The 72,089-nt window shown below is 38.9% G+C and overlaps 4 protein-coding genes across 4 annotated transcripts; 3 read left to right on the forward strand and 1 right to left on the reverse strand.

Annotated features, from left to right (window-relative positions):
* The first annotated feature begins 7,625 nt into the window (after positions 1-7,625).
* LOC140862417 (uncharacterized) lies at positions 7,626-8,084 on the forward strand. Its single transcript, XM_073265439.1, has one exon. The coding sequence runs from the start codon at positions 7,626-7,628 to the stop codon at positions 8,082-8,084; it is 459 nt and encodes a 152-aa protein (XP_073121540.1).
* A 122-nt stretch (positions 8,085-8,206) lies between these two features.
* On the forward strand, positions 8,207-10,979 carry LOC140860331 (F-box/kelch-repeat protein At1g22040). The gene is made up of 2 exons (XM_073263296.1): positions 8,207-8,372; positions 9,154-10,979. The coding sequence occupies exon 2, from the start codon at positions 9,234-9,236 to the stop codon at positions 10,659-10,661; it is 1,428 nt and encodes a 475-aa protein (XP_073119397.1). The 5' UTR covers positions 8,207-8,372; positions 9,154-9,233; the 3' UTR covers positions 10,662-10,979.
* A 61-nt stretch (positions 10,980-11,040) lies between these two features.
* LOC140862418 (aminotransferase ALD1, chloroplastic-like) lies at positions 11,041-35,195 on the reverse strand (the record flags this gene model as incomplete). The annotated part of the gene is made up of 10 exons (XM_073265441.1): positions 11,041-11,376; positions 11,500-11,706; positions 11,792-12,112; positions 12,352-12,402; positions 12,486-12,590; positions 12,767-12,829; positions 14,105-14,221; positions 14,530-14,603; positions 14,684-14,709; positions 35,140-35,195. Coding segments are annotated over 10 exons (1,314 nt in total), but the record flags the coding sequence as incomplete, so codon positions are not given.
* Positions 35,196-37,148: 1,953 nt separating this feature from the next.
* LOC140862419 (uncharacterized) lies at positions 37,149-37,877 on the forward strand. Its single transcript, XM_073265442.1, has one exon. It carries the CDS (start codon positions 37,149-37,151, stop codon positions 37,875-37,877), a length of 729 nt encoding a protein of 242 aa, XP_073121543.1.
* Positions 37,878-72,089: the final 34,212 nt, after the last annotated feature.

Consider the following 72,089-nt stretch of genomic DNA (forward strand, 5'->3'; position numbering starts at 1 on the left):
CCATATTTTCGGCCGACCAATTATAAAAACACAAATATAAAAATGTGAATTTAATAATTGTTACATCGGCTAATCTAATTTTTTTTAATGACGTGAGAATCACGATCACTGCTACTTTTTGGTGTGCATATAGGATAAACTTTTGGGTTAATGCAAAGTTTGCAAAATCACGCTACTCAAGTAAATCGTACTGGACAAATCTCGTGCAACAAGCTCGTCCAAAAATATGTTGTTTGAGATAATCAAACTCATAATCATTAGTCGAATTTTCATCTATTCCACCGACTCAAACACACACATTAACATATATTAGCTGAGATGATGGCTTTCTGCTATCAATGATACCGAAAGAAAGACAAAGCTTAAGCATGAAAAATAACTTAAAACAAAATAACCAATTAAACTAGCGAAAACTTAAATAATTCAACTAAAACTAACAAGAATACAACTGACCCCAAGACAAATATTGATAAATATTATACAACCCCATCGAAAGTAATACTAAATTTCACAAATAGAAACCTGGTACAGTACAATCCACCCTGCTGCAGCTCAACGACCGCTACCTCCCGGTTCGTCCAACCTAAGTCCTGTCCCGTAAAATTGGGTGTCCAGAACCAAAACCGAGGATGTGAGCTAACAATGTTTAGTACGGAAGTATGAGTATACACATGCTATGAATACTAAATGGAAATGAATGGTTACCGAAAAACTATCACGGTAGAAACTCTTTCTCAAAAAATGGCGCCATGGTATGTAGCACATTGGGTCGTCGCATCAGGAGATACTCCTATACCATAAGAAATACGTGGAATAACCGGACTCAAATCCTTGGAATTCATCCACAAAATCTCGAGGCTGAGCAACCCCTCTACTGGTAATATCAAGATATAGGCTCAACGTGATAATGCATGCAACATAATAATCGTGACATAATAAATGCACATAAGTCATGTCATATAAATCATGCAAACATAAAACATGCATACTCAACCAGGATATCTCGGATAGTACGTCCGTACCTCAGAATAAGCAACCTAGTGATACTGGCTCTCTAGTACAAGCCTATAAACAGATAATCACTGTATCACTAAATGTCTACTAAAAGTCTTAACTAGACTAATAGCTACTCGGTGAAGCTAATCAGAGTCTAGATATATACCTGCGTTCATAGTCAGCCTTTTGATGACGATTGTCCTAAACTCAAGGCACAACAATGCTACGATCTCGGTAGTGCTTTGTCACCGCCTAGCCCTCGAATACGTTGCCAAAAAACCCTTAAAAATCAACTAGAAACAAGAGAGAAACTTGGAAAATTTGTGAGAAAAGTGAAGCTATCGACCCCTATATATAGACCTCGATCGAAACGTCCGATCTCTCGTTCGGAGTTTTCGAACGGACTTCGAAACTTTCGATCGTCCTTCCGAACTCTCTCTACCGAACGCATGTTTCTGATTAGACAACACACTGCTGCCGACACAGTTTGGATCTTTCGAACTCTAGTTAAGAGCTTCCAAACTCTCTCAAGTCAAATCACCAATCAAAACTCATATCATGTTTGACTGACACAATATCGGAGCTTCCGATCTGCAGTTTGGTGATTCCGAACTTCTCGGTACTTTTGATTAACAACACTGGCTTCCAAACTTCTCTTTGGAGCTTCCAAACTTTCCCAACCTTGAAACCCTTGAAACTATTTTTGATCGTTCTGAATCCGATTTTAACTCCTTAAACTCAAATTAGAACGCCTTAATCTCGTCCAAAATATGTTGTTTGAGATAATCAAACTCATAGCCATTAATCAAACGTTCATCTATTCCATCGACTAAAACACACATATTATCATATATTATATGAGATGATGGTTTTTTGCATTCAATGAAACTGAAATAAAGATAAAGAACAAAAAACACCAGTGCCTTTCGTATGTATCACATTTTGAAGATGAAAATTTTGACATTTGAATGATATTATAATTTATTAGTCCACCAAAAAATTATATTAATACTTTTATAATAAATATCAATAACAACTATAAAAAATTCTCTCCTAGGGTTTCTCTAGGAACCTCTGTGAGAGCCATCGTGCTACGTGTTGTAGGTTTTCTCGCTTGATCAGCCGGAGGGACTGATCTGAGCGGTAGGGATTACAGTTCAAACTGTCATGGACCTGGAGGATATATCTAGACTAGTGAAGGAGATTAAAATCTCAAACAAAAGAGACAAGAATATCAAGATCAATGCTGCAAATCTAAAGAATGGGGAGGACCGAGTTACAAAGTGTCTTGTGGCTCCTGTTATCTCTGCGAAATCTGTAAAGTGGGAGACGTTTCATATGCAAATTCCATGAATTTTACAGTTAAAGAGGAAAGTGGAGAGTGAGTTTGTGGGAGAGAATACGTTTGTCTTGGAATTCTCATCGTGGGAGGATAGGAAGAGGGTGCTGTCGGAAGTAAGCCTTGGAGTTTTTTCCAGGACCTGATCGTGATCATGGAACCTAAAGGATGGACGAACCTCGTTCTTTGAATTTTAACGAGGTCTCGTTTTTGGTTAAGTGCCACAATGTTCCTATAGCTTTCTCGAGCAAGGACATCCTGGAAATATTTGGTGCACATATCGGCCTGGTTGAGGAGGTGGATCAGGGTGATTCGGGATCTTATCTGTGAAGAAATGTTTGGATTTGGCTACGTATTGATATTCGAAAACCACTGAAAAATTTTGTATGTGTTGGGGTTGAAGATGAGAAGGATATTATAATTCTTCTAACTTATGAAAGGCTTTCGGAATTCTGTTATAGATGCGGAATCATAGGCCATTCTTTTCGAACCTGTGGGGAGGAATAAGAGGAGAATAATGATTTGACGTTTGGTATCTGGATAAGAGCTAAAAATTCAGGGAACAAGGGAAAGAGTCGTCATTCACCTTCGAAAATTCCGAACCCTAGCCACAATAGCTCGGCTTTGGTAATTCGGGAGATGATCAACGGTGACGAAGAGAAAAAGAATGGACAAACTGGCCATCTAAGGCAGGAGGATAGACTATTTTCGGGAGAAGTTCTGGAAAGTTTGGATGGGGGTGGAAGCAGTAGTATGCTAGGGCGCGATGGACTGCATGTAGCTGCATGTATTGGTAACTTTGAAATGGTGGAGGCAGAGGGGGCGAAAGTCGATCAGATCAAGACAGATACAACAACGCTTAAGGCCAAGCAAATCCCGATAAAATGGAAACGTCTAGCCCGCGCCAAATCCAGCAAAAAGGCTATGAGTTCTCCAAAGAAGTTAGCACAATTGGCCATTAAACGGGAAGTGTCGGAGCCTGCTGGAGATGAGACGCGTGATAATATCATAGGGGGGGAAAAGACATGTGGTGGAGGCTTCTTTGGTTGGTTTTACAAGCTCTATAATGGCAGAGGTTGCTTAGCAGCCCTGCCGATCACAATGAGTTGTGTAGTTTGGAATGTCCGGAGGTTTGGGAACCAATAGGCTTTCCGAGAATTAAATCGGCTCATTACTGAAAAGAAACCCCCTCTCTTATTCTTGTGTGAGACACGCAAGAGAGATATTAATAGTTCCCAGTGGTCGAATTTACTTGGTTTCAAGGGGTGTTTCTCAGTGGATAGTAGGGGACGTAGCGGAGGGTTTTGCCTATGATGGAAAGACCCGATGGATGATGCGATTAAATCATATTCTCAAGGCCATATTTACTGTTTGGTGCATCATGAGGGGAAGGTTTGGAGATTCACAGGGTTCTATGGAAATCCAAGTACAAACCAAAGGCATATGTCTTGGTCTCTTATTCAGAAACTTGCGAGTTTGATTGACTTTTCTGAGATACTCTGGTTGATGGGATTTTAATGAAATCTATTATGATAGTGAGAAGATGGGTGGTAATTGGCACCTGGCTGGGTAAAATGAGGCTTTCCGTAATGTTCTTGATGACTGTAATTTACAAAGCTTACACCGTGATGGAGATATTTTCACATGGGTGAATCATCGTCAAAAGGAAGAACTAATCTTTGAGAGTCTTGACAGATATGTTAGTTCATTAAGTGTTGTTTCCTACTGCTAAATGTGTGTCGTTGGACTTCTATCACTTGTACCATTGTCCGTTATATTTGCTTCTTGGGCTCTCTTCTGCTGAAAATTGCACAGTTGCCTCTCATTCGCAAAGGTTCCGATTCGAGGCTGCATGGGCTCGAGATCCAGATTGTGAGGCTATCATTAGAGATGGGTGGGATCTATTTCATAATTCTCAGTTGGGGTTGCCCGAAAAAATTCAGAACTGCTCCAAGGCCCTTCAGATTTGGGCCAGGGGCCGTTTCATAACTATTCCTCGACAAATTAAGGCGAAACGATAGCAATTGGAAAAGATCAAAACTCATGAAAATTGGTATACTGAGTATGACCGAATCATGGAGCTAGAGGGGGAGGTTGAGAGACTCAGTAGTCAGGTGGAGATTTATTGGAGACAGCGAAGTCGAGCCGACTGGCTGACTATGGGGGATAAGAATACAAAGTTTTTTCAGAGGAGGGCAACTATGAGAAAGAAACAGAATCATATTAGTGGGCTGATAATCTCTAACCATGGTGATCTTGTGCATGATCAGGGAGGTATGACATCTATTATTCTGGATCATTTTGACTCTCTTTTTACGTATATTACACCTTCCCCGAATTTGATGCGTCCTGTGATAGATTGTGTGAGGCCTACAATGACAAGTCCTATGAATGATATTTTGTGTGAACCTTTCAAGATCTTGGAAATTAAAGCTGCATTATTTGATATGAGCCCGAATAAATCTCCTGGACCAGATGGAATTTTGACTATGTTCTATCAGAAGTATTGGCATTTAATAGGAGAGGATGTTTCAAAAGCAGTTTTGGCAATTCTTAATGAGGGAGCCCCTATGGATGACTGGAACAGTTCCATCATTACTCTGAATCCCAAGGTCTCAAACTCATTGCTAATGAAGGAATTCCGCCCTATTAGCCTCTGCAATGTCTGCTATAAAATCGTGGCCAGGGCCTTATCTAACAGATTAAGACCTCTGATGGAGCATTTTATTGATGAAACTTAGAGCACTTTTGTTCCAGGCAGACTGAATACAGAAAAAATTATACTGGGGTTTGAGACGATGAATTGGATGTGGAACAGACAGAAAGGAAAACATGGGTATGTGGACCTGAAACTAGATATGAGTAAGGAGTATGACAGAGTGGAGTGTAACTTTCTAGAGGCAATCATGATTAAGATGGGATTCTGTGAAGAATGGGTTGGTAAAGTTATGAGATGTGTTATGAGTGTCAGATATTCTTTCTCTCTGAATTATCAAGTGGTGGGTAATCTGAAACCGAGTAGGGTAATCCGTCAAGGTGACCCCCTATCCCCTATCTTTATACCATCTATGCAGAAGGTTTATCATCGATGTTCTCCATGCTGGCGACTAGTGGTAGGATAAAAGGGCATATGGATTTCCTCCAATAGCCTAGTTCTGACTCATCTCTTCTTTGCGGATGACAGCCTAGTGTTCTTTAAGGCAACAAAAGAGGACTGCTCATGTGTAGTTGATCCTATGAAAAAACATCGGGCTAGGTTATTAATTTTGAGAAATCGGCACTTTTTTCACTCCAAATACGAGCCCTGCTATGATTGACAGTATCAGATCACCGCTTACCATCCCCGTCGTGCAGGGCCATGAAATATATCTGGGAATTCCGACCTTTTCGATGAAAAGAAAGAAGGTCCAATTTGGGTATTTAGTTGAGAGGGTTTCTTAGCGTATAAAGGGTTGGGGCAGCAAACTTTTCTCTGTTGGAGGCAAGGAGATACTTATCAAGTCATTACTGCAAGATATTCCTACATATGCTATATATTGTTTCCGTCTCCCTAAGGCGACTTGTACATCAATAGAAAAAGAATGTGCAGATTTTTGGTGGGGAATGGAGAATGAAAAAAAGTGGATGCACTGGAAAACATGAGACTTTTTCTGCAAACCTAAAAGTCTTGGTGGGCTTGGATTTAGAAAACTTAAAATTTTCAATAAAGCACCGCTGGCTAAACAACTATAGCGCATCATACAGAAACTTTCTTTAGTAGCGAAGGTCCTCAAAGCTCGTTATTTTAGGCACATGGACATAATGCGCTCGTCCCTGGGAAGCAATCCATCATTTATCTGGCATTCCTTGGTCCATGGGCGGATCTATTAAAGGGCAAGGGAGGGCAGATGTCTCTCCTTGAGTTTTGATATCAAAGTACTAGTATGTCTTTAGTTATGCACATAAAATTAAGTGAATGATACAAGTCAAAGTTTACCACTTCGTATGTCATTTAAGAATCCTCTTTGTAATCCAATGAGATATGAATATCTGAATGATAGTTCAATTACGTGTATTGAATTTGAGATATATCTTTGTTTCTTTGCATCTCAATTATATAGGTCACATTTTTTTTGTTTTTCTCAAATATATAAGCTTATATAATATATATAGTAATCTTGTTTCTACTCTTTTACAAATATATATACTTCTATTAAATAAGTTTTGAAAAAAATGTAACCATTTTTTAATAATTGAGTAAGGATAAAATATGAATTTTGTGTGTAAATTTATTTTTCTTAATTTGTGAGTTTGAAAAAACAAGTCTATATAATTCAAATATTTGAACCATTTTTAATATTTTGTTCTTTGTCCTCCCTCAAAAAAAATTCTGGATCCGCCCTTGCCTTGGTCTGGAGTAGAAACCTTCTAGACGAGGTACTATGTTGGCGACTAGGTGATGGGAGCTCCCTTGATGTGTTTTGGCAAAGGTGGATCCCAAATTTGCGATCAAAGCTGACACATAGCTCTATCCAGCCCAGAAGGCGTGGAGGTTAGTTCGATGATCACGAATGGACAGTGGAACGAGCCATTCATTCGAAATGTTTGTAGGCCCCATCTCGTGCAAGAATTTCTATCTATTTCGTTGTCAGGAAGTAGCTCTGAAAATAAAAGATTATGAAAATTTGACTCTAAGGGGAAATATTATGTTAAAAGTGGATATTGGATTGGTATTGGCTTGAAGGATCCACCTGAAACCCATTTGAGTTATTCGGCTATCCAGAAATGGTGGCATTTTTATCTGGTCGCTTGTTATACCCCCGAAGATTAGAGTGTTTTGGTGGCGCGTCTATCAAAACATCCTCCCCACTGGAGTTAATCTTGTTTCACATCATGTTCCGACTTCCAGGTGCTGCCCTCTATGCTACTCTTTCGAGGACAAAACGTGTCATGCATTGTTTTTTTTGCTCAGTGTTGAAGAAGTTTTGGAAGCACAATGAAGTTTGGGCTGATTTTAAACAATGTATGTACCTAGGATCTGAGGACGTGTGTATGAGGTTGATGTTATTTTCTGATAGTGGTCAGGCCGAGGAATTTGCGTGTCAAGTTTGAACTCTATGGGGGGAGAGATGTCGTTGTGGTGCATAGCAGTGATAGGCGGGAGATGCGGGATGTTTCTATAAATGGCCAGGCGATGTTGAGGGACTATCAGAGGGCCTTCCTCGATCTTTTTCTGCCTAAACCAGCAGCTCCCTTACCATCTCCCCAACACTAGACTTTGCCGTCAATGGACAGTTTCGGTTAGACGTGGATGCGTGCTAGCTTTGATGATGAGAATAATAGATGCGAAATTGGAGGGATTGTGAGGGACCAGAAGGGACAACCATTGGCGGCATTTGGAAATAATTTGTTGATGCCTGGATCTGTCGTCCTAGGTGAGCTTATATCTATCAAAGCAGGACTTGAATTTTTACGAGAAAAAAAACTCAATCAAGTGTTGATAGCTTCGGATTCACTTTTGGCAGTGCAAGCAGTCACGGAGCCAAATGGTGATTTAAACTATGTGGGCCTTTGTGTTTCGGAGATTAATACTCTTATTTTAGGTCTTGACATTGTTTCTTTGTTTCATGTAAAGAGATCGGTCAATGCTGTTGAACACTCATTAGCTAAATTTTCTTCTTCTTTTACTACATTTTTTTGTTGGGTGTCCGGGAGCTTTTCTCGTTGGTTAGTTAAACTTGTAATTACTGACATTTCTAGTATCCAATAAAGTTACGAGTTTTCCAGTCAAAAAAAAAATTCAATATTGTTTTATTTTATTTTTTACATATAAAAAGAATAAAGATGAACTAGTTTAATCAAAAAGTCACCGAAGGCCGTGGAAATGGGGGAGTCCCTACCGTAATAAATCAAAAATTTTGTCCCACAAAATAAAAATATCTGAAAATACGACCACTTAATAATGTCTGCTCCTCGCCTCACCATTTGATCTTGGAAATCCTCCCTGTTTCTCCGATAATTTTTGTTTTTCATCTTTTTTCTTCGGAATCTGAGACTGGTAGGTAATTTTTTTTTGTCGGTGGTGGTGGTGTTCTTGTGGGTGTGTATTGGGCTGATTTCTTGTTTGTTTGGATGTAAAATTTGGTTTGCGGTTCTTGGGGGTTCTCAAATTCTAGACTTCTCTTCTGGGCTCTCTTTAATTTCTCAGAGTTTTGTGATTTTTTTATTTTTATTTTTGGAATAAAGAATGCGACTTGTTAGCAACATTTTGGTTTTTTTTATTTATGGAGCTGCTGTTATTTGATTTTGAATTGAAATTTTGGTATTTCGAGTGGTTGTGCTGTCAAATTGTTTGTCTAATACGACTCCGCAAGCTAATTGGATCGCTGGATTGATTTCCAATATTTGGTAAACGATAAATTTTAATCTGTTTTTGATACTGTAGAAGTGAGCTGTTGCCAACTTGCCATGATTTTTGGTTCCATGATTAGTTCTAGACTTGGGAAGTTTCAGTCTTCCTTCTCTTTTTCCAAAGAGGAGAGCTCGAGCTTTCTTGATACTGATATGTGGTTGACTTGTGACTGGAATAGTTGGTCAATAACAGCTAATGCAATCAATTTATGATTCTAGATTTTCCTTCGAATTTACGATCTTGATTATACGACGGGTTGCAGTTTTTGCCATGTTTTGGTGTGGAATTTATTAGTTTTTGTTCATTTGATGTGAGGAGTTTACTAAAATTCCAGTGGGAGTGAAGGATGTTTATGACGTCACATTGCTTAATTTAAGTAATTTCATTTGTTCTCATCATTGACTTGTTGGTCTTTGAAACTATCTAGGAAATTTCTCCTGCACATGATATAGAAGTTGATGGTGAGTCTCGTTTTTTTTACTGATTAAAGGATTAAGAAAGGAATCGATGGGAGCTAGATTGAGTCTTAATAATCACAAGGTGAGTGCCAGTGACCTCTTTGAGGTGTCCCAAAGTGAAGCATGCAAGAGATTACGGACATTCGATGGTTTTTGGGACGAAAATCCACGATTGATTCCTAGTCTACCTGATGAGTTATCAATTCAGATTCTCGCGCGGCTCCCAAGAGTTTGGCATTTCAACGCAAAGCTGGTTTCAAGAAGCTGGAAAGCTGCTTTGACGAGCGGAGAACTTTATAAACTAAGAAAGGAACTTGGTACAACGGAAGAATGGCTATACATATTGACTAAGATTGATGGTACTAGACTTGTATGGTATGCGCTGGACCCTGTTTCCAAGATATGGCAACGGTTGCCTCTAATGCCAAATGTTGCTGCTGAAGATGGAACAAGGTGGGGCCTATCTGGCCTTCGATTGTGGAACATGGTCAATTCAAGCGTTGTTGCAGATGCCATAAAGGCATTGTTTGGGAGGAAGGATGCATTGGACCAAATCCCTTTTTGTGGTTGTGCAATTGGAGCTGTTGATGGCTGCCTATACGTTCTTGGTGGATTTTCTAGGGCTTCAGCCATGAAATCTGTCTGGCGTTATGATCCTGTTGTAAATTCTTGGTCTGAAGTGGCTCCCATGTCTACTGGCAGAGCTTATTGCAAGACTGGTGTCCTAAACAACCAACTTTATGTTGTTGGTGGAGTTACTCGGGGACGAGGTGGGCTTACTCCTCTTCAATCAGCAGAAGTTTTTGATCCGTGCTCTGGTATGTGGTCAGAGGTACCTAGCATGCCGTTTTCAAAAGCTCAGGTGCTGCCAACTGCTTTTCTAGCTGACCTACTCAAACCTATTGCAACTGGGATGACCCCGTATCGGGGGAAACTATATGTTCCTCAAAGTTTGTATTGTTGGCCGTTTTTTGTTGATGTTGGAGGAGAGGTCTATGATCCAGAGACAAATTCTTGGGTCGAAATGCCATCTGGTATGGGGGAGGGTTGGCCTGCCCGGCAAGCCGGAACCAAATTAAGTGTCATTGTTGAAGAGGAGTTATATGCGTTGGAGCCGTCCAACTCTCTAGATAGTGCCAGGATCAAAGTGTATGATCAGCAAGATGATTCTTGGAAAATAATCGAAGGAGATGTACCCATTCGCGACCTTGGTGATTCAGAATCCCCATATCTACTTGCAGGTTTTCTTGGAAGATTACACGTGATTTGTAAAGATGCAAATCATAATATATCAGTGATGCAGGCTAGTAGGCAGAATCGGCTTGATCCCACTCCTACCTCAACGGCTAATCTAGGCGAATCTTTGCAAGAGTTTTCAGAATCTGTTTCGGGATCATGGGAAAATATTTGGAAGGTTATTGCAACAACAAATGCCGGATCTGCTGAGCTAGTTAGTTGCCAGATCCTTGACATCTAGCTCCAGCAATCAGAATCTGTGTCCTAATCTTGCACGCCCTGCTTCTACCGGTCAGTTTGCAAATTTTACATAATAATATGACCGTTAATTAGATTCAGGCACCAGAGAATAGTAGATATATATCCTTTATGTCTAAATATATCTTCTCTTGAAATGCATTTTCTGCCCGATTGGAGGAGCTACATTTTAACTCGGGTTATCTGGATTTCGAAAGACATTCTGAAGGAAATTGTATATAGAGAGATGCATTTAAATTGTTTTGTCTAAAGACATTCAGTCACTATATGCACATTGATACAGTCCAGTGATGACTATTTACATCTATGGCATAAAATGGTAGCCAAAGATTCAGTGAAATAACAGCCATGTCTAATTCTTAACAAGCATAAGTAATTTTCATCTGTTGACTTTTTCTATTTGTCTATGAGAGAAGACTTCTGAACCTCTTCGAAGCTTCGATGATGTTTTCTCTGTGACCAAATGCAGTAACCCTTATAAACTCTTTTCCAGCTGGTCCAAATCCAACCCCTGGAACTGTTATTATGTGTGCTCTCTCAAGTATTTCATTGAACACATCCCAAGAATTTGAACCTGGAAAATGAACCCAAAGATAGGGTGCATTTTCGCCTCCATATGCCTTGAATCCCAATGATTTAAAAGTCTCCAACAGTATCTTAGCATTCTCCTTATAATAATCAACAAGAGAGAGTACACTCTGGACACAATTAGGCAAGAAACAATCATCAACTCTCATGAACTTCTTCACCAATAGGGGGGTGGACTCAAATATCTAATGGAGCAACTTAATGAATTATAGCAAAAATAGTTTGTGATTCACCTTGAAACCGTCTGTGGATAAGCTAGCAAGGCCACCAGCCTGAGCTATCCTGGAAGCACCGTTAAAGCAAGTAGTAACAATGCGGTTAAAGTCATTTATAACACGTAACCCATTCAAATACAAGAGATCCTCTGGCACCACGGTCCAACCAAGACGAACTCCAGTGAATCCCGCTATCTTGGAAAAGGATGAGATTTCAATAGCAACCTGCGGGGTTAACCTCTAAATCAGAGTGACGATATAGTGATCCACCTTCATTCAGAGAACACAAGATTTTGAGCCAGTGTTTTACCTTTCTGGCACCGGGGATCTCATATATTGATCGAGGTCTTCCATCCGTAACATAAACAGCGTAAGCCGAGTCATACACGATAATGGATCCATTCTCCTGAGCAAATTGCACGAGTCTTTCCAATTGTTCCCTGGTTGCAGCATGGCCGGTTGGATTGTTTGGAGAGCAGAAGAAAATTATATCAGTTCGAGGAGTTTTCGAGAGGTCGGGGAAGAACCCATTACGAGGCTCGCATTTCATGTACTTGATATTCCGATATCTCCCTGATTCTTTCTCAACATCACCAGTCTGACCAATTATCACACTTGAGTCTACATAAGCCTGTCTTCGACAATGCCTAGTTAGAAACCATAAGATACTGAAAGACTTGTAAGACTCAGTACAATGGACTCCTCTTGTTGCTTTGCATATGCCCTTATTTCACATAATGTTAACCCAAGTTCTAAGAGATGGTCTGATAAACGGAAAATTTCATCCTACCCCATGGGTTTTATCCCATATGATAGCCTGATAAACTCATGTAACAACCAAGAAACATCAAAATAAAGCTCGACGATTACCGGAAAAGTAGGATCTTGGACGGCTACTGACATATTCGATCCAAAAAGCAGCTGCAAGAAAATATACAACGAATAAAGATCAACCAACAGAGAAAACCATGCACCTTCAACTCCTCGTTACACCCGATATATACCTGAAGGCGAGAGATATCACATTGTGCACCATCCGATACAAATACTTCCATGTCCTTTATACCCATTTGTCCATAGAATGTGTTTGCTATTGCCTTTCTTAGCTCCTGCAAAGTTGAAATTTAAGTTATCTGTGCGAAAACGAACTATACACGACTAAACAAACATAGAGGATTTCGAGAATTTAACTTTCAGTTGACTGATATGGTAAAAATAAGAGCTTCAACTATGTCTCAAATGTCACTACTTTTAACTACCAAAACAGATGTGAGTGAGTTCTTACTTTGCAACCTTGTTCAGCTCCATAGCCTCTATAACCTGCAGGTGTTGAAAGTCCCACTGCATACTGCAATATAGAATGCCAAAAGCAAAATTTAAACCCACTGCATACTGCAATATAGAATGCCAAAAGCAAAATTTAAACCGGTTCAACGGCATAGCTGTCTCAACTGTCAACATAAAGGCAAGCTCGAAAAGTAGATTTTGTGTGTTTTTATTCGTAGTTTATCACCAGATCTCCATTTTTATGTATCCTTTTAAGAGAGGAATCATAATTTTCAATCATTCCAATGAATCACTAAAATGAGAAAATCCAAGAAATCAACACTCCAATATAAGAGCACAAAATGGAAATAGTTTGTTTTCTGTAGCTGATATGGATGGTGATACGCTGATACTAGCAAGCAAATTTCTGCCAGACTGCAGGCAAAAACAATTATGGATCCCTATGCTGCTTCCGTAGTGGCACGAACCATATCTAAAAGAGGAAGATTAGAAATCTTAAGAAACCTCAACAATGATCATTCATGATTAAATCCGAGACGTTAATGAAGCCGTCACTTTTTAAATGTGGAATTATTATGGAGATTAATTAAAAACCCTTCCAAATGAGAAAGTAACAACGTGAAAGTTCTTCTTTTTAAGGATATATCTAGGAGGAAATTTTAAACAGACTCTAAATTTAGTTGCAGAGGTGAAATAGTGATAAACTTTTGTTACTGAAAATCTCCTATATCTAGCATATTGAAGTAAGCGGATCATCCTCTCATGTTTCATTAATTAGTTGCTATGCCCATGCCCTTCCCAGTTTGAGGCCAAATTGCTAAAGCAATTACAGAGACCAAGTACTTCAGTCCCATCATACAAAAATGCATGATTTAGAAACAAGAAGCTAGATGTAAACAAGATATGAGTCAAATTGGACAAATATGATTTAGATGGCTGTTTAGCCTGTTTTAGACTACTTACTAATCAACTTTAAGTAATTTAATTGAAGAATATACAAGTTTGCTAATTGCAGGAAAGTTAATATATAGAAACAGCAAAAATTGAATTATTCCAATATGAACTGATAACTTGGATGCTATAAATTGGTGCATGATTGACCAACAATTTCCACAATGAGAACAGAAGAATGATTAAAGTGCAAAGGGCCATTGCCAGCCTTCATTAATTTCATTGAAAATAAATATAAATGCACTACAAACAACTGAGTGCAGTCCAATTTGAAACTACTCCACCATTTCAAATCATGAAGAGTGCATCAATATATTGCTGATCAATGAATATAGTGTATACCATAAAGAAATCCTTCAACAAAGAGGATTCCAAAGAAACTCACATTAGCCATGCTCGAAGCTACGACATCGGGCAACGGCTGTGTGGTATCACCAATGCCAAGGCTTATGACTTTTGCTTCAGGATACTTTTTGATGTGTTGAAGTTCACGCGCAGAAATCTGTGAAGTAAGACTTTAATTATATCTAATCACTCCTTGTTATCGATCTGATGGCTGGTTTAAATGCAATTCATGAAATACTCTTAAGATAAAGGGATGATTGTAAGCCATTAAAACGAGAAATTCACCGGATAATTGGATCAATCAATCTCTATTATAGTATGTTTATGTTTGGAAAATTAATTCCAAGCTCTATTACTGAGAAGATTTCATAGTTACTTTGTCCTTTAATAAAGAGAAGATGCAAACAAAAAAGGTTTCCAACAAAAATTGCATGGACAAGGACTAAAATACTACCAAGTACCAACCTCCGGAAACAAATAGTTATTTTGCAGCCTCTCCAAATTTGGATTACGAGCAACTTTTGTTCGATAATTGTTATCTGCATGAATTATATAAGTAGCTTAATAATTAGCTAATGAAAAAATTGAAGGTACCCTATGAAGAATTGCAAACATGTACCTTTTTCATTATCATGTGTTGTGATCCTGCACAAAAATCAGTTGAAAACAGGAGATTATTACAGAGGCAATCATGTAGAAATAATCTGCTTGTGAAAAATGAAACTCAGCCGAAGACGTTACTTAGATTTAGCGTTCAAAGAGGTTTTGCATGGCATGAAACTGAAAGATGTAGCCTTGAGCATGTTTTTCTATAGCTTATGTGAATATACAGTAACCCTCTAAAATAATGTCTGAATATATTATGTATGAGTATAATGTTGCACAAGAATGCCGAATTTATACTCGTTATAATTCATTAATGAATGTTTTGTGTCACTTTCACCATGCATCCACACATCACGTCAAAGTAAGCATATGCTATTGCATGGTCTCCTATGAATTTTTAGTCTGTTAAATTCATCAAGTTATTAAAATGGAATGGTTCATGAATTGCATCATAGTCCATGGTCTTGTTTCTTTGTAGTAGCAAGGTAACGGTATCCATGTAATTTCCCACATGCAGACCAGAACAAAGATACCTTTTCAAAACATCCTACCTCATTACTGAGGACATTATTCAGTAAATCATGTTGATGTGGCAAACTGTGAGACATCTGATTTACTTTCAAACCTTTGATACTATTTCTGGAATTTTTATTTTTATATATATTTATACTTCAGCTATATCATTAAAATAGCTAACTGGATACATCCTCAAGAATCTTTTAAATACTCTCATAAGCTACCTGTAACTAAACTGTTCGATTGCATGCAAACCATTTCCTGTCTGACATATATAAAAAATGGAAAAGCAAGAAACTGCATGTACCAACATGGATCCAAGTAATTAGTCCATTAAATTAGTTGCAGATGAATTGAATTTATATCACTTACTATTTATGGATTTTATTAGACATTATTTGACACTCAACAAGGAAAGGGATAATGTTTTTGCCACCTTCTATGTAAAAAGATAATTCGAGTCATGAAAATAATTCATATCCATTTGATAAGCATGAACAAATCTACACAAATCCAACATCATTTTGCCTTTTAGTTACAGGAACCAAGCATGCCTACTCCTTTTCTACCTAGTAGTTTCTGGTGAAACTTCCATAAAATTTCAGATGAATTTACTGATCTTCAACGTAGATTCATATTGAACAACCGGTATGATCAAAATCATACAAGGGAACGATATATACCCTTGCCCCGATTTCATTACAATGAAAAAACACATGATTATCGAGTAACTTGGAATTCGCATTGTTATTTTATGCATTCCAGATGTCGAATGTTGACCAAAGACAAGTAAAATCTTCCACGCAATGACCGAAAGTGACACCAGTTGATATAAAGCATTACAGAAACTTTCAAACAAGATCTGAGAAAGAAAGCTGGAGAAAATAAAAGATCTACAAAATTAAACAGTAAAATATTCCAGGATAGGACTTGACCTTTTAAATATACGGAAAGCCAAGAATATGGTAACCTCCTAAACGAGGGGCAGACCAGCAAGAATTCAAGCATAGCATTCGTCCATTCAAATGACAAAAAGAATCGAGTGTTTAGACTATGCCCCTTCAAGGAGTTAAAAGTTTTATACGTAAATTTTCTAAAAAATTAAGTTCCGTGGTATCTTTAAAGAACTGTTTCCCTTCATCCAGTGTCATACCAATCCAAGAAAATCCTAGGTCCGCTCTTGGCCCGATTGCCCCAAGGGGCATCCGGCCGAAACCTACAGCAAAAATATGCACCTTATCACCTTATGTTGGGATTTATGCCCATAAACAAATATTTTGTTTTATGTGAGGAATATTTCAATATTATTTTTGCATGCATATTTTGATGTTTTAATAAATATCAAAAAATTCCAAGATTATTGTTATGTGAATTTAAATATTTGTATATAAGTGTTATATACATGAGGATAATATTTAAATTATAATAATCTAAATATGTCCGCAATTAAAAATTAAAGTTGGGATCTTTAATTTAAATTGCTAGTGTGGTTCATTATATTATGAATAAAACAATCTTATCCGGATTGTTGATAATGAGATTATTGGAATGAAAACACTTTATATAATTTGATTATATAGGACTGGAACACGATTAATTTTGAATCTCTATAAATTTCCATATCATGATGAGAATTCAATATTAATCAATGATGGTCATATATGAGTCAATCTTAATTCTGAGTGATTAATAAACTCCTATTTATGATTTTGTATTTTTTGACATATCAAGTAATGACACAAATTACATAGTGTCAAAATTCTTGATACATTGAAAATACAATAAAATAAATAGCTGAGAATATTAATACGCAAGACGAAATTCATTCCTTCGTAAAGAAGTCAGATAAGTTGTTCTCTTAAGTATTGATTCAGGACTTGAATAATAAGAGCGCTCAAATTTATGATTAGATCATAAATATATTATATATTAGAGAATCAATGGAACTTAAGGAAAAAAAGATATAATTGAAGAGGTTAAGTGGAAATTACCTAGCTGTAATTATGAACGATTTATGGAGGATTAATTTATATGTAGTGACTATATCAATGGACTATTCATTTTGTTGAATAATTTTATATCTATTTTTTCAAGAGTGCAATTCCAAGTTTATAGTGGAATAACTTTGGAATTAATAAAATTAATATATAAATTAAAGAGTTTAATTTATTATCAATTTTATTGGAGCTTGAAATTATAGGTCCATAGTTCCCCATGCCATCTCCGGATTTAAGAACACTTATGATATAAGTATTAAATTTGTTAACTTGAAATTATTGAATTTTAAGTTATTGAGCACTCTTATTTTGTATGAATAAAATTACAAGAAAAAATGTTTTCTTTGTAATTTTAATTACAAAATTATATTTTATCTCAGTTAATTAATTTTGAATTAATAATGTTTATAATTTTCTCTATTTATTTATTAGATAAATATATATGAGAAATGGATTTTCATGCGTGTATATATATACATATATGTATATATATTTATGAATATAAGTAAATGATTATATAAAGATATAATCAAAAATTGAGTATAAGATATATAATCCCTATCCAACGTGTATCACTTCTATCTCATTTTAAATATTTAAACAAAATTGTTTTGTTTAAAAGATCAGATTGTTGAGAATATATCTCAACCAATTGTGATAATATATATGAAAAGATATGTATTTTCTTTTGAAAAATTTCAAAAAGAAAATAGTAAAATATCTATATATATGTGGTGATAGGAGAAGGAACGACACATACGTCGTACTCCACAGTGCATTTATAATACTAATATATATTAAGAAAAGTTGGTGACGCCCACACGTCAGTGTTCGGTTGATCTGGAGAATAGGCTTGGAAGGACTGCGGAATCAGCATTCAAGTTTTATAAATTTTGTTCAACATAGGTATATTTTCTATCCTTAGTTGATTCTATGTTGAATTAATATAGATATTGATCGTTAAACATTTTTAACAAGAAAAATGTTTTTATTCAATTCGATCTATACCAAGCTTCCGCTACGAAATTTTTGAAATTCGATTTACGAAACCAACAATTGGTATCAGAGCGGTCAATTATCTATACTAATTTAATCACTATCTATATTCATGTGATGAATATGTCTGAGGCTATGTTTTATCGTGTAGTTTCATATTTACGATTGGAACATGTTGATCATGTAGTAGCCCGTACCCTAATTGAGTAATTAAAGGATTAATTCTAATTAATTGAATTGGGTATCGGACGGATCGGAAGCTCCGAAGGCACGATCGGAAGTTCCGAACAGGATCGGAAGCTCCGATGAGCGATCGGAGGCACCAATGTTATTACGTCAGGCATGACGTGTGGTTGGATCGGAAGCTCCGATCAGGACCGGAAGCTCCGATCAGGACCGGAAGCTCCGATCACCCCTATCCGGAGTCAACAAGTGATATTTTGACACGTGGCAGATCAGGATCTTCGAAAGCTCCGATGGCAGGATCGGACGTTCCGATCGAGGTTCGGACGTTCCGATCAAAGATCGGAAGTTCCGATCGTTGTCTATAAATAGAAGGCCGAGACTTCACTTTCATTTGCCAATTCCGAGTTCTCCTTTCCCTTCTAGTCCTTTTGGAGCTGTTCTAGTCTTTTTAGGCTTGGTCCGGAGGTCGGCGAGGCGTTCGATAGTCGTAGCGGAGTTGTGCCCAAGTTCTGGAGGCATCGACATCAAAAGGCTAACGACGGACGAAGGTATAGCTTTTGCTTCCTATAAATATTTAGGAGTATGCAATAGCTTAGTTAAGGCTTTTAGAGCACTTTAATGATAGTAGTATCATTTGACAGTGTAGAGCAGACTATAGGCGTGGACCTAGAGTTGGTAGAGCTTGCACTGTATTGAGGTACGAAAGTACTGTTCGAGATATCCTGACTGAGTAAGCATGTATTATGTGACTGCATGATTTATATGCCATGATATTATGCTGCATTCATTTGCATCTTGTTGTATCTCCTTTGAGATGTCTGTTAGTAGGGTTGTACCCTATCCTGTTAGTGGATGGACTTCCATCGATTTGGGTCCGGCGTATCCACGATTATCTCGGTATGGGAGCCACCTCCTGAAGCGACGGCACAGCGTGCTACATACCAGGGCCCGGTCTATCTCTGTTATCTGATCCTTGACCTCGAGTCTATAGGGAGTTCACTTTGCATGCATGTATAGTCATACTCTCGTACTGAGCGTTTTATGCTCACGTCTCGTACTTTGTATTTTCTGGACACCCTATTCCATGGGGCAGGTTTGCGATTGGACGAGGAGGGTGGATCCAGGAGGGGCTAGTCAGTGGTTGGCCAACTGGAGCTTCGTTTAAGTTTTATTACTGTTGTTTGTGTTTATACAGCTATTCGATTTGGTTGTATATTATTGGATAAATTACAGATTCCTTTACTTGGGGTTGTAACTATTTATGGTTTCCGCAGTTTTATTCTGATATCTGTTTAATTAAGTTAATTGCATGCCTAAGTTCTGTTTAGTAGGTGATCCGGGTAAGGGTCACTACATTTATGGTATCAGAGCATGGAAAAGATTTCTTGGGATTTAGTCTTATCTTGAGGTATTTTTGTAGATGTCAAATCGTGACGACCAGAGTTCTCATGGCAGTGTTGGTGGGCGTTGGGGTGATGCCAACCGGGAGCCTCGTCGAGAACGGCGTCATCGTCACCATGACGACGAGCATTTCACTGTGCGTCGATTCTTAGCTATGGGTCCTAAGCCCTTAGTTGGAGGTGAGTCTCCGGAGGATGCGGAGAACTGGTTAGACCGCATGGAGACGACTTTTCAGACTTTCCAATGCACCGAGGAGCAGAAGGTGGAGACCCTTGGCTATCTTCTGGATGGGCGTGCGCGCAGGTGGTGGAGGTTTACTTCTGCACCTTTTGTTGCGGCGAGAGGAGTGGCCACCTGGGCCGAGTTCCGCACAGCTTTCCAAAAGCGGTATTTTCCTCCTGCACTCCGTCAGTCAAAGGCAGGCGAGCTACTGAGTCTGCGACAGGGAACCATGTCTATCGATGAGTATCAGCAGAGGTTCTTTGATCTGCTATCCTATTGCCCCGAGATTGCTGATAGCTCAGAGATGAAGTATAATCTGTTCCTTCAAGGCCTTAACCCTGAGATCCATGACCGTGTGGCGGTTGGTGACGACATGTCCTACGAGGGTTTGGTGAGCCGTTGTCACCAGGCGGAGGACAGCATTCGGCGGAACATGTCTTTCTCTCAGTCGAGAACTGCTAGTTTTTTGGGTCCCCGTGCCCAAACTTTCAAGAAGTCTGGATCTTCTTCTTCCTCTGGTTCTGGAGGTGTTGTCCGTTACGGTAAGAAGGACAAGTGTGATCACTGTGGGAAGAACCATCCATCCGACAAGTGCCGCAGAGCTTCTGGAGCTTGTTTCCGTTGTGGAGAGACTGGTCATATCCGGAGAGATTGTCCACTGTCTGGGGGAGGCGGTTCTGGTTCTGGTTCAGGATCGGGTTCTCAGGCCACCGTACAGCAGAGATCGCAGGGACAGTCTGCTGGGAGTTCTCATTTGAGGCCACGAGCTTCTGGCCAGGTGTTTGCCCTGAGACATGATCAGGCTGTGGAGGAGAATGAGAAAGTCATCGCAGGTACATTTCTGCTTTATGGTATACCTGCTTTTGTACTTATTGACACTGGTGCATCTCATTCCTTCATTTCTGCACGTTTTGTTAAGAGGCATAAGTTACCATGCATTGCACTAGACGTAGTGATGTCTGTTTCTACTCCGACGGGCCAATCTGCTTTGGCTAAACGTCTAGTGATGGGTTGCCCTTTAGAGTTCGAAGGGAACATTCTGTTAGCGAATCTCATGGTCCTGGCGATGGACGACTTTGATTGCATTCTGGGAATAGATGTGTTGACTACCTATCGAGCTTCAGTGGACTGCTATCAGAGATTAGTACGCTTTCATCCGGAGGGGAGTGAGAGCTGGTTTTTCTATGGTGAGGGAGCGCGACCCCCGATGCCTTTGGTATCAGCTTTGAGAGCCTGTCGAGCTCTAGAGTCTGGCGGGGAAGGCTACCTTATCTATGCAGTTGATTTGTCCGCTGAGAGTATTGGGATAGAAAGCATTTCTGTTGTGGATGAATTTCCAGATGTATTTCCTGATGAGATTCTGGGTTTTCCTCCTGCTAGGGAAGTCGAGTTTGGCATAGAGTTGATGCCGGGTACTTCGCCTATTTCTAGAGCACTGTATCGTCTGGCTCCGTCAGAGATGCGTGAGTTGAAGAATCAGCTACAGGATCTTTTAGACAAGGGGTACATTCGTCCTAGTGTGTCTCCTTGGGGAGCTCCTGTTCTCTTCGTGAAGAAGAAGGATGGGTCGATGCGGCTGTGCATTGACTATCGGCAGCTGAATCGAGTCACTGTGAAGAACAAGTATCTGTTGCCTCGTATTGATGACTTGTTCGATCAGCTGCAGGGCACGTCAGTTTACTCCAAGATTGACTTGAGATCTGGGTATCATCAGTTGAGAGTCCGTGATCAGGACGTAGCCAAGACTGCATTCCGTACTCGCTATGGGCATTACGAGTTCCTAGTGATGCCATTTGGTTTGACTAATGCACCGGCTATATTCATGGATTTGATGAACCGTGTCTTCAGGGAGTATTTGGACAAGTTTGTCGTGGTCTTCATTGACGACATCTTGGTGTATTCGCGTAATACGGAAGAGCATGTTTCTCACTTGCGGTTGGTACTGCAGACTCTTCGAGATGAGCAGTTGTACGCCAAGTTGAGCAAGTGTGAGTTCTGGATGGATAGAGTGGTCTTTCTTGGCCATATCATATCCAGGGAAGGGATTTCTGTTGATCCAAGCAAGATTGAAGCGGTACTTAATTGGTCGCGTCCGACGACAGTTGCTGAGATCCGTAGTTTTCTGGGTCTAGCAGGGTATTATCGTCGCTTCATTCTGAACTTCTCTCAGTTAGCTCGACCGTTGACGCAGATTACCCGCAAGGGTGTGGATTTTGAGTGGTCCTCCGAGTGTGAGGAGAATTTCCGTGAGCTTCGACGGCGGTTGACTTCTGCGCCGGTGTTGGCATTACCGTCAGGATCTGGAGGGTATGTAGTTTACACGGATGCTTCTCTTCAGGGGTTAGGTTGTGTCCTGACTCATAATGGGCATGTGATCGCATACGCTTCTAGACAGCTGAAGCTTCACGAGGACAATTATCCAGTCCATGATTTGGAGTTAGCAGCCATTGTGTTCGCTTTGAAGATCTGGCGTCATTATCTGTATGGCGAGAAATTTGAGATCTTCACCGACCATAAGAGTCTCAAGTATTTGTTCACTCAGGCGGAGTTGAACATGAGGCAGAGACGTTGGATGGACTTGCTTAAGGACTATGATTGCGAGATTAAGTACCATCCGGGAGCTATTAATCTCACCGCTGATGCTTTGAGTCGCAAGGTGCGACTATCCGCACTTCAGACTTGTTCGATGTCTAGTGCGATCAGTGACTGTTGTACTTCAGGTTATACCTTCAAGCATAAGAAAGGTATGCAGAGTATCCAGATGTTTGCGATATTATCTGAGCCAGCCTTGTATTCGCGGATCCAAGATGCTCAGATGTCTGATTCGAAGACCCAGCGTTTAGCTCGTCTAGCTAACGAGGGTAGCTCGTCTGGATTTCATTATCAGTCAGATGGCTTTCTGTGTTTGTCTGGTAGGCTTGTGATTCCACAGGATGAAGAGTTGCGAGAGGAGATTTTATCTCAGGCACATCGCACTAAGTTGAGTATTCATCCTGGGAGCAACAAGATGTACAAGGATCTACGTACTCGTTTCTGGTGGAAGGGAATGAAACGCAGTGTTTATCAGTTTGTTTCGAGATGTTTGGTGTGTCAACAGGTCAAGGCAGAGCACCGACGACCTGGAGGATTACTTCACAGTCTGCCTATTCCTGAATGGAAATGGGAGTTTATCACAATGGACTTTGTGACCCATTTTCCGGTATCCCCGAGGAACTGTGATGCTATCTGGGTTGTGGTGGACCGACTCACCAAGTCAGCGCATTTCATTGCCTATAGCCGAGAGTACTCTGTGGATCGCATGGCACGGATGTACATTCAGGAGATCGTCCGACTTCATGGAGTGCCTGTGAGCATTGTCAGCGATCGGGACCCCAGGTTTACTTCTAGATTCTGGGGGAGTGTTCAGCGTGCGATGGGTACTACTCTCAGTTTGAGTACAGCCTATCATCCGGAGACTGATGGCCAGTCAGAACGCACTATCCGTACGTTAGAGGATATGCTTAGAGCGTGCGTCATGGATTTTGGTTCAGCCTGGAAGGATCATTTGCCGTTGATCGAGTTCGCTTACAACAACAGCTATCATACTAGTATTGGGATGACACCTTTTGAGGCGTTGTATGGGCGACGTTGTCGTACTCCACTCTTCTGGGAAGAAGTGGGGGAGAGACAGGCTGAGGGACCGGAGTTTATCCAGCAGGCGATAGATATTGTTGATCAGATCAAGAAACGGATTAAGACTGCACAGGATCGTCAGGCCAGCTATGCTAATATCAAGCGTAGGCCCTTGCAGTTCGAGGTCGGGGAGAAAGTGTTTCTGAGAGTGTCACATTTCCGCAAGATTCTCAGATTTGGCCTTAAGGGCAAGTTGTCTCCCAGATTTATCGGCCCGTTTGAGATCTTGGAGAGCATTGGCGATTTGGCTTATCGACTCGCTTTGCCACCGCATCTGTCCAGTATTCACGACGTGTTCCACGTATCTCTGTTGCGACGGTATGTGGCGGATGAATCTCATATTCTGCAACGGTCTGAGGTTCAGGTAGACAAGGATTTGACTTATGTTGAAAAACCTCTTCGTATCCTGGATTATAAGGATAAGGTTTTACGGAACAAAGTCATTCCTTTGGTTTTAGTTCAGTGGCAGCGCCGAGGCACTGAGGAAGCTACTTGGGAGCTTGAGGACAGGATGCGTAAAGACCATCCTGAGTTGTTTTGATTTCATTCTTTAAGTTGTATTCAGTTGCAAACTCTGTAAACGTTTGATTTGAATAAAGAATGTTTCTGATTTCTGTAATTGCATTCGATACTTAAGATCTGATTTCGAGGACGAAATATCTTAAGTGGGGGAGAATGTAGTAGCCCGTACCCTAATTGAGTAATTAAAGGATTAATGCTAATTAATTGAATTGGGTATCGGACGGATCGAAAGCTCCGAAGGCACGATCGGAAGTTCCGAACAGGATCGGAAGCTCTGATGAGCGATCGGAGGCACCGATGTTATTACGTCAGGCATGACGTGTGGTTGGATCGGAAGCTCCGATCAGGACCGGAAGCTCCGATCACCCCTATCCGGAGTCAACAAGTGATATTTTGACACGTGGCAGATCAGGATCTTCGGAAGCTCCGATGGCAGGATCGGACGTTCCGATCGAGGTTCGGACGTTCCGATCAAAGATCGGAAGTTCCGATCGTTGTCTATAAATAGAAGGCCGAGACTTCACTTTCATTTGCCAATTCCGAGTTCTCCTTTCCCTTCTAGTCCTTTTGGAGCTGTTCTAGTCTTCTTAGGCTTGGTCCGGAGGTCGGCGAGGCGTTCGATAGTCGTAGCGGAGTTGTGCCCAAGTTCTGGAGGCATCGACATCAAAGGGCTAACGACGGACGAAGGTATAGCTTTTGCTTCCTATAAATATTTAGGAGTATGCAATAGCTTAGTTAAGGCTTTTAGAGCACTTTAATGATAGTAGTATCATTTGGCAGTGTAGAGCAGAATATAGGCGTGGATCTAGAGTTGGTAGAGCTTGCACTGTATTGAGGTACGAAAGTACTGTTCGAGATATCCTGACTGAGTATGCATGTATTATGTGACTGCATGATTTATATGTCATGATATTATGCTGCATTCATTTGCATCTTGCTGTATCTCCTTCGAGATGTCTGTTAGTAGGGTTGTACCCTATCCTGTTAGTGGATGGACTTCCATCGATTTGGGTCCGGCATATCCACGGTTATCTCGATATGGGAGCCACCTCCTGAAGCGACGGCACAGCGTGCTACATACCAGGGCCCGGTCTGTCTCTGTTATCTGATACTTGACCTCGAGTCTATAGGGAGTTCACTTTGCATGCATGTATACTCATACTCTCGTACTGAGCGTTTTATGCTCACGTCTCGTACTCTGTATTTTCTGGACACCCTATTCCATGGGGCAGGTTTGCGATTGGACGAGGAGGGTGGATCCAGGAGGGGCTAGTCAGTGGTTGGCCAGCTGGAGCTTCGTTTAAGTTTTATTACTGTTGTTTGGGTTTATACAGCTATTCGATTTGGTTGTATATTATTGGATAAATTACAGATTCCTTTACTTGGGGTTGTAACTATTTATGGTTTCCGCAGTTTTATTCTGATATCTGTTTAATTAAGTTAATTGCATGCCTACGTTCTGTTTAGTAGGTGATCCGGGTAAGGGTCACTACAGATCATATTTTGTTTCGATCTACTGTACATAGCATGGTATTTTGAAATACTAGTATATAATTAGTTTATTATTGTGTATTTTTTTTATGGAGTAATGGTTATTCATAAAAATAAAATCTTACACCCTGTTTGCTCTATTTTGAGGAATCCGTTTTAGTTATTATTGTATAAACAATGAGACTAGATCGGCTGCACAAATTTTGTTTATATGTGTGAATTAGATTTGCGTATAACAAATCAGTCAAATATGAATATTAAATTTAATTGTTAAATTTTAATATTCCGGAATGATTTAGTTTGTTTATATTACTGAATCTGGTTAAATTGACTGAATTTATAAAATAAAATTTATTTTATAAATTAAGGCTTTGTGCTTTCGGTTTCTTGTTTTATTTCATTTATAAGAAGGTTATAAATGCATTTATCCTTCTGCAGTGTAATTATGCAATTTTTTTTAGTGCATGTTCATATAAGTATGACTTGATGCAAATTTAATGATATTATATTTGCTATTTATGTTGGTTCTTACATCTGTAAATTTACCATTATTTTCTTGGATGTAGCCGGCCCCCTTTTGAATATCCATGATGGTTGTTTTGATCAACATAGGCATGGTGGATTGCCACATTGGATTTGTTTTTCGGTGCTTGTCGTATTCATTCTTATATTTTTTTTTATATTTGATGTATTCGTATTTTTTTTTAAATTGAATTAAAATTGTACGTGCTTAAGAAGTCTATTAAATAATAGTTATTTTATTAAGTGGTTTAAAATGTTTAAATTCACTGCATATTATAAAATAAAAGTTATTTTATAAATAAAATACATTTTTTTAAAAATAGTGAGTGGGAGTGGTTAATATGACAATATTAACTTTTGATCTCCACCGTTTGAACAACATCGTGAGTTTTTAGTAGCGCCTTGAGATGCTTTGATTATGTCCTCCCTACGGAGGGTGTCTACTAATTACAATAGCAAGGTTGTTTTCCATGAGATAGGATTTTAAAATGTATTTTAGTATTGACCTACCCTACGGAGGCAATTACTAAATTAAGTTTTAAAATCTAATATGGTGGGTTACACTCATAAAGAAATAATTAAATTTGTTAATTATTTTCTTGACTAAATTTTGTAGGAAATTAAGAAATGCTAGAAATATGAGATATTTTCGATAGCATTATTAATTGAGAAAGTCTCATTATAATTAACAATTTTTGACCTACCCTACGGCGGCATTTAATTGTGGTGATTATAATTCCTTAGACTACGAGTAAACATGTTTTGTGTATTATTATGTGCTCTTATGCATTATATTTACTCATGTCTTTAATGGTTAATGATATTTATGCATTCATATATATATTGAAAATATTTTTCATTTTTTTCCAGCAAGTATGACAAATCCTATCCTTCTACTTCTTTCATCTGAAATTTTGACTGGTGAAAATTTTGCTAAATGGAAAAGCAACATGAATATCCTCTTGATCAATGAGAGTTACCACTTTGTCCTCAAGGAGGATTGTCCTCCAGCACCTCCAGCTAATGCTTCAAGGACTGTCTCACAAGCTTACAACAATTGGATTGTTGAAAACAATAAGGCACGTTGCTATATGTTAGCAGCAATGAATGAAGTGCTTAGAGCTAAGCATGAAGCCTTAGAGACTGCTAAAGGGATTATGGAATCTCTACAGCAAATGTTTGGACGTCCATCTGAACAAGCACGTCATGAAGCTGTGAAAGCAGTTATGAACTGCAAGATGAAGAATGGTTCTTCAGTCCGTGATCATGTGTTGAAACTGATTAATCATTTTAATGATGCTGAAATCAATGGTGCGAACATTGATGAAAAGACTCAAGTTGGCATGATCTTGGAGACACTTTCTCCTGCTTTTCTCCAATTCAGGACGAACTATGTGATGAATCATAGGGTCTATAACATGACACAACTCCTGAATGAGCTAAAAAGTTATGAATCTCTGATTGATGAAAAAAATGGCAAGGCAAATGTTGTCAAAGCCAATGTGGCTGTGGGAAAGACTTCTTCTTCTAAGAATACAAAGAAGAAAAATGTGGGAAAGTTCAAGGGCAAGAAAAAGATCCAAAAGAAGAAAGGGAAGGGTGTTGAACCTAAACCAAAAGGAAAATGTTTCCATTGCAATGTGGATGGCCATTGGAAAAGGAACTGTAAGAAGTACCTTGATGAGCTGAAACAAAAGAAGAAACAAGGTAAATTAGATTTACTAGTCATGGAAACATGCTTTGTTGAGAATGATTTCTCAAGCTGGATAATTGATTCGGGTGCATCTAACCATGTTTGTGTTTCTTTGCAGATGTTGGAGTCGTCCAAGGATCTTGAGGAGGGAGCTTTCATGATGAGAGTGGGCAGTGGGGAAAGATTGTCAGCGACGGCAGTTGGGACAGTGCGACTGTCATTCAAGAATAATAAATTTTTGCTTTTGAACAATGTTTACTTTATTCCTGGTTTCCAACGCAATTTGATTTCAGTTTCCAAGTTGCATGAACAATTTAATTCTGTTTCTTTTGAGATTGATTCTGTTTTAATTAATAAGAATGGTATGAATATTTGTTCTGGTTATGTTGAGAATGGTTTATTTTTTATTAAGCCAACTTCACATAATTTACTTCAAACTGAAATGTTCAAAGTCGCTGAACCAACCCCTAAAAGAAGAAAGATTTCTGATGAAAATAATGACACATTTTTGTGGCATTTAAGGCTTGGTCATATTAACGTAGAGAGGATAGAAAGACTAGTAAAGGATGGTCCTTTGAAGGAGCTAAAAGTTGGCTCTTTACCAGTCTGTGAATCCTGTCTTGAAGGAAAGATGACCAAAAGACAATTTTTGGCAAAAGGTGAAAGAGCTAAAGCACCTCTAGAAATTATACATTCTGATGTATGTGGACCTTTGAATGTCAAAGCAAGAGGAGGCTACGAATATTTCATCACTTTCATTGATGATTATTCTAGATATGGATATGCATTTCTAATGCAAAGAAAGTCCGAATCTTTTGAAAAGTTCAAACAATTCCGCGCTGAAGTAGAAAATCAACTAAGCAATTCAATCAAAATTCTTTGATCAGATCGAGGAGGAGAGTATATGGATTATGAATTCAAAGACCACTTGATTGAAAATGGAATACTATCACAGCTCACGGCACCTGGGACACCACAACAAAATGGTGTGGCCGAAAGAAGAAATCGAACATTGCTTGACATGATGAGATCAATGTTGAGTTATTCTTCTTTGCCTAACTCATTTTGGGGTTATGCACTGCAAAAAGCTGTATACATTTTGAATATTGTTCCATCTAAGTCAGTTCCTAAAACTCCTCTAGAGTTGTGGAATGGTCACAAACCTAGTTTGAGACACATCCGCATATGGGGGTGTCCAGCACATGTGCTAAAAGGAAAGACTGGAAAATTGGATCCTCGTTCAGAAGTGTGTATTTTTGTAGGCTATCCCAAGGGAACAAGAGGAGGTCTATTTTATAGTGCTGTCGAAAATAAAGTATTTGTATCGACAAATGCTACATTTCTTGAGCATAACTATATAAAAGACTTCAAACCCAGAAGTAAAGTAGTTCTGGAAGAGTTGCTGGCTGATGAGATTAGCCCCATTCCAACAAGAGTTGTTGAACAAGAAAGAGAGAAGACCAATACTCAAGATCCAACACCACCACCTCCACCACGACGTAGTGAAAGGGAAATAAGATTGCCTATTCGCTATCGTGAAGAAGGAGAAGCACAAGTTGCAGTCACTGATGGAGGTGATGATGATCCATTGACATATAAGATGGCAATGATTGATGTTGATCAAGAAAAATGGCAAGAAGCCATGAAACTCGAAATGGAGTCTATGTACTCGAATTCAGTCTGGACACTTGTAGATCAACCTGAAGGTGTTAAGCCGATTGGTTGTAAATGGATCTACAAGAAAAAGAGAGGACCCGATGGGAAAGTTGAAACTTTCAAAGCTAGGTTAGTGGCAAAGGGTTTTACCCAAAAGGAAGGAGTAGACTATGAGGATACTTTCTCCCCAGTTGCCATGCTGAAATCTATCCGGATTCTCTTATCCATTGCTGCTCATTATGATTATGAGATATGGCAGATGGATGTTAAGACGACATTCTTGAACGGCCATCTTGAGGAAACCATTTATATGGCACAACCAGAGGGTTTCATTGTCAAAGGCCATGAGCAGAAAGTCTGCAAACTCCAAAGATCCATTTATGGACTTAAGCAGGCTTCTAGATCATGGAACATCAAATTTGATGAAGCTATAAAGTCTTATGGTTTTCATCAAAATGTGGGTGAACCTTGTGTATACAAGAAAATAAAAAATGATAAAGTGGTCTTCTTAGTTCTTTATGTAGATGACATTATTCTCATTGGGAATGATGTTGAATTTTTATCTAGCATAAAGAATTGGCTAGCCAGCAAATTCCAAATGAAAGATTTGGGAGAAGCAAGCTACATTCTTGGGATCAAGATTTTTCGAGATCGCAAAAATAAGCTTCTGGCATTGTCTCAAGCATCCTACATTGACAAAGTGCTTGTCAGATTTTTGATGCAGAACTCCAAGAAAGGTAATTTACCTTCTAGACATGGAGTTCATCTCTCAAAAGAGCAGTGTCCTAAAACACCGCAAGAAGAAGAGATAATGAGACGAATTCCCTATGCATCAGCAGTTGGTAGTCTTATGTATGCAATGTTGTGTACAAGACCCGACATATGCTTTGCAGTGGGAGTGGTTAGTCGATATCAGTCAAATCCAGGATTAGATCATTGGGTAGCAGTGAAGCATATACTCAAATATCTGAGAAGAACTAGAAACTATATGCTAGTATATTCTGGTGGGGATTTGATTCCTATTGGATATATAGATTCTGATTTCCAATCAGATAGAGACTATAGAAAGTCTACTTTCGGTGCGGTGTTTACTTTGGGGAATGGAGCCATCATATGGAGGAGTGTCAAGCAAACTTGTGTTGCTGATTCAACTATGGAGGCTGAGTATATGGAAGCTTGTGAAGCGTCAAAAAAGGCTGTTTGGCTTCGTGAGTTCTTGAAAGATTTGGAAGTTGTTCCAAACTTGAACGAACCAATCAAGCTCTATTGTGATAATAGTGGAGCGGTGGCAAATGCCAAAGAACCTAGAAACCACCGCAAAGAAAAACATATAGAGCGAAAGTTCCACTTGATAAGAGAAATTGTCAGTAGAGGAGATGTTTCAGTTCAAAAGATCGCTTCGGCGAATAATGTAGCTGATCCATTTACTAAGACATTACCTGCTCGAAGTTTTGAGCAACATCTCGAAGGGATGGGACTGAAAAATGTTGGAAAACTGGCGAGTTCCCAGACCAATTACGATTGATACCCGGTGCAGCGGAAGTTTAAAAATTTTTCATGGAACGTTTCCATGGTATGGGTATCAACCGTTCATCGATTGAATTACGTGTGTGTAAAATTTAAATAACAGTTAAATAAATTTTACCTCAAATCTCGCAACGAGATTAATGGACACCAACAGAACAATTCTGCTCTTGTTGTCTCTCCCTGGAACCGATGAACGCCTTCAATCAGGTCCACGAACAGAGGTTTAATCCCTCTGATAGATTGCACTAGAAAATCTATCAGAAGTTTTCTGCGAAGAGAATACACGAATTTGATTCGTTATTCCTTACTGCGATTCAAAATCACAGACCGGAATTTTCTCGGGCAGAGGGAGGGAGAGGCGGCCGAAAACGTTTTTGAGAGGGGCTAGGGTTTCGAAAATCCTGTCTCAAAAATTATGACCTGTTCTGTGTAATTTCTGTACTGAAATAACTTATTTATAATGCAGGCCACTAACACCTTAGGGCCCATTAGTCATAAGCTGGGGCCCGACAAGCAAAGCCCGCTCGTTCAGAAATTAATATAAAATTCATCGTGACTCCGATTGATGAAATGATTTCACCAATGTGCACAGAAACCATTTCTGCACGTTTTAAAGTCAAAATAAATTTTCCTGAATCCGAATTCAGTGGTTTCCAAAAATGTCCATCCCTATGTCATTTTAGGAAATCCTACTCCCTTACTCTTATTTAAGAAGTCCAACTCCTTAGTTCATTAAATTTAACTCTTTAAATTTAACTATCTCAACGGGGATTAAAACTCCATTACACTGTGTGACCCTCAATGGTTCAGGGATACAGCTAGCCGTGGGCTCACAACTCCTTGTGACTCGGAACAACACTTTCCGACTTGCCCAACGAATCATGGTAAAGCGCCTAGCAACATCGCCCCATGATTCCCTAGGTATCACTGATAGTGCCTACAAGAACCAGTAGATTTTGGTTAGCGTACAGTACGGTCCCTTCATCCATATATCCCGATCGAATCAACAACCATTGGTATATCGAGAGTCGCTCAAGATTCGATAACTATGCAATACATCTTGAAGATCAAATTAGTGACATCGCATGTGCTACTAAGAAACCATTTCTTAAATCACATCAATTACTCTGGCCAGAGATTTATCACACTAATATCTCCTCAGATCGCATAGGATATCCACACTCGCAAGTATGTGGTGAATCCTTGACAACAATGCATTGACTCCTATATGTGTCGTAACTGTACCCAATCTCGACACCTGATGACCCCCTCAGAGTCGGTAAACGAGTCAAAGCACAGTACTAGCATATAGAGTCTCCATGATGTTTCAAGTCGTAAGGACTAATGGTGTACAACCAAAACCGCGGACTTTATCCACTCGATAAGTGATAACCACTTGGAAAGTCCGGATAGGGTAGTTCGACTATTCATCCTATGAATATCCATTTGCATGCTTCGAACATCTCCATGTTCCCTACCAATGAAACGTGGTACTCCGCATCGCAAATGCTAGTCTCAAACTCGAGCGATCCTTATCCTTATTATCGGACGGCTCAATCGACTAGGAACGGTTTTAGAATATACAGTGACTATAAGATGTATTTCATGATAGACATCTCCATGTTCTACCACATCTTACATACACTATAGTATATTCAAGGTCTTTATCAAAACAACAATAGTATATCACAATATAACAATATGAAGTAATATAAAGTCATTGCCATAAAAGTGTAAATAATATTAAACAAAAGATTGTTTATACAAAGAGTCAACAAAGCCCATAGCCACACAGTTGGCTCACTGGGCACCCACTCTTACAAAAAACATGTCTTATTTGTTTTAAGGGCAAGTGGGAAATTGTTGGGATTTATGCCCATAAACAAATATTTTGTTTTATGTGAGGAATATTTCAATATTATTTTTGCATGCATATTTTGATGTTTTAATAAATATCAAAAAATTCCAAGATTATTGTTATGTGAATTTAAATATTTGTATATAAGTGTTATATACATGAGGATAATATTTAAATTATAATAATCTAAATATGTCCGCAATTAGAAATTAAAGTTGGGATCTTTAATTTAAATTGCTAGTGTGGTTCATTATATTATGAATAAAATAATCTTATCCGGATTGTTGATAATGAGATTATTGGAATGAAAACACTTTATATAATTTGATTATATAGGACTGGAACACGATTAATTTTGAATCTCTATAAATTTCCATATCATGATGAGAATTCAATATTAATCAATGATGGTCATATATGAGTCAATCTTAATTCTGAGTGATTAATAAACTCCTATTTATGATTTTGTATTTTTTGACATATCAAGTAATGACACAAATTACATAGTGTCAAAATTCTTGATACATTGGAAATACAATAAAATAAATAGCTGGGAATATTAATACGCAAGACGAAATCCATTCCTTCGTAAAGAAGTCAGATAAGTTGTTCTCTTAAGTATTGATCCAGGACTTGAATAATAAGAGCGCTCAAATTTATGATTAGATCATAAATATATTATTCATTAGAGAATCAATGGAACTTAAGGAAAAAAAGATATAATTGAAGAGGTTAAGTGGAAATTACCTAGCTTTAATTATGAACGATTTATGGAAGATTAATTTATATGTAGTGACTATATCAATGGACTATTCATTTTGTTGAATAATTTTATATCTATTTTTTCAAGAGTGCAATTCCAAGTTTATAGTGGAATAACTTTGGAATTAATAAAATTAATATATAAATTAAAGAGTTTAATTTATTATCAATTTTATTGGAGCTTGAAATTATAGGTCCATAGTTCCCCATGCCATCTCTGGATTTAAGAACACTTATGATATAAGTATTAAATTTGTTAACTTGAAATTATTGAATTTTAAGTTATTGAGCACTCTTATTTTGTATGAATAAAATTACAAGGAAAAATGTTTTCTTTGTAATTTTAATTACAAAATTATATTTTATCTCAGTTAATTAATTTTGAATTAATAATGTTTATAATTTTCTCTATTTATTTATTAGATAAATATATATGAGAAATGGATTTTCATGCGTGTATATATATACATATATGTATATATATTTATGAATATAAGTAAATGATTATATAAAGATATAATCAAAAATTGAGTATAAGATATATAATCCCTATCCAACGTGTATCACTTCTATCTCATTTTAAATATTTAAACAAAATTGTTTTGTTTAAAAGATCAGATTGTTGAGAATATATCTCAACCAATTGTGATAATATATATGAAAAGATATGTATTTTTTTTTGAAAAATTTCAAAAAGAAAATAGTAAAATATCTATATATATGTGGTGATAGGAGAAGGAACGACACAGACGTCGTACTCCACAGTGCATTTATAATACTAATATATATTAAGAAAAGTTGGTGACGCCCACACGTCAGTGTTCGGTTGATCTGGAGAATAGGCTTGGAAGGACTGCGGAATCAGCATTCAAGTTTTATAAATTTCGTTCAACATAGGTATATTTTCTATCCTTAGTTGATTCTATGTTGAATTAATATAGATATTGATCGTTAAACATTTTTAACAAGAAAATTGTTTTTATTCGATTCGATCTATACCAAGCTTCCGCTACGAAATTTTTGAAATTCGGTTTACGAAACCAACACCTTATGTATTGACTAGTTGGTCGCCCTCGAAGTAAAAATATGGATCCTCTAATCTTAACCTAATCATTTTTCCATAGAAGTGCCTCGATTTTACTAGTAAAATGCAAACCAAAAAAAAAAAGTTCACACTTTCACGCAAGCAATGTTTATGCTCCAAAATTGTGTTGACCCAGGCGAAATTTGACAAGCCCGGCATGTTATTTTCACTACCATGTTAAAGACCAGATTTTGAAGCCTAAGAATAACATTATCAATTCAAAGTTGCACAAATGTATACACGTAAGAGGGTCAAATTATTTAAAAAAACAAGCATAACCCAACAAATTTCCTCGAATATCATGATTGTTCAAATGTGAGTTTTAAGACTAGTATTTCAGAGCCAAGAATTCAAGCATACATACCGTTGGAATTTGAGTGTGAGGAAAAATCTCTGTTTTTTGGTCAATACCGACAAGTTATTTTTGAAAATTTAGGAGTCAAGGCGACCCAAAATCCCTGCTCTCTGAAGCGGCACGAGTGCATGAAAATTGGATGGCGATCAACGACTGATTGATGCCTTGTTCCCACCAAAATACAATGCTATTTCTTCATTTATTTTTGCAGATCAAAATTAAAAGAGACCAAAGTTAACTCTTTCTCGGGATAATTGGCACTTTCACTGGCTTTTTTTTTTTGCCCCCAATAAAGCAAATATTAGTTTTGTATTTCGAATATAATATATATATATATGAGAGTGTTTGCAAAAAAAATATGCTTTTGGATAAGTAATTAAATTTATAAATTATTGTGAAATGTGAAAAAAAAACATAAGTAGGTGGTGTTTGAAATGAAAAGCCAAAAGCTAAAAAAATATATATATGGTAATGTATTTGGTAAACAAGTGATTATCATATTATCACTTTTTAATAAAATGCCAAAAATAACCCTAGAGGAACGCATCTATATTTCTTCAGTGTAGAGAGTAATTGAAATCTTTTTTTTCTTTTTTTCAACTTTTAATAATTGTGCAAGTGTGTGGATATAGTGGTATTCGCTCGTTTTTTGATTTGTTTTGTTTGTTTTTATTTTATTTCCAGTATTTTAAGGATTATTTATTTTCTTTTTTTATGTAAACTATATATGAAATTGGATTTTATCTTATGAAGCTTTTTTATTTGTCTCATAATTATTAAGTCTGTATTATTTTCAAAAAAAATAATTTTGTTTTCGAAAATATATATCGATTTGTTTTATGAATTTGGCGACGTAAATCTTATGTTTAAATATTAATTAAATATCAAACTACTATATTTTAGTCTAAACTTTTATATTCTAGTCGAGTTTAGTTTAGTTAATATGTCTATGTAAATCATACGTGTGATTTGAGCATAAACCAAATATATATATATATATATATAAATTTTCAGTTGCCCAACCAATGATGTTCAACTCGTCCCCGACCACTAAAATTCGGTACTGTATTTTAGTAATGCAAAAAATAAAAAAAAAAACAACTAAAATCCGGTACCGAATTTTAGTGGTCGAAGATGAGTTGGGCAGGAATGGTTGGACAACTGAAAACTTCTCATATATATATATATATGTATAAAATTTGTTGAAGTATATGAATATACTTTTTCAATAGAATGAGTAAATATAAATCCTTCAACTGGGATGTAAAGTTTCAAACAGTAATATTAGGAAGCAAACATCCATAAAACGAAATTGATATAAAGGATGTTATACCCCATGAAATTATTCTAACCCAAACCCGTTCATTATGGGTTTATAAGGGTTGACCCAATTATGGGATTATTGTTAGGAAATAAGGTCCAGCCCATTTTTCTACATGTTAGGTCTTGTCATGACCTGGGCTGCCTCTACTGGGCCTACCCGAGCTGGGCCTAATGGGCCGCGTATACCTTTTATAGTTCAAGTAGGACTCAAATACATAAGAGCTAAGCTTGACCATTTTCAGATATTCACGAGATAGGGATAATTTTAAGGGTGGTCAAATGAATGAGGAGTCCTACCTCAGGACTAGTTCTACTTCGATTAGGTAACTTGCTCCTCCTACCCTTATAAATACAGGTATTGTTATGGTTTTATTCATTCATCAACACTCACTCTCAATTCACTTTCACGCAGACATATTCTTCTATTTTCGCATTCATCATACACTCTGCCATCGAGATACTGACTTAGGCATAGGAGGGGTCACGCCGAAAACACTTTCGGCGCCCCCCTTGACCTGGCTATTTCTTGTGCAGAATTCACAAGTGCCCGACCCGACCTACTTGATAAAGGAGTTGGAGGCTGTTGCTACCAGACCAAACCCGAGGGAAATTTTCGACATTATCAATTGGCGCCGTCGGTGGGAATTTGAAGAATAAGGGTTGAGATGGCTAATTAGAATGGAGAAAATCAAAATATGGAGCAATTAGTAGCTCAAGTTGTCCAAAGAGCTTTCGCGGAAAGGGATGAGGCCAATCCTCTACATTCTGATCAAAAAGCCCATCTGGATGAAATCAAAAGGTTGAAAGAAGATATTGAGCAACTTAAGAAGAATCAAGTCGGGTACCTAGCTACCGCGACTAGAAACATCCCTTTCACTACTGAGATATTGGACGCTGATCTTTCGAACCATTTCAAATTGCCTCACATAGGGGAATATGATGGTAAAGGAGACCCCGAGGAGAATTTGGCACGCTTTGAAAATGCAGCACTGTTGCACAAATACTCTGACCCGATCAAGTATAGGGTTTTTCTTACTACTCTTGTCGGGCCAGCCCAGCAATGGTTTAACTTGCTATGCCCAGGGGAAATCAGAGAATTTAAGAATTTTAGCAAGTCTTTTCTGCATAATTTTGCAAGTAGCAAAAATCATCCTACCACTACTTTCAGCCTCTTCGCAATCAAACAACATGAACAAGAGAATTTGCGGGCATATATTCGAAGGTTTAGCTCTTTGGCACTCGAAGTACCAATGGCTACACCCAACCTACTCATCAGCGCCTTCATGCAAGGGCTGGATACAAACGATTTTCTCAAATCCTTAATTAAGAGGCCACCTGAAACTTACGAAAAACTTCTTGCCCGAGCGGAAAAGTATGTTAACATGGAAGAGATACAGGCTTCGCGAGCAAGTGTAAAGAGGTAGCGGCCAAAAAGTCCAAAAAATAGTAGAGTCCCGAGCAGTAATCCCAAGGTAGGGCAACCAGCCCGACCCACACTCTTGGAAGAATTCACTTCTTTCACTCCATTACGAATGAGCAAGACTCGAGCCTTACAAATTTGTGATGATCAAAAACTTACCCAGAGGCCTTCGTGGACCGAGCAAGGGCCTCGAAATAAAAAATCAGATAAATATTGTCACTTTCACAAGTAGTATGGGCATACAACAGAGGACTGTCGTCAATTAGATCAAGATATTGAAAGGATAATGCAGCAACATCCTGAAATAAAGAACATATTGACCCATCAAGAGGGATATCACCCAAATAGAAGAAAGCATGGAAGATCTGGTCAACCTAGACAAAGAGCCAGGACTGCCCCTCCTCAAGGGGATTTCAATCACCCAAATCAGGATCAGGCCAGGAATGACCAAAGACCAGCTCCGCTTGCTCGAGGAGTTATTAACATGATTTCTGGAGGGCCAACTGATGGAGATTCCAACAGAGCAAGGAAAACTAGTAGCAGAAAATTAATAAATATGGAGATTTGTAATCAGATCGTCCATACTGGCCCGACCCTTTATTTTGGGCCGAAAGATTTGAAAATGTTTTCTAGCAACCATAATGATGCGCTGGTGATAAGGGCCATGGTCGCAAATTATGATGTGACCCGTATATTTGTGGATTCAGGCAGTTCTGTCAACGTTCTATTCCAGGAAGCAATAAATCAAATGGACTTGGGGCAGTATAAGATGGAGTCCCTCGTGACATCACTCTTTGGTTTCACAAGTCATGCAATCCAACCTGTTGGGTTAGTGAACCTACCACTAACTTTGGGAAAATGTCACTCTCGCAAGACCCGGATTGTAAGTTTCATTATAGTCGATTCCCCATCGGCCTATAATTCCATATTAGGAAGACTATCCATGACCACTTTCATGGCTGTAGCATCAGCTCTGCATCAGAAAATAAAGTTCCTGGTGGGTAATGAGGTCGGCGAAGTACAAGGTGATCAAGTTATTTCCCGCAAGTGCTATGTGGAGGAGGTCAGAATAGAACAAAAGGTAGCCAGGACTGATAATATTGACCGACCTGGACTCTCTGGTATGGAACAAGTAAACTAGATAGAAGACATATCTGTCACTGTGGATGAAGAAATTGAGGAAATCGTGATCTCTCCTACTTCTGGGATGGTAAAAGTTGCTCGCACCCTTGAAGCACAGTTGAAGAAACACTTATTGGAATTCTTGGAAAAAAACAAAGATGTTTTTGCGTGGTCAGTTACAGATGTGGTAGGAGTACGTTGGGAGGTAGCAGAACATAAGCTCAACGTAATAAAGGATTGTCGTCCTATTATTAAAAAAAAGCATCACTTTGGTCCCGAAAAGGATGCAGTAATAAAGGAACAAGTAGATGAGTTACTCAAGGCTACACACATCGAGGAAATCCACTTTCCGACCTGGTTGTCTAACATAGTCCTAGTTCCAAAGTCTACGGGGAAATGGCGCATGTGTGTATATTTTTGAGATTTAAATAAAGCACTCCTTAAGGATTGCTACCCCTTACCTAGAATCGATCAGCTTGTCGATTCAACTACAGGACATGAATTACTTAGCTTTTTGGATGCTTATCAAGGATATCATCATATCCATTTAACGAAAGAAGACAAGGACAATGTGAGTTTTGTTACATCAACGGGAACTTACTGCTATGTGGTCATGCCATTTGGGCTTAAAAATGTTGGGGCTACATATCAAATATTGATGGATAAAGTATTCAAGCAACAAATTGGAAAGAATATTGAAGTCTATGTGGATGACATCCTGTTCAAAACCCGAACTGCTGACCAGTTCATTACCGACCTAACTCAAACCTTTCAGACGCTGAAAAATTATCAACTGAAGTTAAACCCTAACAAGTGCAATTTTGGAGTTCGGGCTGGCAATTTCTTGGGTTACATGGTTACAAGAAGGGGAATTGAGGCCAATCCTGAAAAAGTCCATGCTATCATCTCCATGAGCTCGCTCCGAAATATACAGGAGGTACAAAGATTAACAGGAAGAATTACAGTGTTAGCTCGGTTTATAAGCAGATCTGCAAATAAAAGCTTATCTTTCTTTAAAGCACTACGAAAGACAAAAAACTTTGAATGGAATGAGGACAGTGAGAAAGCTTTTCAGGACTTAAAAGCTTATTTAAAGCAATTTCCTGTGCTGAATAAGTCTGTTCAAGGGGAAGAGCTATTCCTCTATTTGGCTGTCACTCCCCGAGCAGCCAGCTCGGTCCTGGTCAGGAAGGAAGGGATAAATTATCAACCTGTTTACTTTGTCAGTCATGCCTTGAAAGGAGCCGAACTCAATTACTTAACTCAGGAAAAGCTTGCCTTAGCTTTAGTTATCACAACAAGGAAATTAAGGCCTTATTTCCTCTCACATCCCATCACTGTGCTCACTAATAGTGCTTTGGAAAAAATTGCATCTAGCCCAGATGCGTCGGGAAGACTTGTCAGGTGGATTACAGAGTTGAGTGAATACGATATTAAATTTGAACCCCAAACAGCCATAAAAGCTCAAGCCCTATCCGACTTATTGGCAGAGACAGTGCAATTAAATCAAGAAGAGCTATGGAGGATTTTTGTAGACGGGTCATCCTGTCAAATAGGAAGTGGGACTGGAATTGTTATCATATCGCCTTGGGGTGAAGAAACTAATATCTCCATTAGGTTGGACTTCCGAGCCTCTAATAATGAAGAAGAATATGAGGCATTATTACTTGGACTAAAGGCAGCACGGAATTTGGGAATTTCCCGGGCTGTTCTATTTTCCGATTCCCAATTACCATTCAATCGAGCAATGGAAAGTTTGAGATTAAAGATGAGAAGATGATGAAATATGCCAAATCATTAGACAAGGCCAAAGAAGGATTCACCGAGCTGAACTTGGAGATCATCCCTCGAGCTAAAAATATTAATGCCGACCATTTGGCTCGCCTGTCCAGTGCCTTAAACGACCGGCGCCTGATCCTATTATCTCAGGTCGGGAGCTCGTGTCTCAACTGGAAACTCTTGATGATATTATAGCTCAAGTACTAGAAGGGGATTGGAGATATGATATACACAATATCTGACCACGAAAGAATTATCGACTGATAATAAGAAAGCTAAGGAGATAAAATGAAGGGCACTTCGTTTTGTCATGATCGACCAAATTCTTTTCAAAAGATTTTTCTCTCAACCTTTGTTAAAGTGTTTGGGTCTCGACGAGATGAATTATGTATTACGGGAAATTCATGAAGGTTCTTGCGGAAGTCACCTAGGCAGTCTTGCCCTAGCTCGGAAAGCTCTTTTAGCTGGTTTCTTTTGGCCCACTATGAGAAAGGACTCATCAGATCTAGTTAATTCATGTTATAATTGCTAGAGGCATGCTAACCTACAGTGGAGACCCGCAAAATACATGAAGGCAGTTGTGGCTGCCTGTCCTTTTGATCAGTGGGGGATGGATATTGTTGGGCCAACACGGGACAAAGGAAATTCTTGCTGGTTGCAGTCGATTATTTTTCTAAATGGGTAGAGGCTGAGTCTCTAGCTAAAATTACAAAAAAAATGCTCAGTTTTATGTGGAAAAATATAGTGTGCCATTTCGGGATCCGCGCAGGTTGGTGTCAGACAATGGGAGACAGCTCTTAGGAGCTAAAGTCCGAGCATGGTGTCAAGAGATGAAGATCGAGCAAGTTTTCACATATGTAGCATATCCGCAAGGGAATGGACAAGTGGAAGTTACCAACCGGACAATAGTTCAAGCTCTCAAAACACGACTGGACACAGCCAAGGGTAAGTGGGTAGAAGAACTCTCATCAGTACTATGGTAATACAGAACTACAGCTCGATCTGGGATGAGCGAAACACCTTTCAGCATGGTATACAACACTGAGGCTGTTCTTCCAGCAGAAATAGGGCAAGAAAGTGCGCGGATATTGTCTTATGGAGACAACAATAAAGAGTTACAGGCAATGGATCTGGACTTGTTGGAAGAGAATAGGACCCGAGCAGCAATAAGGCTTGAAGCTTATCGCAAAAGAATGACCCGGGCCTATAATAAAAGAGTGCATCCTAAGTTTTTCACGAAGGAAACTTGGTGATGCGAAATATACAACATCCCGGAGAAAGAGGAAAGTTAGATGCCAAATATGAAGGAACATTCAAGGTGATAGGAAAGGCCAGAGTAGCTGCTTATTACTTGGAGGACAACCAAGGCAAGAAAGGGAAAATGCCATGGAATGCTCAACACTTGAAAAGATACTACCCCTAACAGCTCAATTCAGGTTTGTTTTTGGGTTACTGAACTGGTCTCCATCTATTTAGTCATTTGTTTTGCTATTTATTGAGTCTTTAATTATGTTTCAAGAGTCAGCCCTGTCGTCAGAAGTCATTATGTTTTATTATAATTTTTGAGAAACATTATTTCATAATACCATATTATCACTTGAATCATACCACAAAAACCCACTTCAGTGGTCTCATAAAGCCCAGTCAGGTCTGGAATATCAAAGTCCACACCAGTGGCATAAAAACCCCACTTTAGTGGTCTCATAAAGCCAAAGCAGGTCTGACATATCAAAGTCCACATAGTGGCATCAAAAGACCACTTCAGTGGCATTAAAAAGTCCAAGCAGGTCTGGCACATCAAAAACCCAATTCAGTGGTCTCATAAAGCCCAGGCAAGTTTGGCATATCAAAGTCCACATCAGTGGCATCACAAGACCACTTCAGTGGCATTCAAAAGTTCAGGCAGGTCTGGCACATCAAAAACCCACTTCAGTGGCATCAAAAGACCACTTTAGTGGCATTCAAAAGTCCAGGAAGGTCTGAAACATCAAAAAACCACTTCAGTGGTCTCATAAAACCTTGGCAGGTCTAGCATATCAAAGTCCACATCAGTGGCATCAAAAGACCACTTCAGTGGCATTCAAAAGTTCAGGCAGGTCTGACACATCAAAAACCCACTTCAGTGGTCTCATAAAGCTCAGGCAGGTCTGGCACATCAAAGTCCACATCAGTGGCATAAAAAACCCACCAGTAGTATCAAAAGCACAGGCAGGTTTGGCACAAAAGACCACTTCAGTGGCATTCAAAAGTTCAAGTAGGTCTGGCAGATCAAAAACCCAATTCAGTTGTCTCATAAAGCCCAGGCAGGTCTGACATATCAAAGTCCACATCTGTGGCATCAAAAGACCACTTAAGTGGCATTCAAAAGTCCAGGTAGGTCTGGCACATCAAAACCCCACTTCAGTGATCTGATAAAGCACAGATAGGTCTGGCACATCAAAGTCCACATCAGTGGCATAAAAAACCCACCAGTGGTATCAAAAGCACAGGAAGGTCTGACACAAAAGACCACTTCAGTGGCATTCAAAATTCCAGGCAGGTCTGGCCCATTAAAACCCACCTCCGTGGCAATATAAAATCCAAGCGGGAATAACATACATCAAAGTCGAGTAAAAGATTGTCATCAAGCAAAATTGCAAAATTATAAGGATAATTTTGCAATGGAGCAACATTTATGATTTATTTCTGGGAAAAAATAACTATCCTCAAAGTTTCAAGATCAGAACACAACTCGGGTCTGTGCGTTCCTAGTGGTATTGGACGTGCCCGATCTACAGTTCGGGCCTCACATGATTGATTGCATGTGGGGAGTTCATCACTGGGAATTCAATATTATTTTTGAAGTTGCGAGGAATTGTATCATACTGAGAATACTTAAACAAAGTATGACAAGTAGGGACCCGGATAGGGCCTTAAATAAAAACTCAAAATTTAAGCATTCAAAGTCTTAAACCAAAGCTAAAAACAAAGCAACAAAAGCCGACCACATAGGGTCCATAATGAAACATGTTTTTTTATCATAAAATACGAAGGAAGTTTCTAAGAGGTAGGATCATCAGTCTGCTTGGTGGTTTGTCCCTGGTCGGGCCCTTCAAGTGTTTGCGGGGTCACCTTGTCTTCATCAGGAATGTCATCTAAAGCCTTCACACAGTCTAGGAAAGTGGCGGGATGCTCTACCTCTGAATAACCATTAGCTCGGAATTGAGCTAGGTATCCTTTGAAACCCTCGTCAAAGAAGGCAACAGCTTTGATGGCCACCAGGTTGGCGAATTCGGAAGAGTCAAAGAACTTTTTTTTCTTCTTAGCCCACCCAATATCTTGAGAAGTTTCAAACTTTTGGGTTAGGCCCCGAACTGTGGTTGTCAATTCCACTTTATCCACCTCCACCTCCACCTCAGCAATTTTAGTGTTAGCAGTTTCCAGGGTGGTACGGCACGACTCAACTTCAGCCTTCATCCCAACCATTTCTTCCTCGTGTTCCTTCTTCATCTCATGGGTCTTCCGCGTGAGTTCAAAAATCCGAGCTAAAACGCCTCCTGATTCATGGTATGTTCATCCCGGTCTTTGAAAGCTCGGCTTGTGATTTCTCCTCCCCAAGCTAGGGCCTGTGATAATGTGCAAGGATAAATAGCAGCTCTAGGTGCAAGATAAGGCATACAAAATAATAACATACCTGCATGAAAGCCAAGGCAAAGTTCTTCTCAGCTTCTGGACTGGGCACAACTTGTAGAATTTTTACGTCGGATTGGGAGATCAGGTTTTGCATTATGCCTAGGCTCCCTCGGGGATTGGGTTGCGAAAAGAAGGACATATCAGGCATCCCGGGCTGGAGCGTCATACCCCGGGGCTCGGCATCAGGTAGGGATTCAAAATCCTCTGCCGGGCCCTTGCCATGGGCTCGGGATGAGGAAGTTGGAGGCTGTTGCTGGAGATCGGGAGCCGCAGTACGCCCTTCCTATTTGGACTTGGAGGATTTTTTTCTTGGAGTACTCGGTGGTGTCTTGCTCGGGGTGCGAGCTAGCCTCCGCATCCTCGGGTTTTTTCCTCTTTTGATTCTTCAAAGCAGCTCTGAAGTTAGCAGGCATGATGGCAGAGCGAATCCTGTCGCCTGGAAAATAAAAATGCAATAAATAAGCAAGTCCAAAAATGTTTATATAAGGGTATCACGGGTACAGGGGTACTACCTACATCCCATTCGATCTCTATCCCTTTCTCACTAAAGCCGTAATGGCAGAGCAAATCATCCTCGATCAGGTTTTCAATGTCAAAGGTTTGAGCAGAAATTGTGTTGAGAAAGTTTGTGAGGTCAAAAGAGGACAGAGCTGGGGGGTCAGGGGTCGTGAAGTTTATTGCCCAGTTAGCTCGACATTCCCAAGGCTGGTTGGGTTTGACAAATAAATATCTGTTTGTCCAGCCCTTGTGTGAGCTAGGTTTCCCTATCAAGAAGGGATATTCAGGTCGCATAGAGATGTAAAAATGGCCCAGGGCGGTCTTTTTAATTTGAAGGAATTTGGGAAAATTCCCTATGTCTAATGGGACTCTAAAAAACAGAATAGGACACCCAGCGAATGGATCTAACTAAAGGAGTTCGGTGATAATTGACTAGGGAATACACAAAAATATTGACACAAGTGCAAGATGCAGCTCGAGAACGGAAACCTTAAACCAATTTTTACCTGATCTAGGCTGAAACTTAAAAAGTTAGTGGGTGGTTTGTGAGCTCGGTTTTTACGGCTCGGGATTGTGAGGTCATAAGTATTGGGCATGCCCGATCTTTCCCTAATGAGGGGACCCATGTCAGGACTTAAATGGGAGGCTAACACCTCAAACCATTGTTTGCCTTGGGCAGATAATCGGGCCTCGTCGGATCTAAGTTTGTGAAGTCTTCTCATTTTTTCCTCACGAGTTTCAGACAAATCCAGGTCTGAGTTTGGATTATTAGAGTCTGAGGGCTCGGGGTCATTATGAGGAGAATTGGGTGCCTCTACAAACTCTACTATTTCCCTAATGGAGATCTCGTCGGGGGAATACATTAAAAAGAATGAGATGCAAGACTTACAGAACCCAGAGGTGAGTCGGGGCGAGAAAGATCACCCGGGATGGTTGCAATCAGATCAGGTCGGGCGTGCTCTAGAGATTTTGACAGAGTAACAGTGTGGTGGTGAAAAGTAAAAGTGAAACATTTTTTGCAGATATTTATAGGGGAGGTGAATCAATCGGGACCGTTTATTGTTACCTCGATCTACGGCTCGAGACGGGCCGAGTCAGCACTAGCAGGTCTTGGGAACCGTACCGTCAAAGACATCTGGGCCGTTCAAAGAAAAACAACACGCGGATTGAAATCTGAGCCGTCCATAAGAAACACACGGGGGTCGGTATTTTACTCATACTCGGTCTAAGTTCATTCTTCTTTTAGACCAGTTAGGAGGTACTATTGATACCCCGTGAAATTATTCTTACCCGAACCCGTTCATTATGGGTTTATAAGGGTTGGCCCAATTATGGGATTATTGTTAGGAAATAAGGTCCAGCCAAGTTTTCTACATGTTAGGTCTTGCCATGACTTGGGCTGCCTCTACTGGGTCTACCCGAGCTGGGCCTAATGGGCCACGTATACCTTTTATAGTTCAAGTAGGACTCAAATACATAAGAGAAAAGCTTGACCATTTTCAGATATTCACGAGATAGGGATAATTTTAAGGGTGGTCTAATGAATGAGGAGTCCTACCTCCGGACTAGTTCTACTTCAATTAGTAACTTGCTCCTCCTACCCTTATAAATGCAGGTATTTTTATGGTTTTATTCATTCATCAACACTCACTCTCAATTCACTTTCACGCACACATATTCTTCTATTTTTGCATTCATCATACCCTCTGCCTTCGAGACACTGACTTAAGAATCGGAGGAGTCACACCGAAAACACTTTCGGTGCTTCTTGACCTAGCCATTTCTTGTGCAGAATGAACTGGTGCCCGACCCGACCTGCTTCATAAAGGAGTTGAAGGTTGTTGATACCAGACCAAACCCGAGGGAAATTATCGACATCATTAGATGTCCTTTCAAAATAGACATAAAAAAGCCCATCCACTGTAATCTCTATCATAGAAACACACTTTATGTAAATATTTCTCATAATATATTGCTGCCCAGACCATAATAGCATGTATATATCTTTTCTTATTTGTACTGAATATGTATGGGCTTGTACCTTCGCTCTTTGTTTCGCTTATCCTGTCATCTAAAGTGCCAATACTTGATGATTCAACTAGACTCTCCAATCTGCTATCTAATGATGAATTTGACAATATACTGCATACATTTTGAAAAATATAATGAATAACTTAATAAATGTTATATCAGTCTATGCATATTATAAACTGATAATAGATGAAGTCTACTATGAAAACACATTAAATCACTAACATAATATAAGCGTCAAAACTTAAATATTAGTGAAATGTATTCCAGCAAACATATGTATCACAGTTTGTTATGAATACACATGTACCAACTCAAATGCAATAAACCTCTAAAGTTATCCTGCAACTCAAAAAATCATTTGATAAAATGAGAGCACCAGAGGGTAGATATTGGTATTGTGTATGACTTTAATTTTTGTAAAGGTCCATGAGAAGATGTCCCTCTTATTTGTCTCTCACATAGGAAAACATAAGATATATTAATTCATGTTTTAGTATCACAACAAAGTCTTAGGAAAAACTTCATGCATCATGCTAAGAGTGGCTTATAATCACATTTTGCAGCAAATTGGGATCATGGCTCGGTTCGAGACCATCAAGTTCTAGCACGAAAGCTTCTTAATGCAAAACAACTACACATATTTTATAAAAAGATATCTTCTTAAAAGTATTACCATCAATTTTAAGAGCTCATATGAATTGAGAGACAAAGAAACACACACACAATTGAAACAAACATGTACTAAAAATGTGCTTCCATCAACCAAGAATTATGTTACTCAATAATCAAACTAACTATGAGTCTCATCCCATTTAGAATAGCATGTCATGACTCGAGCAATCCAATCTTGAAATTGGAATTCTCTACTTCTTTTCTTTTCTATTAACTTAAAATAATCCTTCCAAACAAACAAGATGTTCACGTGAGCCATAAATTATACGATTTGAAAGTGGTTCCTGTTGCGTATTTTTGTGCCTTCAAGTGCACGGTATCAAGCTTTAATATATAGTAAGTAAAGTATCGATCCCACGAAGAGTAGTGTGAAAATTATTTAGTACTTGTAATTAAAATAGTTCAAACTTTATCTAAAAAATTAACTAAAGAGTTTTTGTTTTCAAACTTAAATATATATTAAATCAATGAGAAAAAATGGTCTAGAGGTTTTGATTTCACCTTGTTTTGACAACAAATACTCCTAATTAAATTATTTTCATGAATTTTATTCAATTAATATCCAAGAATACTTAATTATTTTATTTTTCTCTCCCGAGTAACAAATAAAGTCTATCAAATAAGATTCTATTTCAATATCCCTATTAAAAATCTAGGCTTAATGATATATGAAAAACAATGTTTTTTTCAAAAACTCCGTTAACGTTATACACTCTTCCGAGCTATATAAATAATTAACAGTGTAATTTATATTGTCCTATTTAAAATCTCCTCTCCCGAGCAATGATTTCAAATAAATATAACAATTCAATCTATGGCCTGTAAATTGAAAAGACAATCAATACTAGAAAAAATAATTAATCTAGTAGAATTGAATCCAATAAAAATAAAAAGTTGTAAAAGAGTCTATACCAGGCTACGTCAACCTCTATACTAAGAAAGTTTAGTTCATAATCAAAATATTGTAAAAATAAATCATGTTCAGAAATCTAGACATCAATTCAATAATAATAAGTTCAAAAGGAAGAAAACAAATCCAAATATTCGATGTCGTGTCCGGTTGATCGATCTTCGTCTTTTGTTATTCAAGTTCTTCACATCTTACATAGATTTCTTCTCCCAAAAACTCACGATTTTGTTCTCTCAATTTCTCTGTGTTGTGTCGGCTGCCCCTATTTCTGATCTTCAAAGTCTCTTTTTATATGTATGTTAAAAGTCCAAGATCAAGACCACAATTCACGTCTTCAAAAATTTCCAAACTCTGTTAATTTCCATATTTTATCAAGTCACGCATATGCTTGAGATTTGACGCAGAGGAGTGAGATTTCACTTTCTAACAACACGCAGAGGCGCAAACTTTGCGCAGAGGCTTTCTTTTCTTTTTCCTATCTCCCTGGTCATATAGCGTAGAAGATTTCTTTTAAGCGCTTAAGCACTTCAACTCTTCCTCCCTTCTTGCGCTTCTGCTGCAATCTCACGCTTCTGCTGAAATCTTCATCCTCAAGGGCGCAGAAGCTCTCATATTGGCGCAGAGGTGCTCAAAATCTTGTCCAACATGTGCATAGGAGCTTGTTCCTCGCGCAGATGCGCTTCTACAGCGCGTGTCATTTTTCAAAAAATCATATCTCATAATCTAACTATCAGATCGAGCTGAAATTTTGACAGCAGCTTCAAAACATCTTAAAATGATTATGAACGGTGGAGATCGGATTTAGATGTCTCAAACATTCCCAGTAATTTTGAAATTTGTTGCTTCGTATTTCATCTTTCCGCTTCTTTTTGTTACCTTTCCTCAAATCCTTGCATCTCACAAAAACAAAAAATACTCATAATATCAACTCAATATATCACAAAACCAAGTCAAAACATATATAAATTAAGTACATATATTGCACTTATCAGTTCCCAACTCAAACGACTGAATATTTCTTGTCTTAACATTATAAGCCACACATTTTTTCTTAGAACATCTAGTACTGAAGAACAAGACCTATCTAATTTCTAACCAACATAAGCCAAAAAATAATCACATTTTTACAGCCCTAATTTTGCCCCAATTTGAAAATTAACAAAAGCCGCAATTTCCCGATTCAGTTTATGGATCCGTAACATATATGAATATATTAACACTTTAAGGGAAAAACTATACATAATTCTAGGTATACAACACAAGATATGAGTGTTGGAAATGACAATAGCAGAAGGATGTGTCCTATTCGAGCTTGAGAGTGAGCTGGTACCGATCTGAAAGCATATATGAAATTGAAAATTTTAAAAATACTATACAATTGTAGCTTAAATCAAATGAAAAAAAATAATAATAAAGGATTCAAGAAAATTTTAGCTTTAAATACTGGTTACCTCAAGAATTAAAATCTCTATGATGAAAATTTCTCCCCACGATAGTCGAAAAATAGGAGAAGAAAAAAGGGAAGAAAAGAGATTGTAGAATGAGAGAAACGAGAAAGTTTCTGAGTTTGTTTGGAAAAAAATGACAAGGGTAAAATGGTCCAAGAAAGAGTTTTATTTATTTATCAAAATAGCATGATCACTTTTGGACAATCAAAATCACCACAATACTAGTTTTTGGATTTTGATTAAATTAAGCATAAGCTAACACAAAATCTAAGTATAAGAAACACTCAAAACTGATTTTTTAAGCCAAAATCTAATAATCATTTTTTTTAGTTATTGCAAACACTCCCTAAGAATGTCCGACCCAATCGAATCAATTGGAGCCAATCTATGGAATCCTCTACAACAGAATTAAAAATTTCCCACAGTAAATATACAAAATAGAAACAAATTCAATTAAACATAAGAATAGAAACTCCTCTCAATTATGTGTTAGCAAGATAACAACCATTGTGAAAAACAACAGTGATTTGAAATCTGTTAAGACTTTAGGAAATCACTTAGTGAATTTTCAGTGATATTTTGTAAGATTTTTGTGGATTTTCAGATTATATTTGATGTTTTGTTGTATTAAGTACTCAGAGATGATTTTGATCTTTGATTATCTTCTAGTTACTGGAGTAATTAGACTTTCATTTGAATTCAGTCAAATGATTAGAAGATTTGATTATTTAACTTCTTGGTTTGGTCAGCAGTGTTTGTAAAACTTATCACAGAGTGATAAAACTTGTACCAACATTGGAATCCAATAGGGTAATACCAGATAGACTGTATTCAGTTTCAGAGATAGAGTAACGTAGATTTTATTATTATGGACTAAGAGAATTCTTCTAGTTTTAGTTCAATGACTGTGTCGGGGGCACTGAAAAAGCCACATGAGGATTGAGAGCCAGGTGTGTTTAGAATATCCTGAGTTGTTTTGATTAATATTTTGGGAATCAAAAGAGCTGTCCAAAGCAGAGCCTCCAGAATTGTTGTGATTGTTCTTTTGTAACGACAAATTGATTCTTGTAAAATTTTCGAACATTTTATTCTGTGTTTGCATACTTAAGATTGATTTCGAGGACGAAATATCTTAAGTGGGGGAGAATGTAGTAACTCGATCTCATTTTACAAGATTAATTTGGCTAAAAATGTTTAGAATTAATAAAACATGATTAATGGATTTTAATTATATCAATCGGACCAATAAATTGAATTCAGAATGTCCAAAAATGGTTAATGGGCTTATTTGGGCCCGGGTGGTTTGGAAGGTCCGAACCTATTGCTTTGTAGAGTTTGGTGGGTCCGAAGAGTTTGGAAGGGGCGAAGGAGTTCGGAGGCTATGGACGAGTTTGGAACGTCCGAACATGATCGGAGCTTCCGAACAGTGTTAGGCTTTCTACGACGTGGCTTGCATGAGAGTTCGGAGCTTCCGAACTCTGTCTATAAATAGGGCATCCGATGCTCATTTTTGACTTGCCAATTCACCCATTCCCTCTTGATTCTTGAGTTGTTTAAGGAGTTTCAAGCCTTCCATGGTTGGGGGCGGGTCTTGGCGAGGTGTTTATGGAGTCGTAGTGGAGTTGTGCCAAAGTTTTAGGCTATCGACATCAGCAGACTGACAACGGACGCAGGTATAACCCTAGCTCCTTATAAATATTAAGGAGTATGCAATAGCTTAGTTCAGGCTTTTAGAGCAAGATTTTAATGCATGGTTATTCTGCATTGTAGTGCTGGACTGTAGATGCATGAACATCTAGGATTGTTATTAAGGTACGTAAGTACTGACTGAGATAGCCAGTGGGTTTGCATGCTTATGTGTTGCATATTATCTGCCAGAGCTATACCTTCATCCGTCGTTAGCCCGCTGATGTCGAATGCCCCAGAGCTTGGGCACAGCCTTGCTACGACCCCTGGACACCTCGCCAAAGCTTCGCTGCCTGGCCACTATTACGGACACTATTAACATTTCCAAATGAGGCCTCAGACCCCTATTTATAGACTTAGATCGAATGGTCCGATATCCGGTTCGGACGGTCCGATCTTTGCATGGTTTCCATGTTGCATGCAGGCCAAATTCGGATGGTCCGATCCCTCTTCGGGTCATCAGATCTCTTACATCCGATACACTTGTAGAACTCCTTTTGACAACTGTCCTGGGAGAGTTTGGACCTTTCAATCCCGTGATCGGATCATCCGATCTCACCCTGCCTCCGAATTCTATTCGTGCCTCCGAACTACCCGAGCCCAATAAGTCCATTAACCATTTTTCGGGCATTCTGGACCCAAATCCTTGGTCCATTAGATCATATTAAAATCTCTTAATCATTTTTTATTAAATCTAAATATGATTAGCAAATTAATCTTGTAAAATGGAAATGAGCTATTACATTCTTCCGCACTTAAGAGATTTTGTCCTCGAAATCATATCTTAAGTACTGAATGAACTTGAATAAAAACAACAATTTCTTATTCTCTCATATCATTTTACAAGATCTCACTACAATCCAATTAATTTCCAGTAATGTTTTAATACTGAAACTGGACCATAAAAGGAACATCTTATTCCAAAATATTGTTTCTTATAATTCAGTAACAACATTGTCTCTCCAATAATGTCAAATCTGTATCCACTGTACCTTAGATGATTGCAAGATGTAAGACTTATCTACCATAAATCATCATCACAGTGACACATGGAACACATCGTGGATACTGGACCCATATAGCGGCAAAGCTAATCTGTACTATATCTCATTTACATTCCAACATCCCAATTGGACTAATAAATCTAAAGATATCTTTCTGATAATTCAACTTATATCAACACCATGTTGAATTTATTCTGGTCCCTCTACCTGTCGCTCTCCCACTTCTTCCCAGAACAGTGGAGTATGAAATCATCGTCCTTAGAACATGCTGGACCAACTGATCTTGCCAAGCTGGACCAAAATCCATAGAACATGCTTGAAACATATCTTCAATAATACGGATCGTGCGCTTTGACTGCACGTCAATCTCTAGGTGAATAGTAGTACTCAAGCTAAGAATATTACCCCTATCATGTTGAAAACTCTCCCAGAATCTGGAAAACACATCTGGAATCTTTATCACTGACAATGCTTACTGGTATATCATGAAAACTCACAATCTCCTGAACGTGTAATCATTCACTACTATCAAGAGTGAAGTCTCGATTACACAGAAATAAATGCACTGCATTGGTGAGTCGATACATCACAACCCTGATAATATAATAATCCCACGAGAATGCCAGCGGATGGGTCACAAAGTCTATCATGATAACTCCCATTCCCGCTCAGGAGTCAATAACTATGATACAACTTTCATATTGTCGATGTTCTAAATCAGTTGACATATCCAATACTAGGAAACATACTGATACACAATGTGTTTCATACCTTTCCTCCAAAATTGAGTACACAAGTCCTTGCACATCAAAAGGATTCTACTACTAACAGTGAAAATGATTAATACCCCGTCATATCACTAACACATGTGACAACGTCGTTGTCCACAATTCTTGATTTTCTGAACCCTTCAGGTTCTCATCTTGAAAATACCAATGCTAATTATGTTGACTCAAAAGTCGATTAGTACAGTCCCTAGTTCTAATAATCCAAGTTGAATAGTGACATCTAGCTCATATCTGGAGCTAACACCTGAAAATGAGAATACTGATTATCCTGCCACAGATAATAATTCCTTGCTGAATTCTGACTTGCGCTACTAGATGAACAAAACTGTTTCATCTCTTCCTGTCAAAGTCTTCAATTCAAAACAATCTAACTAACCCCTGACTCGATCCTATCGAATCAGATACATCAATGGTCTAACGCATCCAATAGAAATCCCAAAAAATCAGTGACAAAAATCTTAGCTGCTGTCCTTTTTCCATGATAAATACTTGATGTTATCCTGTTAGTACCCATTGAAATTCAAACACTTTCTAGATCAAATTCTGACAATGAAATCTCAAAAATACTGCAGAAACATTCCTGAGAATTGAATACCAGAGTACTATAATTATCCTATCAGTTTCTTCCAATGATTAACAATCTCTCTGTTTAGTTCCTAATCACCAAGCAATGAACAATTCCAATCGTCCTTTTCTAAAAAATAACATTCATCTCCCCTATTACTGGGTTACAACATATGTATCTAACACAGATAAATTAAAGCAGAAGAAAAGCCAAAAGATGAATTAACACATTTCTTAAAATTCCCCAAACACTGAGAAATTCTAAATATATCTCACAAAACATGATCTTAAGCATGCGAACTTACATAAATGTCACAAATATTTTATAGTCAACAACAACTCAAATCAGCACTGATTTAGTCTAAACGACTACATCATTCTTGATTCATTGTAGCTTATAATTAGCCAAAAAGAATCAATCAGTTAAGTCTGTTATTCATTAATTCTTGATTTACCATAACCTCATATGATTGATCAACAACCAATGATCTTGATGTTTCTTTTTAACAAAAACTATCAAAACCCAAAATTCTTGGAATATATAACAGAATTCCTACGAGTTCGCTAATCTTTATCTCCGACGATGTCAGAAGATAATAAAAAATAGTCACTGGTACCATTACTGTACCAATCTGGATCTACCACCAAACTATTCCTATCTGAACCATAGACATAAGTTTTACTAATCTCCGGACTAATTTCAATTCAAATGATCATCCTCTATCTTGGACAACCTCCATTATCATGAAAATATCATTCCTTATCTCTGACAAAGTCAGACGATAATCTAAGGGTAGTTACTGGCACCAATCCCATACCAGTCCGAACCTAATATCATCGCCTATGTCCACACAAGATGGACACCAAGATGAACTAAGCCCAAAGAAGATTTTTTTCCAAATTCGATATCCGGTATTTTTCTTGTTCAAAGGAATATCACAATGCATCTCTGACGAAGTCAGACTATACTCTAAATTCCTACTGGTAGAATTCCTTCCACCTTCTAGATCTATCTGTTTAGGAATATCACAATATCAAAAATAAAACCTATCTTCTTAGGATGATCCCTCGTCAAGGAAAATTTCTTCCAAGACTAATTCTGACAGCAGAATCCAACATATACAACTCTGACGAAAGCCAGACAATAACTAATTTCCTCGGATACTAAATTTTAGTATCAACTAAATCTTCACAAAAGATTCCAAATATCGAATATCTAATTAAACCCCTACTGTGACTGTTGCAACACATCAGACTGAGGTATCATTCCCCTGAATAACCATCTGAAGCAAGAAAAGCTCCCAGACACCCTTTGAAGCACGAAAGGCTCCCAGAGTAATGCAAACATGGGTTCGTACTTTCTCTCCATTTAGTCATATATCCACATAGTCCACAGCACTTGGTATGATTCATCACGGTGCCCCTGATAAAAAAACACATCATCCTTGGCAAACACTATGTCTCGAAAGAATATTCTAGGAATTACATCTAGAACTATTCAACTGAAAACATGCATAATTCAATCCTAATTATTCATATGTTTAAACAAATATTTGATTCTTTATTCAATATAACCAAGATAATCCCAAAGATCACAATTACAATATTTGAACCAATAACCCAGGTTCTATACAGTCTTTATTACAATCCCATGTAATAAACAACTACATAAATTACATCAAAAAATGTACAATGAAATGATAACTGATACATCAAAATTTCTGAATCATTAATACATTTTATTCAAATGCTTACAACTGAAATATTGTTTACAACAAAACTTAATACATTATTTAAAACCCAAATACAACTGAAATCTTACAATCTGACTAAATGCGAAAATCTTTCATTTCGTCTACTGATCTTGAACATGAGGTTTCCCGTCTGCCACACACAAAAACATCAATACAAGCATGTTAGCAGACCTTCTTCCTCGCAAGATCTAAAATATTTAATCTTACTACCGGAAACTACCAATTCAATGGTCCATTCTTCGGTAGGATCTTCTGACAATCTCTCCAACTACTAGTGGATAATCTTTTTTTTGTTAAAGTCGAATGGGTAGTCACACACCATGTGCTCCAACCAATCTTCAGGGGTGGCTTCCTTGGTCGAAGCTGAATGGATGACTACATGTCACACATTCCATTCAACCCCGAGAAGTACCTGGAGTACAAAACTGGATCTTCTCTTCCAGCTCCATCATGCTGGGATCCACATAATACAAAACTCTGATGCCAACCTTGGCGATGACGATCTTGGAAATGCCTAGGTATCCAGCTATTCCAACTCCTGTTACTGCTATCATCATTGAATCCAACTCGTAACCTACAAGGGTAACCCGAATATCATCACTATGTCCCAAAGAATCTTATTGCATGCTCTGAAACCATAAATATAGTGACCCACACCATGATCACCTACTAATCATAAAATTAATCATGCAATTGAACAATAATCAATCATAATCAGAGAAAAACCGTGAAAACTAAAATAACTAAAATACCAGCATGGTAAAACCTAGTGGCTGACCTTGAAACAATGCCTTGGTCACCACCAAATCTCGAAATCCCTAGGAGGACTACCTGCAACTGCCCCGTTGAATGGGGTATCCAAAAACAGTATGAGGACATGAGCATAAAACGCTCAGTACGAGAGTATGAGTATACAATATTATATGTGCATGTATGCAAGTGTACGGGTACCAAGACACGAGGTCAAGAAATATATTATCAAGAACAGACTTGGTCCCTGGTTAAGTAGCACTACAATGCAGAATAACCATGCATTAAAATCTTTCTCTAAAAGTCTTAACTAAGCTATTGCATACTCCCTAATCTTTATAAGGAGCTAGGGTTATACATGCATCCTTCATGAGTTCGCTGATGTCGATATCCCCAGAACTTGGGCACAACTCCGCTACGACTCCAAAAATGCCTCGCCATGACCCGCACCTTACCAAGGAAGGGTGGAAACTCCTAAAACTACTCAAGAATCACGAAGGAGTGTGTAGTGACCCGAATCGGATCCACTACTAATTAGAGATTAGACCTTAATAAAGCACGCAATGACAGTAAATCAGAATAAACTTTGGAAGATTAAATAAAGGTTGGCCGAAAGTATACAACCGACTAAAAAAATCCAAAATTACAACCCAATCGAATAGACCTCGATAAACAATAAAAATCTTAACAACTAATCATGCTGTTTCTTCTCAAATCAATGACTTCATTGAGTCTCCGGATGCATTATCTGCACCTGAACCTGCCCCATTGAATGGGGTGTCCAGACAACAACAAAATACTGGACGTGAGCGCTAACGCTCAATACGCTAGTACGGGTAAACATACAAACATGATGCATACAAATGAATATTTGGGTATCAAACTGGGAATCAAATCCTGCTCAGTCTTGGCACCATGGTATGTAGAACGCTGGGTCGTCTCATCAAGAGGTGGCTCCCATACCATATAACCATGGACATATTCGGAATCAAAACTATGGTATTCGTCCACAAATGCAATGGGGCTGAGAAATCTCTTATATTGGGTAAGCCAATAATATCGGCTAAATCAAGATGTATGCATGTGTAGCATAACATAAACATGCAATCATGACACATAAATGCAACATATAAGCATGCATACCTGCGGGCAATCTCAGTTAGTACTTACGTACCTTTCTAAGGCAGTTCCAAGAAGCATCCATCTTGGTTCCAAGCCTACCATCCAGTACTACAATCCTACAATGCAAAATACTCATGTATCACTAAACATGCTCTAAAAGCCTTAACTAATCTAATAGATACTCCATAATATTTTTAGGAAGCCAAAGCTATACCTGCGTCCGTCGTCCGCTCGCTGATGGCGACTGCCCCACAACTTGAGCACAACTCCGCAATAGCTCCGCTACTGCTCTGGACACTATCCGCCAATTCCTACTCTTAAATAAGATCCCCTAAAGCCCTTAAAATGAGATAGAATAGGAGAGAAAAGAATTGGATTTGAGCAAGAAATGAGGCTCTCAAACCCCATATTTATAGACAGATATTGGAGCGTCCGTTCGTGAGATCGGACCGTCCGATACCATCGGAGCATCCGTTCGTGAGATCGGACCGTCCAATCCCATTGGAGCGTCCGATTTGCAACGGAGTGTCCGATTTCCTCTCATAGAGGTCACTGCTTACGTAATATTCTGGACAGCTGGATGCTCAAGAACGGATCGTCCGTTCTCTCATCGAAGCGTCCGATCTACACCAAGTTCGGATGGTCCGTCCTCTCATCGGATCGTCTGATCTAGTGCGACCTCCGGGCCATTCTCGAGTGTCCTGAGTTCATTTTCGAAATCCGTAGACCCATTGGAAAATTAATTAATCATGTTTTACTTAATCTAAACATGATCATTTTATAAATTACTCATTAATCATTAATTATGGATACGGGTTACTACATCCTCCCCCCCCCCCCTCTTAAAAGATTTCGTCCTCGAAATCTAGGGAAATCCCAAGAACGTAACGTAGACCACTTTATCCCATTCACTGATTCGAAACATCTAGTCAAGTAACGTTCGACAGCCCAAACTCTTGCTAAAACTTGCACGATCTGTCTATCGCTAAATTCAATCAGTACTCAAATTCTATTTAGAATTCCGTGCTAATTCTAAAATCGCGTGCCTTAACAATAATTTCAGTCAATCACGGTCTCTTATATTCAGACAACTGCCTTATCATCCAAAATCTCGCTGGAAATGCGTAGCACTATTGACTATCGTTAGTCAATCATTTTCTGTTGAAAACGATAAGGCACCACTGATAAGTGCATTTTGTGTGCATTATTTTATGTCTATTTTGCATGCATTTGTATGGTCTCATATTTTTTTATGTGTGTTTTTATGTAATTTATTGCTTATATGTGCATTTCACTCTTCGGGTTAATTTTGTAGGAAAATGGTTTTTTGAAGAATGAATTACAGAGCAGCCTTGGTAAAAAATTCAATTTTAATTTTAGAGAGATCCAAATCCAATCTCTATCATTCCAAAATAAAGTTCAAGATGTTTTGAAGTTGTTGTCCAAATTTCAATTCGATCCGGCGGCTAGAACTTGAGATATGTATATTTCAAATCATTGCGCGCAGCAGAAAATTCATCTCGCTCGAGCGAGATCTTCTACTGCTCGAGCGAGCTTGGGATATTTTGGAAAAAAAAAACAGAAGTTTGCTCGCTCGAGCACAACTTTTTGCCGCTCGAGCGAAGCGTCGCGCAGACTCAGAAATCAAAATTTTTTAGAACTTAAAATTTTAACTTTTTGGGCTTTATTTCGTGGGCTTTCAAAGACATATAAATAGGGGGAAAGAGAGCAGATTGATGGGATCGCACGCAGAGAACGACGCAAGGCGACGGCTAGGAGATTGAAGAATGCTCCAATCGAGTTTTTCTTCCTTTCATCCTTTCTTCTTCATCTTATTTTATTTTTGAATCATTGTTTCCAATTATTGAGTAGTTTGTCTTCAACCAAGGCCACGTGATTGGTCCGAACAAATTTATGTAGAAAACTTGGATGTTTGTTTGTGATTTTTCAAACTTGATTTTATTTTATTGATTGTTAGATTCATCTTTGTCTTGTGGATAGTCTGATCAACTGTTTGCTTGAATGTTAATCGATTCCAAGTCGACAGAGGAGGATTTGATTTCGATCACTCTAATAATTGACATATGGCAAAACCGACTAGAAATAGAATTCGATTTCAGTGTGCGATTTTAGGTGAAAACTGAATTCTCACAGCTCTTAATGCATTTGAATTTGATTAGAATTACGAAAAATTAATCCGTCAATATTTGAATAGGTTTGATTTTTCTAAAAATAGACTTTTGAACAAGTTAGGAGAATTCATCATAATTTAAGATTAAATCTGAGTCCTGAATTGGCTACATGTTACATGCTTTGTTCGGTACCTACGTGTGTCTTGGTTGTCTCGTTTTAATTAAATTTTCTTTTCAACTATTTTAATTCCTATTTCTTAACCAGTTTTATTTTAAATTCTTATTTTATTTAAATCAAATTGCTTTTTATGATTTGTCTAGATTAAGTAAAATAAATAATTATTGAGAATTGACAACAGTCCCTGTGGGATCTATACTTGGACTCTCTGTCCACTTACTATTATTTAACCTAGTGCACTTACTTGTAAATACCAAATTAAGTGGTCAACCACCGACAGAAAATTATTCCAAACCCCTATCTGATCACATAGGAGTTTACCGAGAACTCACTGTTCAAGATACTTATGTGATATCAATCACTGACTGTGTAATAATAGCTACTAACTGGCTATTAACACAAACCTTCGGATATCTAACCCGAATATCACGAGATTACTGTAGTCTCCTGACTACTCGTCGAAAACCAACTCTGACTGCATCAGCAACACTGACTAAGAATCATAGCAGTGACACTCCTGATAAGTCTGTAACTAGTCATCAGCTATCTCTAGACACGCATGGACCCTTCCGCTGCCGAACGAGAAGGCAAGATAAATAAATTGTATCCCACTGGTCTAATACTGACATCGCATTCACGATGTCACCACGAGACATTTAACCAAACATCCGCATTTGTAATCTCAGTGTCACATTCTAGAGATCTCTTTCAGTGTACTCACCCGAGTTACTCCTTATCACTAAGGGTACAATATTTATATCTAAAACAAATATCTCATGCGAAAAGAAATGGAACTACCCCGCCACTCATCGCATAGCAACATTACTGCTGCACACTACCATTTCTATCTGGAAACTTCACACTAATCACGATTAACCTTGATCCGAATCTTGCTATCGTAGATAGAATCTATGCGATCACACTGGTCATCCTGCCATGGATATCAATAAGTTCTCAATTATTTTTAGCATCAGAATACGTACTTTCCGTACTTATCCGCTCGATGCTGGATAATGTTCCCAAAGAACAACAACTAAGTAAACAGATGGCAAAATCTCTGTCTACTAGCTCCAATTGTGACAACTTCATTGTCCACAATTCCTCGTTTTACTGAATCGCTAAGGTTGTTGTTTCTGAAATACACTTCTATCCCGCTCAACACTTAGATGGGCTAACACCATCCTCGGCATTAGTAGTTTGTATCGAATGATTACATCTATCTCGTCACCCGAGATAATATCTGAAAAATCGATACCTATTATCCTGCCCTGGATAACGATAATTTCTTGTTAACTTGACTCACTAATTGGGATGAACAACACTGGTTCACTTCGATCCCACACGAAGTCCTCAATACTAGTAGCAATCCATCTATCTTATCGGATTGTTCCAAATCTATTCCATCATCTCAATGGCACAGCACATCAGAACACACTGGGAAATCAATGACAACAATCACGCCAGACTCTGAGAACACAAATCTCAGTTGTTGTCTCATCCCATGAATAAAGCAACTGATGCTAACCCTGCTAATGCTCATCGAAATCCATAAGCACTTGTCACAACTTAAGGACAACTCTCGAGAATACTGCTGGAACGTCCAAGCAAAATACTCAGTTAACAGCCTTCAAAATCGTCCACTGATAACTTGGAATAATTACTTAATCCCATTTCCGCAACTGGGTAAACCATTGCAAACACCAAGAAATGCTTTGTAGTAACCCAGATACCATTTTAAGATAATAATATGTTAAACATGATTAAGGGTTGGTATTTAACCAATTTCGGAGTGTTATTGGACTTCAGAAGTAAAATTTGGGCTTTTTCATTTTGGGCCGGATAGTAAGTTCCGATCCCGGATAGTAAGCTCCGATCACGGATAGTAAGTTCCGATCCCGGATAGTAAGCTCCGATCGGAACGGAAGCTCCGATCCTGAAATCGGAAGTTCCGATCCTAGCCGAGAAATTTGGCTATAAATAGGGCCGTTCAGAGTTCATTTCTGAATTACGAATTCCCGAGTTTCCTTCTTCAGTTATATAGTGTGAGTTATACACTTGAGGGCCCTATCGGTTATAATAGAGGTTCTGGAATAACCAAGGTGTGGTTATAGTCATCCGGGACTAGCGACTTCAAAGGGCTATCGACGGACGAAGGTATGGTCCGGGAATCTATTTAAGTTTTGGGAGTACTTATTAGCTTAGTTAAGGCTTATAGAATTTATGTAGTGATACGGTGAACTTTTGAATATAGGCTTGGAACCTAGGATCTACTTTACTTGAACTAGCCTAGAGGTACGTACACATTGACTGAGATTGCCAGCGAGTATACATGTTTATATGTTGCATTTATTTGGCATTATTATATGGCATGATGTATGATTTACCGTTTTCTATACTCATATGTCATGTGCATATACACATTGAGCCTATTCTTTGTTATACCTGATTATAGAGCCGCTCAGCTCTATACTCGATAGTCTGTCACTGAGGGTACCACGACGGCGGGGGCATTTATGTCTGTCTACTCTGGTGTACTAGACGAGTGTGGTTGCACCCAGAGGTTGATCCGTGCGGTGGCAGCACTCATATGGCGCCGGTTCTGAGCATGATTTTTCAGATGATCTTTTACCAGTCATCATGTAGCATGCATTATATACATATGTTTACTCATTTCTATGTACTGGGCGTAGCGCTCACGTCCTAGTTGTTATCTTGGACACCCTATTCCATGGGGCAGGTCACAGGATGGACGGAGCTGGTAGTTCAAGGCAGGACTAGGGAGCAGGAGCCTTGAGGATTTTATTATACAGCAGGATTCGATATAGCTGTATAATGTTTACTGTTTAAGATTTCAATTTGGTTGTATAACTACAGATTTAAGTCTGGATTATATTACTAAGCTGATATGTAAATTATGGATTATGTTTCCGCACGTTTTACTCTGTTAAGTATTTTGCTGTATTAAGTTTAATGCATGCTATTAGTTGCCAGTTAGTAGGTGATTCCATGCAGGGTCACTACATTTTTGGTATCAGAGCATGCATAGATTTTGGGATTAGTACTTGGGATTTAGTTTAGTCTTGAGTAATTCTTGCGCATTTGGGGTTTTAATGTGCAATTCTTTTCAGGATATGGCTGACGAGAGTCACAGTAGTGTTGGCCAGGGAGGTGGTCATCATCATCGTCATCACCGCCATCATGATGATCAATATCTTCATCATGAGGGTAGACGTCGCTACTCTATCAATAAGTTCATGCAAGTAGTACCGAAACCCTTGGTGGGAGGCGAGAATCCTGAACAGGCGAGGAGTTGGATGTCTAAACTCGATAGTACTTTTCGTGCTTTCGATTGTACTGAGGATCAGAAATTGGAAGTTCTAGAATTCGTTCTAGAGGATAGAGCACGTTTTTGGTGGGATGCCAAAGCTGCTCAGGCACGTACTGAGAGAGGACATGTGACTTGGGGGGATTTCTGTCGGGAGTTCCAGAAATTGTATTTTCCTCCGGCTGTTCGCCAAGCACGATCTATGGAGTTGCTTACTCTGAGGCAAGGATCAATGACTATTGATCAATATCAGCAACAATTTCTTGATCTGCTACCTTTCAGTCCTCATATTAATGAGAGTGATGCATCGAAGTACGATATCTTTTTACAAGGTTTGAACCAAGATATCTACTCTCAGGTTGTCGTCTGTGATGACCCGGTATCTTTTGAAACTTTGGTGAACCGTTGCCGTCTTGTGGAGACTAGCAACAGGCGTGCACAATTGATGATGCCAGCACAGCCTAGTGGATCTTTTGAGCCTCGAGCTCAATCTGTTGTGCAATCCGGACCTACGTCTTCTTCTACTCCTACTACTTCATCTGGATCTCGTTGTTCACGAGGTATGTTCCGTTTTGGGAAGAATAAGAAGAAGGAGGAGTTTTGTAGCCATTGTGGAGGGAAGCATCCTGCAGCTTCATGTCGGAGAGCTACTGGTGCTTGTTATATTTGTGGTCAGCAGGGACATTTGCGGAGAGATTGTCCTCAGCGCATGGGTTCTGCTAGTGGATCGGGATCACAGGTTGGATCTCAGGCTTCTATTGTTCCACGTCAGCAGCTAGCACCACAGAGTTCTTCTGGTTATCGTCCCCAGACTCAGGGGCAGGTGTTTGCTCTGTCTCAGGAGCAGGCTACTGAGGGAAGCGATCACATGTTGGCAGGTAACTTCTTGTTATGTGGTATTCCTGCACTTGTATTAATTGATACTGGAGCATCACATTCCTTTATTTCTAGTCGCTTCGTTAAGAGACATAGATTACCTTATGTATTATTAGATATGGATTTAGTTGTATCTACTCCGTTGGAGCAAGAGATAGTAACTAAGCGTCTAGTGATGGGTTGCCTTCTGGAGTTTGAGGGTAATGTGTTAATAGCTAATTTGATGATATTAGCGATGACAGATTTTGACTGTATCTTGGGAATAGATATGCTGACTTTGTATCACGCTACTGTGGATTGTAATCAGCGTCTGGTACAGTTTCATCCCGTTGAGGGTGATAGTTGGTACTTTTATGGTGAGGGTGCGCGACCTCCGATGCCACTTGTTTTGGCTCTGAAGGCATGTCATGTCTTGGAGTCAGGTGGGGAGGGCTACCTCATCTATGCAGTTGATATGTCCATGAGTAGTACGGGTATTGATCAGCTACCGGTTGTCAGCGAGTTTCCTGATGTATTCCCTGATGAGATTCCTGGTTTTCCTCCGGTTCGAGAGGTTGAATTTGGTATTGATCTAGTACCAGGAACTACGCCTATATTCCGAGCACCTTATCGTCTGGCACCTTCAGTGATGAGGGAATTGAAACAGCAGTTACAGGATCTTCTTGATAAAGGATATATTCGTCCGAGTGTTTCTCCATGGGGAGCACCTGTTTTGTTTGTCAAGAAAAAATATGGATCGATGCGATTATGTATTGATTACAGGCAGTTGAATCGTGTCACCATCAAGAATAAGTATCCTTTGCCGCGGATTGATGATCTGTTCGATCAACTACAGGGTACTTCTGTTTATTCGAAGATAGATCTGAGATCTGGATACCATCAGATGCGGGTACGAGACTCAGATATATCTACGACTGCTTTCAGGACCAGATACGGGCATTATGAGTTTCTGGTAATGCCATTCGGTTTGACGAATGCACCGGCAGTCTTTATGAATCTGATGAATCAGGTATTTCGAGATTATCTGGATAGATTTGTCATCGTCTTCATAGATGATATTCTTGTCTATTCTCATGACAAGGATGAGCATGCACAGCATTTGAGGATTGTTCTACAGACGTTACGAGATAAGCAGCTATATGCGAAATTGATCAAGTGTGAATTCTGGCTTGATCGGGTAGTATTTCTCGGTCATGTGATTTCTAATGAAGGGATATCTGTTGATCCTAGTAAGATAGAGGCAGTGCTGAACTGGTCTCGTCCGACGACGGTTGCTGAGATTCGTAGTTTCTTGGGTCTAGCTGGATATTACCGTTGGTTCATCGAGAATTTTGCACAGTTAGCAAGGCCTTTGACTCAGCTTACACGAAAAGATGTTACCTTCATTTGGTCCTCGGATTGTGAGGAGTCATTTCACGAGCTGCGTAGACGTCTTACTACTGCACCTGTGTTAGCTCTACCTTCTGGATCAGGAGGTTATGTTGTCTATACTGATGCCTCTGGTCAGGGGTTGGGATGTGTGTTGACACAGCATGGACATGTTATTGCCTATGCTTCTCGACAGTTGAAGACACATGAGAATAACTATCCAGTGCATGATCTCGAGTTAGCCGCCATTGTATTTGCGCTCAAGATTTGGAGACATTATCTTTATGGCGAGAAATTTGAGATATTTACGGATCACAAGAGTTTGAAGTATTTATTCACTCAGGCAGAGTTGAATATGCGACAAAGACGCTGGATGGATCTCCTGAAGGATTATGATTGTGAAATCAAATATCATCCAGGTTCTGCTAATCTTACTGCTGATGCCTTGAGTCGGCAGGTGAGACTGTCTGCACTTCAGACTAATGAAATATCTCATATGATTCAAGAGTGCTGTTCATTGAGTTTTACGCTCAAGCACAAGAAAGGGAGGAATGGAGTTTGTTTGTATACTATTCTATCTGAGCTAGCATTGTATTCTCGAATCAGAGATGCTCAGATATCTGATGTTAAGACTCAGCGATTGGCACGTCTAGCCAATGGAGTTAATACATCTGGATTCCATTTTCAAGCAGATGGTTTATTGTGCCTATCCAATAGAGTGATTGTACCTAATGTTGCGGAGCTCAGGAATGATATTCTATCTCAAGCTCACAGGAGTCGATTATCAGTTCATCCTGGAAGTATGAAAATGTATAAGGACTTGCGAACTAGATTCTGGTGGAAGGGGATGAAGCGAAGTGTGTATCAATTTGTTTCGAGATGTTTGGTTTGTCAACAGGTCAAGGCTGAACATCGACGACCAGGTGGATTACTGCAGAATCTTGAGATTCCCGAATGGAAGTGGGAGCACGTGACTATGGATTTTGTTACCCACTTGCCTATGACTTCACGTCAGTGTGATGCTATCTGGGTTGTCGTTGACCGTTTGACAAAATCAGCACATTTCATTCCTTATAACCGGGAGTATTCTTATGATCGCATGGCACGCTTATATATCCAGGAGATTGTGCGATTACATGGGATTCCAGTGAGTATCGTCAGTGATAGAGATCCGCGATTTACTTCACGTTTTTGGGGTAGTTTTCAGCAGGCGTTGGGTACCACTCTGAGTTTGAGCACTGCGTATCATCCGGAGACTGACGGGCAGTCAGAGCGCACTATTCGTACGCTGGAGGATATGCTACGTTCATCTGTCATGGATTTTGGCTTATCTTGGCAGGATCAGTTACCTTTGATTGAATTTGCCTACAATAACAGTTATCATCGTAGTATTGATATGGCACCTTTCGAGGCATTGTATGGTCGACAGTGTCGTACTCCGTTATTCTGGGATGAAGTCGGGGAACGGCAAGTCGAGGGTCCTGAATTGGTGCAGCAGATTGTAGACAAGGTAGGTTTGATCAAGCATAGGATCAAAGTTGCTCAAGATAGACAAGCCAGTTATGCGAATATTCGCCGCAGGCCACTTCAGTTTGAGCCTGGTGAATATGTTTTTCTGCGAGTATCACCTTTCAGGAAGGTGATGAGATTTGGTGTGAAAGGCAAGTTGTCTCCTCGTTACATTGGGCCTTTCCAGATACTGGAGAAGATCGGAGATGTTGCTTATCGTTTGGCTTTACCGCCATCTCTTTCCAGTATACACAATGTTTTTCATGTGTCGTTGCTTCGACAGTACATAGCTGATGAATCTCATGTGATTCAGTCTACTGATATTCGGCTAGAGCCAGATCTGTCTTTTGTTGAACGACCAATCTGTATCCTAGACAGGAAGGAGAAAGTTCTTCGGAACAAGACTATACCACTTGTGATGGTACAGTGGCAGCGCCAAGGCGTTGAAGAAGAAACTTGGGAAACTGAGAGTCGTATGCGAGCAGAATATCCTGAGTTGTTTGCTTTGTATTTTTGATTACCATATAAGATGTAATTACCGTTGTTGTAATAAGACATGGTTTGATGTTTCATATTGTATCTTTGATTTATCTTTAGATGTTATTTCGCGGACGAATTATCTAAAGGTGGGGAGAATGTAGTAACCCAGATATCATTTTAAGATAATAATATGTTAAACATGATTAAGGGTTGGTATTTAACCAATTTCGGAGTGTTATTGGACTTCAGAAGTAAAATTTGGGCTTTTTCATTTTGGGCCGGATAGTAAGTTCCGATCCCGGATAGTAAGCTCCGATCCCGGATAGTAAGTTCCGATCCCGGATAGTAAGCTCCGATCGGAACGGAAGCTCCGATCCTGAAATCGAAAGTTCCAATCCTAGCCGAGAAATTTGGCTATAAATAGGGCCGTTCAGAGTTCATTTCTGAATTACGAATTCCCGAGTTTCCTTCTTCAGTTATATAGTGTGAGTTATACACTTGAGGGCCCTATCGGTTATAATAGAGGTTCTGGAATAACCAAGGTGTGGTTATAGTCATCCGGGACTAGCGACTTCAAAGGGCTATCGACGGACGAAGGTATGGTCCGGGAATCTATTTAAGTTTTGGGAGTACTTATTAGCTTAGTTAAGGCTTATAGAATTTATGTAGTGATACGGTGAACTTTTGAATATAGGCTTGGAACCTAGGATCTACTTTACTTGAACTAGCCTAGAGGTACGTACACATTGACTGAGATTGCCAGCGAGTATACATGTTTATATGTTGCATTTATTTGGCATTATTATATGGCATGATGTATGATTTACCGTTTTCTATACTCATATGTCATGTGCATATACACGTTGAGCCTATTCTTTGTTATACCTGATTATAGAGCCGCTCAGCTCTATACTCGATAGTCTGTCACTGAGGGTACCGCGACGGCGGGGGCATTTATGTCTGTCTACTCTGGTGTACTAGACGAGTGTGGTTGCACCCAGAGGTTGATCCGTGCGGTGGCAGCACTCATATGGCACCGGTTCTGAGCATGATTTTTCAGATGATCTTTTACCAGTCATCATGTAGCATGCATTATATACATATGTTTACTCATGTCTATGTACTGGGCGTAGCGCTCACATCCTAGTTGTTATCTTGGACACCCTATTCCATGGGGCAGGTCACAGGATGGACGGAGCTGGTAGTTCAAGGCAGGACTAGGGAGCAGGAGCCTTGAGGATTTTATTATACAGCAGGATTCGATATAGCTGTATAATGTTTACTGTTTAAGATTTCAATTTGGTTGTATCACTACAGATTTAAGTCTGGATTATATTACTAAGCTGATATGTAAATTATGGATTATGTTTCCGCACATTTTACTCTGTTAAGTATTTTGCTGTATTAAGTTTAATGCATGCTATTAGTTGCCAGTTAGTAGGTGATTCCATGCAGGGTCACTACATGCTTAGATTCAATACGTCATTGATAACCTCAGCAAAACTACCAATCTAACTATGACCACAAGAGTTAAACTACAACTACTTCCCGTGATCCGCAGAAACCAAAAGTTTCATTCCCTGCATTCCTGGAGATCCCCAATGACTAGAGAATCTTGAATGCACTCAAACCGCTGCTACTAAACATTACCAAGGATCAACCACTATGAACATCAGCTTATTGTACCATCCCAAGTACATCCTGATTTACTATATCCCAAATCAATCACGGATTACTAAAACTTACATGGCTCGATCACTATCGCTGATCTTGCTGCCATAAGTCAGTTAATCCCAAACACTTGGAATCACAAGAATCACTCCTGAATCGACATATATATTCCTGACAGAGTCCGACAACAGCTACAAGTAGTCATTAGTACCAATCATGCACCATTCTGGACCTACTATCAACTGTCTCGTTCATTCGTGATGAACATAAAAACTCCCCAAATCCAATATTTACAACAAGTCCGAAAGATTCCAACTATCGATGAACATGTTCTTGGTAGTTATATCTCTTGCTGAGACTGTGCAACAAATCAAGACTGAGGTAACCCCCCACCTATAGCCCAAATCTAGAACAACCTTCCAGAGAACACTGGCGTAGGTCACGATTCCCTCCTGTCTCAAAAAATCCAGTACGGTCCTTCGCACCTGAAATAATCCACTACTGATGAAGTCTATCATCACTAAGAATACCCATATCCGAGTCAAAGTCCCAAAAACAGCTCACAATCAAGTAACCTGGATTAATCCTATCACAAGGAATCTCCAATCGTATCTCTGATTAATTCAGATGATACTCCCAATCATCGCTAGTCCAAACTTATCTGCTCAAAACAGCCATGCGTCAAGGAAAATCCATCCAAGACTAACTCTAACAGCAAAAACTCCAAGTCTGTATCTCTGACAAAATCCAGACGATAACTAAACCCTGATACCACACCTGGTATCTATCCAATCCCAAGTCATACCCTGTTGTGACTATTGCCAAAACTCCAGACTGAGTAGTCTTCCCTATATGGCCCCTGGAGCACAAAGGCCTCCAAACAATATCTGAAGTATGAAAACTTCCAGAGCAATACCGGCTAAGGGTCGCACTTACTCACTTCTAGTCCCTGTCACAGTCCACAACTCTTGGTATTACTTGTCCTAGCATCCTGAAGAAAATCCATCATCACAAGGCAACAACCTAAAGAGGTCAAAACAATCCAAATTTTCTAAGGAAACCTTCCTAGAACAAACACTCATGCCCCCTGATGAATCGCATCATCTATGGCACTATACATAGTCAACGACTAACTAGGTCATCCTAAGAAATCACCTAGATTTAACCACATGGCAAGTAGTTACAATCGTATTACTCAAAACTTATGAATCACAACAGTTGAACATAATTCAACAATGCACTAGATTCATCCCAAGAAATTTCCAAAAAATAATACACATGTATCATCGTTTCAAGTTATGTACGATTCTTATTACAATCCCATGTAATAAAAATCACTAAAATCCAAATATACTGGAAATGTGTACAATAAAACTTGAAATGATACAACAAATGTCTAGAATCACTAATACAGATGATTCAATACATCCAACTGGAATACTGTTTACAACCAATCTTAATACAGTATTTAAAAATGTCTGGATCGTAATGCACATCTTGATTTTTGAGCATGAAGCTTATCATCTGTCCAAGCATCAACGCTAGCATACTGATTAAACTCCTTCGCACGATCTCCTACAAAGACCTCCAGCAAGATCTTCCCTTGAAATGATTTGTGCTCTCCTACTAGCACTCCAGCTATGCTCTACATCAATGCATGTCAGCAGACTTCCTCTGCACAATATCTAATATGTATGCATCCATCACATGTCTAGAACATGAAGTTTTCCGTCTGCCTGCCGAAAGCATCGACACAAGCATACTGACAGGATCAACTTCTACCTGAATTTAATGACCTTACGCAAATTACCAATCATGCCTTAATCACTTAAGGCATTCCCTGGTCAAGGTCTTTATGACAATCTCTCTAACTACTTGTGGAGAATCTTCAAAGGAGTGTTATCATGGCCAAACTAAATAGATGCAAGCATCGAGTGCATCCCAACTAATCCTCTACCACTGCCTCTGACATCTGATACTTGATCCAAAGCTAGGATCCACATGAGTCAAAATCTTGGTAACTCAGACACGATCCTGTGCTCCTGTCCGAACTTGCTGGAAATCCATTAGCCAAATCTTTAAAAAAAATCCTACCGATGATGATATTCTTAGGGCATCCTAATTGCCTCATCATCATTTCTTTTAAGGTCTCATCATTCCTACAAGGATTACCAAAGTCTCAGTACTATGTCCCAAAAGTCTCCTTTGCATTCTTTGATACCAATAAATGTAGTGACCGATCGGACCTACTACTAATCAGAGATTAGAGCTTAATATAGCATACAATAACAGTAAATCAGAATAAACTGCGAAAGCTTAAATAAAGTCTAGTCGGCAGCATACAACCGACTAAAAAAATTTATAATTACAACCCAATCGAATAGACCTCGATAAACAATAAAAATCTTAACAGCTAACCATGTTGTCTCTTCTCAGATCACTGACTCCACCGAATCTCCGGATGCACTATCTGCACCTGCCCCATAAAATGGGATGTCCAGACAACAACAAATACTGGATGTGAGTGCTAACGCTCAATATGCTAGTAAGGGTAAACATACAAACATGTTGCATGCAAATGGATATCTAGGTATCAATCTGGGAATCAAATCATGCTCAGTCTAAGCGCCATGGTATGTAGCACGCTGGGCCATCGCATTAGGAGTTGGCTCCCATATCATATAACCGTGGACATATCCGAAACCAAAACTATGGTATCCTTTCACACATGCAATGGGGCTGAGCAATCCCCTATACTGGGTAAGCCAATAATACAGGCAAAATCAGGATGTATGCACGTGTAGCATAACATAAACATGCAATCATGACACATAAATGCAACATATAAGCATGCATACCCGCTGGCAATCTCAG

This window comes from Henckelia pumila, chromosome 4 (genome assembly GCF_033568475.1).
Source record: "Henckelia pumila isolate YLH828 chromosome 4, ASM3356847v2, whole genome shotgun sequence".
NCBI classification, from domain to species: domain Eukaryota; kingdom Viridiplantae; phylum Streptophyta; class Magnoliopsida; order Lamiales; family Gesneriaceae; genus Henckelia; species Henckelia pumila.

Bases quoted from the DNA above. Each gene is read 5' to 3' on its own strand.
- LOC140862417 (XM_073265439.1), top strand. From the start codon at position 7,626: ATGCGTGCTAGCTTTGATGATGAGAATAATAGATGCGAAATTGGAGGG.
- LOC140860331 (XM_073263296.1), top strand. From the start codon at position 9,234: ATGGGAGCTAGATTGAGTCTTAATAATCACAAGGTGAGTGCCAGTGAC.
- LOC140862419 (XM_073265442.1), top strand. From the start codon at position 37,149: ATGGAGCAATTAGTAGCTCAAGTTGTCCAAAGAGCTTTCGCGGAAAGG.